The 72,089-nt window shown below is 38.3% G+C and overlaps 3 protein-coding genes across 3 annotated transcripts; all 3 read left to right on the forward strand.

Annotated features, from left to right (window-relative positions):
• Positions 1 to 30,236: 30,236 nt before the first annotated feature.
• LOC105446547 (tripartite motif-containing protein 5-like) lies at positions 30,237 to 32,365 on the forward strand. The gene has a single exon (XM_011683534.2). It carries the CDS (start codon positions 30,482 to 30,484, stop codon positions 32,363 to 32,365), a length of 1,884 nt encoding a protein of 627 aa, XP_011681836.2. The 5' UTR covers positions 30,237 to 30,481.
• A 9,836-nt stretch (positions 32,366 to 42,201) lies between these two features.
• Positions 42,202 to 44,028, forward strand: LOC100891938 (RING finger protein 207-like). The gene has a single exon (XM_030991247.1). It carries the CDS (start codon positions 42,202 to 42,204, stop codon positions 44,026 to 44,028), a length of 1,827 nt encoding a protein of 608 aa, XP_030847107.1.
• Positions 44,029 to 56,853: 12,825 nt separating this feature from the next.
• LOC105439114 (tripartite motif-containing protein 45-like) lies at positions 56,854 to 58,710 on the forward strand. The gene has a single exon (XM_011667706.2). The coding sequence runs from the start codon at positions 56,878 to 56,880 to the stop codon at positions 58,708 to 58,710; it is 1,833 nt and encodes a 610-aa protein (XP_011666008.2). The 5' UTR covers positions 56,854 to 56,877.
• The last annotated feature ends 13,379 nt before the right edge of the window (positions 58,711 to 72,089 follow it).

The following is a 72,089-nucleotide window of genomic DNA, read 5'->3' on the forward strand; positions in this document are numbered from 1 at the left end:
AATAATGAGGCTATATAAACAAAGCTCACTGTTGGTGAATAATTCATGGGCGGTGGAATACTAAGTTCCCGTTGACGCTTCTGGAGCAATTATGGATTACCAGATCAAAATCAGTGGCTTTTAGAGGCGGCTCCGGGATTGTATCAAAAAGGAAGTGAATCCTTTAAAGAGGGGATCATTCGGTGTGGGGATGTTGACTTGGATGTCATAAGGCTGAAATAAGGGGGGGGTCCAGGACACAAAATAATGACGAGCAAAAAGGGGGCGGGGGGGGGGGTTCTGACGACTTTGATCGCCCACACTCGCGATCCTCCCCTGGGGGTGTTTGATCAACTATAATTTATTTCGATTTTGAAAATCAATTTTAAGGCCGAATCAATTTTTAGCTTAATACTGATCCTTAATTGTGAGCTGGTATTATCATATCAATTCATCTTTGATGCAGAATAATATAAATATTTATTATAAGAGATTAGAAACACAAACATGTTCCATAAAAATTCAAGTTTTCTAAGAAAGAGTAAAGCAATGTTTTGTCCTTGATGTAAATTTAGTACCTGTAATCTAATCGATTTTTGCAATGATATATAGTAACAATGGTGCAATGGTATACACCTAGTAACATCACCATTGAATAGCAAAAATGATCTGCTATTGATAGCAATTTTTAAGTTGTAATGATTCTTTTAAAAAAAAAAAACGCAATTTCTGAGTCCATTGTTATTTATTACCTGGTAACCAACATACTACATATAGGCTCAAATGATCCTCAGTAATTGAATTATAATAAATGTTTAGAATGTTTAGCGCCATCTCCAACAATCCAAATGAGATCGAGTTTGTATTGGGCGATCACTTTTAGGACGATTCAAACCTCACTCTGCTTGTATGTCAAAGGTTGCTGGGAATTCCCAGTACCAAAAATAGATCGGCAAACGCAATACAAAAATGTACATACTACTTATGATCAGTGCACCACTACATCGAGTAGGCAAGGAGTATACATGTCCCGATACATGTACATGTTTACTGATTTCATATAGGCCGATACGTATAGTTACGGAAAAAGAGGTGAGTGAATTAAAATGTCAGAGAAATTTGGTAACATTTTTCAATATTTTCGTATATACCTCGAATTGGTATTTTGTACTCTTAATTAAAGATACATAAAATGAATACTCAAGACAGATAATTAGCACACGTTTGATACTCTTAGTATAAGATTCCAAAGCAAGTTTATTTCGCTCGGCGCATGTGCAGCTATTGCGACTCATGGTACATTTTATATGACATCATATATATGACACTTGGTTTCAAATTAATAAAGAAATAATGTAATGATTATTTTTCCAATGACAAAGTGCTAACATGTCAATGTAACGGAAAACTACCTTTCTGAGACTCATGTTTAAATTTTTGTTTTGTTTTCCACGGTTTTCCTTTAACCATGGGCTTCAAATGGTGCAATAAGCCAGTTTACGGTTGCAGTCTTAGCATGAGCAGATAAAGGTCAATTGTGCCAAAAAGGTAAAACCCACAGAGATATGAATACTGGATATGCGCTCATGAAAGTTATGTAACATTATTCATTCATGCACCAACGGTACATTCTAAGATACGCAGGTGGAAGTATTCTTTTCAAGAGGGCAAACAAAAGGTTTTCATGAAGCACATCTAGGACTTTGGCAGTTATTATTCTAAGATGCTCAAAGTGGAACTTCTCCATGTGTAAAAGATCTGTGGATATTTGGGGTCATTTGTACCATGTGCTATTTGTACACTCCCTTATCTATTATGACTTGTATACGTCAGATTTTTACACAATTTCTACTAGCATGATTAGCTGTGATACATATAGAGGTTATATTGATTGATCTTCATTTATCTCATTCATCATCAAACATATAAAATACAAAACATAGTGTACATAAAAGAAAAAAATTAGAATACAACCACAACAAAAATGTCATATGTGGAGACAGCGGGGTCCAGACAACTCGCCACAATGACAACCCGCCCCAAGACAACCCGCCACAATACCCTGGCCATTTCGCCACAATACCCTGGACAACTCGCCACAGGCGAGTTGTCCAGGGTGGGGTGCCTTTTCGGACAACTCGCCACACTTTTTTCCCCTCATGATTTCTAGATCTAAAATGAAATGAAATTGTCATTTATCATGATTTTCGTGCTTTTATAAACATAATTGGAATGTGGTTTATTTCTAGATTTTCTTGGTTAGTTTCGTCAGAGGCGGCATTCTTCGTTGGGGGGGGGGGGACACTGTGCCCCCACTTTTCCAGATTCCCCTAATGTGTCCCCTTATCCTTTGTACATGTCTTCTTCCCTTCTGATAATTTTTAATGGTAGGAATTCATGAAGGATAGGCCTACTTGAAGCACTGGCGAACTGATGGGGTAGGGGACAGTTGACCCGCGAAATAAAATTGAAATGTGGTTTATTTCTAGATTTTCTGGGTTAGTTTCGCACTTTTGCCCACAGTCAGAGGCGGCATTCTTGGTTGGGGGGGGGGGCACTGTGACTGTGCCTCCACTTTTTCAGGTTCCCATAAAGTTCCCCCTTATCATTTGTACATGTCCTTTTCCCTTCTGATAAGTGCCTACTTTTCTTTCTCAGATGTTTTAATTATAATGTTACTCATAATTACATAAAAGAACTTTTCAGTCTTTCTTCATTAGATTGTATTTAGTATTCATCATGTAATTTTTCAAATGGGACCTTATACTTTTTGCTCGCCTGCTCGAAAATCGATATTCAGTCCATCACACCAAATTGCGAAGTACGTTGCTTAAACAACATGTTGTTCCACGTAAAGAAATAAACAAATATTGATGTCATTCGTGGTAGTGTATTCACAATCTTGACGAAGGCGTAGGCCTTTATACAAATATCTAAAAATGGTTTTTATTATTGTTGATGTGTCCCTTTGTAGGTGCCCCTTTTTTCAGAAATCCAGCCATTCTTGCGATCATAGGCGCCAGAAGTGGGGGCAGGGGACTCGCCCTCCTCCCAACGAAAAAGTGTGTGTGTGTGGGGGGGGGGGGTGGGGGTCAAAGCGAATTTCCACTCCCCCCCCCCCCCCCCCCCCCAAAAAAAAAAAAAAAAAAAAAAATCAGCAGTAAAGCAGTATAATTGATTACTATTTAGTAACCAAAAAGAACATACAAAAATAATAAAACCTGAATTGAATCAAATTAAAATGATATTTCATTCAAAGAAAAGGAAAGTGAACTGGAATTAAAATTTCCTAAACATTCCGCATGCCCCTATATTCATCAATGGAGGATTTTATAATAGCGATACGCGCATATGTATCCTGGAAATTTATTGTGAGAGGATGGGAAAGCGTGTGTGTATTTTTTATCATAGGGGTGAGAAGACATGAGGCCCTGAACACTGATTGGGGGGGGGACAGTTGCTCCCCAAATAAAATTACAAAGTGGTTTATTTCTAATTCGATACCAGTGATTTACAATTGTTGCTGAAATGACATGATTTCCAGGGATTTATTCTCATTTTTTTTGTAAATTATACCTTTTTATGCGTTTGTTGGAAAAATTACAATCAGGCAACCAACAAATATGCTTATTTTGAAGCCTTTATGTCAGGGCCTGCACTTTTTGAAAAAGTATGTTAAAGAGAAAGAGGAAGAAAGAACGAGTGGCCTGCTAGTTTCACAAATGAGGTATCAAAATATGCTCATCTTGGCGTAATTAAATGCCTAAATCCCCTGAGCTTACAGGGGCTCTGTCCTCTGGACCCCACTAAGGGCCCTAACGTGGGCCCATGGATGCCCATCGGACCCTAAGTACATACCTAAAACCTGTTACGTGTAAGAGTGGTGGCGATGCAGATTTTTCTTCTGCCCCCAAAACGTTTTTGCGCATTACCGTTGCCCCTGGAGGGTGAGCCCCTGGAATATTCCCCACCCCCACCCAACCCAATCCCAAAGTGCTTCCGGCGCGCCAAACTGGTTGCGATGTCAGGAATGCTCGTCCCGGCCTCTTTGGTAATCCTGGCAGTGACAACAAATATATTCCCCACTGAAATATAGTACTACTCTACTATACTGCTACTATACTAATACTACTACTACTTCACTACTACTACTACTACTACTACTACTAATAATAATAATAATAATAATAACTAGAAATTTAATTCGTCATGGGGACGAATTAGGTGGTCTGTCTTCAAGTCTTATGATAGATTATAATATTTACTATATTGAGAAAGGGAGAAGTTATATAGACATGTAAACAATGATGATCATCATGATGATCAAGATGATGAGGATTTTGATAGTAATGGTGATGACGATGATGATGATCATGATGATCATGATGATGTTGATGATTATCATCAACAGACTACGATGACAGACTGAAAAAATGAGAGAACATTTAGATAGTATATAGTCTCAGCTACAACATACTCAAAAATCAACAAATATCAAGCCGAAATAACGGCGATATTGCTCGCAAAAGACAAGAATGTAGAATCCAGATTTGAGAAAAAGTCATCTCCCATAAGGATTACACGCAAAAAGTAATGGATCTAGTGATAATAGGGTAATACTAAAGTAAATATGGTTGTTTATTACATTATTTGCGATTGTACGTGTTTTAATATTCAAAGGAGATGGTAGAGTGAAAGGTCAAAAAGAAAAAAAAGTGAAGAAAAAAAATTTGTTGGAGACGCCCGGACTCGAACCAGGGACCTCGAGGTCGGAAGTCAAGTGCGTTACCGATATACCAAAACATTTCCCATAGAGATTACACGTAAACGGAAAATAGATTTCACAAATCCCACTTTGTAAGTGAAATATGAGCATGATCCTGGCATCTGATCGAAAAATAAAGGGCACACTTGTGATAGCTTATTGTCTCAGCTACAACATACCCAAAGCTCAGCGTAAACAAAGATAAAACAACGGAGATATGGCTCGCGAAAGACCAGAATGTAGAATCCAGTTTTGAGAAAAAGTCATGTCCCATTGAGAATACACGCAAAATGTGAAAAATTGACATGCCTCCTTTAATCGCAAAAATACGCCATTATACCATTGTCAAAATGAAATAGCGTGGTGGCTGCATTTGTTGAAAATATTCTCAGGTAGAACATATCAAAATTTGAAAGAAAATTGATCAATATTTACAGAGATACAATCAATTTTCCAAAAATCTGCTGACGTCATAATATGCAAATTGAAATTTTGAGTTCGGAGGCCATTATGATGACGTCATGAGTTAATTGAGGGTCAAATGACACATGAAATCATATCTCCAACTCATGCTTTTTCCAACCATGATATAAAAATTGGGGGTCAATGGACTATCTGAAGAGCTATTTTGATTTTTAAATTGGCATGTTTTTGATCAAATTTGCATTATATTGCCCATAGCAGCACGCGCGGATTTTGAACTTTGACGCGCGCTCACGGCCTTATGAAAGGTCAAGAGTGACTGAAATTAATGTAAATTGTCATTTACGGTAAGAGGAATCTAAATCATGTAAAAAAAATTAAATTTGACTTTTTACGCGCGCTGTGAGCGCGCGCAACGCGCGCGGGGACACTTACGGACGGAAAATTTTGAAATGCTTAAAATGACCTGAAACGTGTGCAAACAAAATTTGGGACGAATTGGAGCATTTTAAAAATTTTAAGCGGGCGTACGTGCGCGTCGAGGTGCGCGCACGGATTTTGTTGACATTTTTAGTTGACCTTTGACCGGAAGTTGATGTATACTAAATATGGTTTATTTTTGATTACTCGTTATTGAGATATGATAATGACCTGATTTTTACAAAATGGCGCCTGGATGACGTCACGATGACCCCATGAACTTGAAAAAGGTTTCGGGAACTTCATATCATAGGGCCTGATGACTAGCAGAAATTTGAAGGAAATTGACCAGGTCGAGTTCGAGTAAACGTATACACAAAAAAAGTGTACGGAATAAATAAAAATAAATAAAGAAAGAATAAAGAATAAAGAATAAAGAATAAAGAAAGAAAATTCTAACGAAATCAATAGGTGATCTGTCATCGACAGACCACCTAATAAAGAATAAAGAATAAAGAAAGAAAATTCTAACGAAATCAATAGGTGATCTGTCATCGACAGACCACCTAAAAAAGTGTACGGAATAAATAAAAACTAGAATTTAATTCGTCACGAGGACGAATAAGGTGGTCTGCCTTCAAGTTATATAGACATGTAAACAATGATGATCATCATGATGATCATGATGATGATGATCTTGATAGTAATGGTGATGTCGAATATGATGATGATGATGATCATGATGATGTTGATGATTATCATTAACAGACCATGATGACGGACTGAAAAAAATGAGAGAACATTTAGATAGTATATAGTCTCAGCTACAACATACTCAAAAATCAACAAAAATCAAGCCGAAATAACGGCGATATTGCTCGCAAAAGACAAGAATGTAGAATGCAGATTTGAGAAAAAGTAATCTCCCATAAGGATTACATGCAAAAAGTAATGGATCAAGTGATAATAGGGTAATAATAAAGTAAATATGGTTGTTTATTACATTATTTGCGATTTTACGTGTTTTAATATTCAAAGGAGATGGTACAGTGAAAGGTCAAAAAGAAAAAAAAGTGAAGAAAAAAAATTGTTGGAGACGCCCGGACTCGAACCAGGGACCTCGAGGTCGGAAGTCAAGTGCGTTACCGATATACCAAAACATTTCCTATAGAGATTACACGTAAACGGAAAATAGAATTCTCAAATCCCATTTTGTAAGTAAAATATGAGCATGATCCCGGCATCTGATCGAAAAATAAAAGGCACACTTGTGATAGCTTATTGTCTCAGCTACAACATACTCAAAGCTCAGCGTAAACAAAGATGAAACGACGGAGATATTGCTCGCGAAAGACGAGAATGTAGAAACCAGTTTTGAGAAAAAGTCATGTCCCATAGAGAATACACGCAAAGTGTGAAAAATTGACATGCCTCCTTTAATCGCAAAAATACGCCATGATACCATTGTCAAAATGAAATATCGTTGTGACTGCATTTGTAGAAAATATTCTCAGGTAGAACATATCAAAATTTGAAAGAAAATTGATCAATATTTACAGAGATACAATCAATTTTCTAAATATATGATGACGTCATAATATGCAAATTCGTTTTTTGAGTTCCAAGGCCATTATGATGATGTCACGATATATATAATGGCCAAATGAGACCTAAAATCATATCTCCAACTCATATTCTATCCAAATATGAGAACAATTTTGGGGTTCTGTGGACTTCCTAAAGAGCTATAATGGATTTTGTATAGGCATGTTTTTGCCCATATATGCTATGTATTACAAGATCTCGCGCGTACGGACGTGTATTTTAAACGGACGCTAATTCCGTCAATAATGGTCATGAAAAGATAAACATGGTATCAAATTGTTCGGAAAAAGTTAAGGAATATCCTGTCAAAAGTTCGGGTTAGGGAATTATTTTTCGTTTGGCCGCTACGAACGAAAAAACGCAAAAAATGCGTGTTTTGCGCGATTTTTATGAAATGCTTAAAATGCCCTGAAACGTGTGCAAACTAAATTTGGGACAAATTGGAGCATTTTAAAATTTTGATGCGCGCGTACGCGCGCGTCGAGGTGCGCGCGCAAAATTTGTTGACATTTTTCGTTGACCTTTGACCTGAAGTTGATGTATACCAAATATGGTTGATTTTTGATGACTCGTTATCGAGATATGATAATGACCTGATTTTTACAAAATGGCGCCTGGATGACGTCACGATGACCCCATGACCTTGAAAAAGGTTTCGGGAACTTGATATTATAGGGCCTGATGACTGACAGAAATGGGAAGGAAATTGACCTAGTCGATTTCGAGTAAACGTGTACACAAAAAAGTGTACGGAAGAAATAAAAAAAATCGAGTTTTTGTACAATTCCAATTAAATTACTAGAAATTTAATTCGTCATGGGGACGAATTAGGTGGTCTGTCTTCAAGTCTTATGAGAGATTATAATATTTACTATATTAAGAAAGGGAGAAGTTATATAGACATGTAAACAATGATGATCATCATGATGATCATGATGATGATGATCTTGATAGTAATGGTGATGACGATGATGATGATGATCATAATGATGTTGATGATTATCATCAACAGACCACGATGACATTTGTATGTAGGCGCTGTATAGCTGTCGCCAGATGTGTCTTGTGGTGTGAACAAACTTACCTTATTTTGCACTATTTCCTGCCAATCTCTTCTGAAGATTTTTGGACTATTTGTTATTCAACCTGTTTGGACAATTTATAGCAAGGTATGGATCTATTTCGAATCATCGTTTTCGTGCATTTTATGAGTTTGTATTTGCTGACATTGTCGACTAACTATATCGTAGACACTTACACAGAAAAGCATATAAGGGGTCTTCACCCTCGTAACCCCTTTCTTATGCAAAGTACTGACGCGGACTTAACAATGGAAGGCGTTCACGGCTACCGCGGGACTGTGATACGGTACTCAGCCGATGAACTTCTCCGATTACGTAATACCGTCGCGTCAAATCAAATGTTGCCGGAGTGGCATGGCGTTGCTAAGGAACTTGGTATTGAAAGACGGAAACGAGGAAGGAGAGGCGGCCAGCATATTCGACGCCCAATCAAACCAATTGTGAATTATTTTGATAGAGAGCTCTCTACGATTCAATCTCGGAATGTAGATCAAACAAATTTGGTGGAAATTAGAAGAACCAAACAGAACAGAGATCGTTCGAAAGTATCTTTCCCATCTTTTATTATGAGCAATGCAAGATCTTTAAACAATAAATTTGATGAGTTTGAGGCCTATGTGTCGTCTATAAAGGCCGACGTTGCCGTAGTGACCGAAACTTGGTTTGCGGATAATTTATCAAAAGACAATGTTTCCATAAATGATTATGACTTATTTGCGAAGTCGAGGTCTCATCGCAGAGGAGGCGGAGTAGCTATATATGCACGACAGTTCCTGAAACCTGAGCCAATGTCAAGTGTGGCCGTCCCTGATGACCTTGAGGTGGTGTGGATCAAGCTCCAGCCACAAAGACTTCCCCGGTCTGTTTCCATGGTGGCGGTGGCGGCAATATATCATCCTCCTAATACCGCGACTGCTGATACCCTGATCGACCATTTGCTGCACTCGATGGACGCCATTGCATCTACACATCCAGAGACGGGTTTCATCTTGTTGGGGGACTACAATGAGTTAGACATCTCGACGCTAACCGCAAATAGGGGGTTCCGACAAGTTGTCAGTGTACCAACAAGAGGTGACCAGATTCTGGACAAGATAGTCACCAATATGTCAGGCTACTATAATTCCCCAACAACTCTACCCCCATTGGGCTCCAGCGACCACCTTGCGGTTTCCTGGATCCCTACCCAATACTCACCGAAGCCCAATCGCACAAGAACTCGGATTGCAAGACCAATCAAAGACAGTGCTATTCGCGAATTTGGACAGATTCTCCAGAACTATGATTGGTCTCCAGTTTATCAAGCCGAGAACACGAACGACAAGTGCGATACGTTCTATTCCACACTTCTTCCATTGATTGACGAGTATTTCCCCTTAGTTGTTGTCAAATGCCACGACAATGACAAACCATGGATTTCCCCTAAGATCAAAGCCCTTATTGGTGCACGTCAGCAGGCTTTCATAGCAGGTTCGGACAAATGGAAAGGACTGAGGAACAAAGTGAATAAACTAATCAAAGGGGCAAAATCTGAGTTCTATGTCGGACGCGTGCGTAAGATGAAGGAGAGCAATCCATCTCAGTGGCACAAGAACATCAAATCAATGGCAGGAAATAAGCCCAAACCACCTGCCATTGAGGTCGAAGGGATCGACGAGTCAGACCTCGCTGGTATTGCTAACACGATCAACAGATTCTTCGTCAGCATATCTGAAGACATCGGTAGACTCGATTTGACTGATCTCCCAACCTATCTCCCTGCTCTACCACTGCCTGTTATTAAACCTTGGGGTGTCTACTGGGAATTGCAACATCTTAACAGACGGAAAGCTCCCGGTCCAGATAGCATCCCAGCTCGGATCATCTCCGAATTTGCGTTAGAACTGAGTAGCCCTCTTACGGCCATTTTCAATGAATCTATCAGAGAATCGGTGGTGCCACACCGCTGGAAACGTGCAATTGTGGTACCTATCCCCAAAACCTCCAAACCCACCATAGGAGACTTGAGACCGATATCGCTCACAGATCATTTCGCAAAGATCCTGGAGAAATTCATCTCAAAGTGGCTGGTGGGTGACATTGGACCTGCGATTGACAAGTCACAGTACGGCAATAGGAAGGGCTACTCGACTGCACACTATCTGATAGATATACTAAATACCATCCATCGGAATGCCGAAAATCCCAAAACGGTCACAACACTGGTGGCTACAGATTTCAGCAAAGCTTTCGACAGGATAGATCATGGACTAGCGGTTAGGAAACTACTCGAAATGGGGGCATCCCCGTCTTTGGTGGCATGGATTTCCAGCTTCCTTTCCAATCGAGAACAATGTGTGCGCTACATGTCACAGCTCTCTGACTGGATGGAGATCTCGGCAGGTGCCCCACAGGGCACTCGACTTGGGCCGCTTATCTTTCTCTGCATTATCAACGACGTGTTCAAGGACAGTGATGTTCAGTGTTGGAAATACGTCGACGACCTCTCCCTGCTTGAATGTAGGAAGGCAACGGATCAACCCAAAATCCAAGAAGTGGTAAATGATCTTGAGAAATGGACCAAAGACAATAGCATGAAACTGAACCCTAGCAAATGTGTCGTCATGAACATTCAGTTCATGAGAAACCAGGCAACCGTCCCAAAACTAAAAATTGGTGACCTGGAAATAAGTGAAGTACAACTAGTTAAGCTTTTGGGTGTGTTTGTACAGGAGGACTTAAAATGGTCATATCATGTCACAGAAATGGTCAAGGCGGCAAGCATGAGGCTACACATGATGCGTATCTTGAAAGGTTTTCGGCTACCTGTTGAGGATCTGAAAGTTGTGTATTGTTCGTACGTGCGCCCGAAAGTCGAATACTGCGCACCTGTTTGGCATTCAGGTTTGACTAGGGCAGACAAGAAACTGATAGAGAGAATTCAGAAACGAGCGTGTCGCCTCATGCTTGGCCAAAGATACACGAGTTATGATGATGCCCTCAATGTTCTTGACCTTCCCACACTGGAGGAGAGGAGGGAAAGGTTAACAAAGAAATTTGCGAGTAGTCTCACAAAGGAAACGTCCCCCTTCTATCACTGGCTCCCCCCTACGCGGGCTTCCCGCACTTCCCGCAACCTGCGCAACGCTAATGACTATTCCGAAATCAAATGCAAAAATGAGCGCTACAGAAAGAGCGCACTCCCCTTCATTGTGAGGTTACTCAATTCAAAACAGGAATAATGTAAAGACATATCGTTTGTTCATAAATGCTGAGCATAAACGTAAATCAAATTGTTATCTTATAGATGTGCTTGAATGAAAACTTATATTGTTTACTGAAGGTTTACTGTTTTGTTTATACGGATTATATTAATTTCAATATTGCATTACCAACCATACGTCCATTTTGTTCTCCATATACATGTACATTGCACCCACATGACAATAGGCCTACTTTGAAGCATGCAAAACAGATAATTTTTCTTACCACTGGTCATAATTTATTCAACTGTTATATTCTTCCTATGAATTTGCATTTAAAGTCCTATCATAAAACACTTATTTTTCCACATCCATTACCCACTTCCGTTATCCCACCATCAATATTCTTTGATCTAAGATGTACCTATAATTGTTTGTTATGAATGTACTATTTTTAATGACTTTGTAATACTATTGTATTTTGTGCAGTATCCGTGTGTTAATATTTATGTAAATTGCACTCAATTCAGCCGAAAGGCTGCCATGTACAATGTTTTTTATACCACAATAAATAAATATAAATACATAAATAAAACATCAGACTGAAAAAAAATATTAAAACATTTAGATAGTATATAGTCTCAGCTACAACATACTCAAAAATCAACAAAAATCAAGCCGAAATAACGGCGATATTGCTTGCAAAAGACAAGAATGTAGAATCCAGATTTTAGAAAAAGTCATCTCCCATAAGGATTACACGCAAAAAGTAATGGATCTAGTGATAATAGGGTAATAATAAAGTAAATATGGTTGTTTATTACATTATTGGCGATTGTACGTGTTTTAATATTCAAAGGAGATGGTAGAGTGAATGGTCAAAAAGAAAAAAAAGTGAAGAAAAAAAATTGTTGGAGACGCCCGGACTCGAACCAGGGACCTCGAGGTCGGAAGTCAAGTGCATTACCGATATACCAAAACATTTCCCATAGAGATTACATGTAAACGGAAAATGAAATTCTCAAATCCCACTTTGCAAGTGAAACATGAGCATGATCCCGGCATCTGATCGAAAAATAAAGGGCACACTTGTGATAGCTTATTGTCTCAGCTACAACATACTCAAAGCTCAGCGTAAACAAAGATAAAACGACGGAGATATTGCTCGCAAAAGACGAGAATGTAGAATCCAGTTTTGAGAAAAAGTCATGTCCCATAGAGAATACACGCAAAATGTAAAAAATTGACATGCCTCCTTTAATCGCAAAAATACGCCATGATACCATTGTCAAAATGAAATATTGTGGCGACTGCATTTGTAGAGAATATTCTCAGGTAGAACATATCAAAATTTGAAACAAAATTAATCAATATTTACAGAGATACAATCAATTTTCCAAAAATCTGCTGACGTCATAATATGCAAATTGAAATTTTGAGTTCGGAGGCCATTATGATGACGTCATGAGTTAATTGAGGGTCAAATGAGACATGAAATCATACCTCCAACTCATAATCTATTTAAATATGAAAGAAATTGGGGGTTATCTATCAATTCTGAAGAGTTAAAATGAATTTTGTATAGGCATTTTTTTGCCCATGTATTGTGGATACAGATAGCGCAGGTCGGCGCGTGCGTTCAACTTTGACAGCCGCTAATTGCGGTATTACTGGTCGGAAACAGGTAAACAAGGTATCAAAATGCTTGGAAAAATGTAATAAATATGATAACAGAAAAATTTGGCGATTCTATGTTGCAAAATGCCAGGACGCGCGGATACGCGCGGAAACGCGCGCGCATAATTACGCGCGCGCAAATTTTGAAAATGCTTCAAATGGCCTGAAACGTATGCAAAATTAATTTGGAACGAATTTGAACATTTTAAAATTTTAATGTGCGCGTACGTGCGCGTCGAGGTGCGCGCGTAAAAATTGTTGGCATTTTTAGTTGACCTTTGACCTGAAGTTGATGTATACTAAATATGGTTTATTTTTGATGACTCGTTATCGAGATATGATAATGACCTGATGTTTACAAAATGGCGCCTGGATGACGTCACGATGACCTAGTGACCTTGAAAAAGTTGATTTGACTTGAAATCATAGGGCTTGATGACTGACAGAAATTTGAAGGAAATTGACCATGTCGATTTCGAATGAACGTGTGTACAAAAAAGTGTACGGAAGAAATAAAAATAAATAAAGAATAAATAAATAAAGAAATAAAGAAAGAAAATTCTAGCGAAATCAATAGGTGATCTGTCGTTGACAGACCACCTAACTAGAATTTAATTCGTCACGAGGACGAATAAGGTGGTCTGCCTTCAAGTTATATAGACATGTAAACAATGATGATCATCATGATGATCATGATGATGATGATCTTGATAGTAATGGTGATGTCGAATATGATGATGATGATGATCATGATGATGTTGATGATTATCATTAACAGACCATGATGACGGACTGAAAAAAATGAGAGAACATTTAGATAGTATATAGTCTCAGCTACAACATACTCAAAAATCAACAAAAATCAAGCCGAAATAACGGCGATATTGCTCGCAAAAGACAAGAATGTAGAATGCAGATTTGAGAAAAAGTAATCTCCCATAAGGATTACATGCAAAAAGTAATGGATCAAGTGATAATAGGGTAATAATAAAGTAAATATGGTTGTTTATTACATTATTTGCGATTTTACGTGTTTTAATATTCAAAGGAGATGGTACAGTGAAAGGTCAAAAAGAAAAAAAAGTGAAGAAAAAAAATTGTTGGAGACGCCCGGACTCGAACCAGGGACCTCGAGGTCGGAAGTCAAGTGCGTTACCGATATACCAAAACATTTCCTATAGAGATTACACGTAAACGGAAAATAGAATTCTCAAATCCCATTTTGTAAGTAAAATATGAGCATGATCCCGGCATCTGATCGAAAAATAAAAGGCACACTTGTGATAGCTTATTGTCTCAGCTACAACATACTCAAAGCTCAGCGTAAACAAAGATGAAACGACGGAGATATTGCTCGCGAAAGACGAGAATGTAGAAACCAGTTTTGAGAAAAAGTCATGTCCCATAGAGAATACACGCAAAGTGTGAAAAATTGACATGCCTCCTTTAATCGCAAAAATACGCCATGATACCATTGTCAAAATGAAATATCGTTGTGACTGCATTTGTAGAAAATATTCTCAGGTAGAACATATCAAAATTTGAAAGAAAATTGATCAATATTTACAGAGATACAATCAATTTTCTAAATATATGATGACGTCATAATATGCAAATTCGTTTTTTGAGTTCCAAGGCCATTATGATGATGTCACGATATATATAATGGCCAAATGAGACCTAAAATCATATCTCCAACTCATATTCTATCCAAATATGAGAACAATTTTGGGGTTCTGTGGACTTCCTAAAGAGCTATAATGGATTTTGTATAGGCATGTTTTTGCCCATATATGCTATGTATTACAAGATCTCGCGCGTACGGACGTGTATTTTAAACGGACGCTAATTCCGTCAATAATGGTCATGAAAAGATAAACATGGTATCAAATTGTTCGGAAAAAGTTAAGGAATATCCTGTCAAAAGTTCGGGTTAGGGAATTATTTTTCGTTTGGCCGCTACGAACGAAAAAACGCAAAAAATGCGTGTTTTGCGCGATTTTTATGAAATGCTTAAAATGCCCTGAAACGTGTGCAAACTAAATTTGGGACAAATTGGAGCATTTTAAAATTTTGATGCGCGCGTACGCGCGCGTCGAGGTGCGCGCGCAAAATTTGTTGACATTTTTCGTTGACCTTTGACCTGAAGTTGATGTATACCAAATATGGTTGATTTTTGATGACTCGTTATCGAGATATGATAATGACCTGATTTTTACAAAATGGCGCCTGGATGACGTCACGATGACCCCATGACCTTGAAAAAGGTTTCGGGAACTTGATATTATAGGGCCTGATGACTGACAGAAATGGGAAGGAAATTGACCTAGTCGATTTCGAGTAAACGTGTACACAAAAAAGTGTACGGAAGAAATAAAAAAAAATCGAGTTTTTGTACAATTCCAATTAAATTACTAGAATTTAAATCGTCACGAAGACGATTAAGGTGGTCTGTCTAAGTCTTATGGTAGATTTGAGAATGGGAGAAGTTATATAGACATGTAAACAATGATGATCATGATAAACATGATGATGATCATGATAGTAAAGGTGATGATGATGATGATAATGATCATGATCATGATGATGTTGATGATGGTGACATTGATGATGATGATGATGATGATGATATTGATGATGATGATGATGATGATGATGAGCATGAGCATGATCCTGACATCTGATTGAAAAAATAAGGAAATATTTAGATAGCAAATAGTCTCAGCTACAACATACTAAAATTTGGGAGAAAACTGTTGTATAATAACTGAGATACTGGTCAAAACACATTGTCATGCAGATTCATGTTTTGAAAAAAGTGACCTCCCATAGACATAACACGCAAATATAACAAATTATGCATTGTCGCCTTTAATCGAATATTTAACTATGATGACGTCATTAAAATGAAAAATAAATGGCATAATTCTGATAGAGAATTATCTCAGCTACAACATATCAAAATGTGGGAGAAAATCGATCACCGATAAGTGAGATAATCTCAATTAAACAAAGACAAAAATGACGTCATCAACAAAATACATTTGTTTGAGTTTAGATGCAAATATGATGACTTTGTTTCACTTTGTACGAGTCAGGGTGGTATGAAATCATATCTCCAACTCATGCTTTCTCCAACCATGATATAAAAATTGGGGGTCGACGGACTATCTGAAGAGCTATTTCGATTTTTAAAATGGCATGTTTTTGATCAAATTTGCATTATATTACCCATAGCAGCACGCGCGGATTTTGAACTTTGACGCACGCTCACGGCCTTATGAAATATGAAGAGTGACTGAAATTAATGTAAATTGTCAATTACGTTGAGAGGAATCTAAATCATGTAAACATTTTGAATTTGACCTTTTCCGCGCGCTGTGAGCGCGCACACCGCGCGCGGGGACACAAACGGACGGAAAATTTTGAAATGCTTAAAATGACCTGATTCGTACTCTCGTTTAATAGTTAAGTGATTTTGAGCAATTTTAAATTTTGACGCGCACATACGCGCGCGTCATGACCTTTATGTGACCTTTGATGACATGACCTGTTGACCCTTGACCTGAAGTATATGTTATATTAATATGAATGACCTTTGATGACGCGTCATGAAGATATGATGGATAATGTGATTTCACAAAATGGCGCCTGGATGACGTCACGATAATTTGATGACCTTGAAAATGTTCCTGTCACGTTTCATAATGATGACCTATAACTGTGTCAAAATTGAGAGAAATTGGGCGGATGGATATTGAGAAATCGGATACACAAAAAAGTGGAGAAATAAATAAAAATAAATAAATAATAAACTAGACATATAATACTTGTTTGGAACAAGTATAGGTGGGCTGGTCAAACTGAACTTTGAGACAAAATAGAGCAAAAATAAGCGAGATACTGCTAAAAAAACAATGTCATGTAGATTAAAGATGTACGAAATTCACCTTCAATAGGCATAACACGCTACTTAAGACATTTCTGATATGTGCCCTTTAATCGTAATTTTCACTATGATGACGTCATCAAAATGAAAAATGGTGATAACTGAGCTTGTAGAAAATTGTCTAAGCTACATCATATCGAAATTTGGAAGAAAATCGATAAATATTTACAGAGATACAATCAATTTTACATAAATATGCTGACTTCATAAAATGCAAATTCGTATTTTGAGATCCAAGGCCATTATGATGATGTCACGATACACTTAATGGCCAAATGAGACATGGAATCATATCTTCGACTCATACTCTATCTAAATATGAAAAAAATTGAAGGTCACGGTTCATTCCAAAGAGCTATAATGGATTTTGTATAGGCATGTTTTTGCCCATATATGCTATGTATTAAAAGAGCTCGCGCGCACGGGCATTTTTCTTGAATTGACGCTCATCTTGTTGTTAATGGACATAAAGAGATAAACATGGTATCAAATTCCTCGAAAAAATATGAGAAATATCATGAAAAAAAAAAAATGGCGATTCTATGTTGTGTAATGGTGTAACGCGCGAAAACGCGCGCGCATGCTCGTGCGCGCGATTTTTTATAAAATGCTTAAAACGACCTGAAACGTATGCAAAAAAAATTTAAGACGATTTCGAGCATTTAAATTTTTTGCGCGCGTAATGACGCGCGGACGTACGCGCACGCGCGCGTTTTTTGACCTGAATTTGACCGGACTGATATTGACCTTGATCATGATAAATATGAATGAGATATTACTTTTGGTTATGAAGATATGATCATAAGTTGATTTTCAAAATTTTTCACAAAATGGCGCCTAGATGACGTCATCAGTCAAGGTCAAGGTCGAAAAATTTGCTGTGTTTTGTGAATATGCCTATACATATGTGTGTTAAATTTTAAGATATTTGATTGAGCCATTTTCAAATTATCTTGAACACAAAAAAGTGGGTCGAAATAAGAAAAATAAATAATAAACTAGAAATTTAATTCGTCACGAAGACGAATAAGGTGGTCTGTCTAAGTCTTATGATAGAATTGAGAATGGGAGAAGTTATATAGACATGTAAACAATGATGATCATGATGACCATGATGATGATCATGATAGTAAAGGTGATGATGATGATAATGATAATGTTATATGATGATAAAAACGATAATGTTAATGATGATGATGAGCACAAGCATGATCCTGACATCTGATTGAAAAAAGAAAGGAAAAATTTAAATAGCAAATAGTCTCTGCTACAACATACTAAAATTTGGGAGAAAACTGTTGAATAACAACCGAGATACTGGTCAAAACACCTTGTCATGCAGATTCATGTTTTGAAAAAAGTGACCTCCCATAGACACAACACGCAAATATGACAAATTATGCCTTGTCGCCTTTAATGGAATATTTAGCTATGATGACGTCATCGAAATGAAAAATGAATGGTATATTTCTGATAGAGAAGTATCTCAGCTACAACATACCGAATTCTGGGAGAAAATCGATTACTGATAAGCGAGATAATCTCAATTAAACAAAGACAAAAATGACGTCATCAACAAAATACATTTTCTTTAGTTTAGATGCAAATATAAAGATTTTGTTTCACTTTGTACGAGTCAGGGTGGTATGAAATCATATCTCCAACTCATGCTCTTTCCAACCATGATATACAAATTGGGGGTCGATGGACTATCTGAAGAGCTATTTCGATTTTTAAAGTAGCATGTTTTTGATCAAATTTACATTATATTGCCCATAGCAGCACGCGCGGAATTTGAACTTTGACGCGCGCTCACGGCCTTATGAAAGGTCAAGAGTGACTGAAATTAATGTAAATTGTCATTTACGGTAAGAGGAATCTAAATCATGTAAACAAATTGAATTTGACCTTTTCCGTGCGTTGTGAGCGCGCGCACCGCGCGTGGGGACAAGTACGGACGGAAATTTTTGAAATGCTTAAAATGACCTGATTCGTACTCTCGTTTAATAGTTAAGTGATTTTGAGCAATTTTAAATTTTGACGCGCACATACGCGCACGTCATGACCTTTATGTGATCTTTGATGACATGACCTGTTGACCCTTGACCTTAAGTATATGTGATATGAATATGAATGACCTTTGCTGATGCATCATGAAGATATGATGGATAACGTGATTTCACAAAATGGCGCCTTGATGACGTCACGATGACCTGATGACCTTGAAAAGGTTACTGTCACGTCTCATGACAATGACCTATGACTGTGTCGAAATTGAAAGAAATTAACACAACCGATCTTGAGTTAACCGATAAACAAAAAACGGGAAGAAATAAAAATAAATAATAATAATAATAATAACTAGAAATTTAATTCGTCATGGGGACGAATTAGGTGGTCTGTCTTCAATTTTCATGATCATTGACACGTCAAAAAGTAAAAAAATTGATGAAAAAAAAATTGTTGGAAACGCCAGGACTCGATCCAGGGACCGCGAGGTCGGAAGTCAAGTGCGTTACCGATATACCAAAATATTTCCCATAGAGATTACACGGAAACGGAAAATACAATTCTCAAATCCCACTTTGTAAGTGAAATATGAGCACGATACCGGCATATGATCGAAAAATAAAGGGCACACTTATTATAGCTCATTGTCTCAGCTACAACATACTCAACGCTCAGCGTAAACGAAGATAAAATGATGGAGATATTGCTCGCGAAAGACAAGAATGTAGAATCCAGTTTTGAGAAAAAGTCATGTCCCGTAGAGAATACACGCAAAATGTGAAAATTGACATGCCTCCTTTAATCACAAAAATACGCCATGATACCATTGTCAAAATGAAAAATACGTCGTGACTTTATTTGTAGAGATTTGTCTCAGCTAGAACATATCAAAATTTGGATGAAAATTGATCAATATTTACAGAGATACAATCAATTTTCCAAAAATATGCTGACGTCATAATATGCAAATTGAAATTTTGAGTTAGGAGGCCATTATGATGACGTCATGAGTTAATTGAGTGTCAAATGAGACATGAAATCATATCTCCGACTCATAATCTATCCAAATATGAAAAAGAATTGGGAGTATCTATCCATTCTGAAGAGCTACAAAGGATTTTGTATAGGCATGTTTTTTCCCATATATGCTATGTATTACAAGAGCTCGCACGCACGGACATTTACCTTGAACGGAGACAATCATGATGACGTCGTGAGTTAATTGAGGGTTCGAACGGACTTTACCTTGAACGGACGCTCATTTCGTTATTAATAGTCATAAAGAGATAAACATGGTATCAAATCGTTTGGAATAAATTGGGCAATACTATGATAGACCAAAAAAAGGCGATTCTCGGTTGCGTACGACCATTACGAACACAAACGTGCGCGCAAATTTATGCTTGCGAAAATTTTCGAAATTTTCGAAATGCTTGAAATGGCCTAAAACGTACTCTAATTTGATCAAAAAGTGATTATGAGCATTTTTTATTTTTGCGCGCACCGACGCGCGGACGGACGCGTACGCGCGCGTTAATTGACCTTAAGTTGACCGGACGGATATTGACCATAATCGTTATAAATATGAATGAGAAATGATTTACGGTTATGAAGATATGATCATGAGTTGATTCTCAGAGCACTTCACAAAATGGCGCCTGGATGACGTCACGATATGTTGATGAACTTGAAAATGTTCCTGTCACGTCTTAAGATGATGACCTATGACTGTGTTAAATTTGAAAGAAATTGGACGGTTCAATTTTGAGTAATCGTGCACACAAAAGAGTGGTCACAAATTTATTTTAATTGAATTGTGTTTTTGTACAAATTCAATTAAAATACTAGAATTTAATTCGTCACGAAGACGAATAAGGTGGTCTGTCTAAGTTTTATGATAGATTTGAGAATGGGAGAAGTTATATAGACATGTAAACAATGATGATCATGATGAACATGGTGATGATCATGATAGTAAAGGTGATGATGATGATGATAATGATAATGTTGTATGACGATAAAAACGACAAAGTTAATGATGATGATGAGCAAAAGCATAATCCTGACAACTGATTAAAAAAATTGAGGAAATATTTAGATAGCAAATAGTCTCAGCTACAACATACTAAAATTTGGGAGAAAACTATTGAATAACAATCGAGATCCTGGTTAAAACACCTTGTCATGCAGATTCATGTTTTGAAAAAAGTGACCTCCCATAGACATAACACGTAAATATGACAAATTATGCATTGTCACCTTTAATCGAATATTTAACTATGATGACGTCATCTAAATGAAAAATAAATGGCATATTTCTGATAGAGAATTATCTCAGCTACAACATAACAAAATCTGGGAGAAGATCGATCACTGATAAGTGAGATAATCTCAAATAAACAAAGACAAGAATGACGTCATCAACAAAATACATTTGTTTGAGTTTAGATACCAATATGATGACTTTATTTCACTTTGTACGAGTCAGGGTGGTATGAAATCATATCTCCAACTCATGCTTTCTCCAACCATGATATAAAAATTGGGGGTCAATGGACTATCTGAAGAGCTATTTCGATTTTTAAAATGGCATGTTTTTGATCAAATTTGCACTATATTGCCCATAGCAGTACGCGCGGATTTTGAGCTTTGACGCACGCTCACGGCCTTATGAAATATGAAGAGTGACTGAAATTAATGTAAATTGTCAATTACGTTAAGAGGAATCAAAATCATGTAAACATTTTGAATTTGACCTTTTCCGCGCGCTGTGAGCGCGCACACCGCGCGCGGGGACACTTACGGTCGGAAAATTTTGAAATGCTTAAAATGACCTGATTCGTACTCTCGTTTAATAGTTTAGTAATTTTGAGCAATTTTAAATTTTGACGCGCACATACGCGCGCGTCATGACCTTTATGTGACCTTTGATGACATGACCTGTTGACCCTTGACCTAAAGTATATGTGATATGAATATGAATGACCTTTGCTGATGCATCATGAAGATATGATGGATAACGTGATTTCACAAAATGGCGCCTGGATGACGTCACGATAACCTAATGACCTTAAAGATGTTTCTATCACGTCTCATGATAATGACCTATGACTGTGCCAAAATTGAATCAAATTGACATAACCAATCTTACGTTATCCGACACACAAAAAAGTGAAGAAATAAATAAAAATAAATAAATAATAATAATAATAATAATAAAGAAGAAAGAAAATTCTGACGAAATCAATAGGTGGTCTGTTTATAACAGACCACCTAATAATAATAATAATAATAAAGGCAATTTTAACAAAATTATAAGGTGGTCTGTATTAGATACAGCCCACCTAATAAAGAAAGAAAATTCTGACGAAATCAATAGGTGGTCTGTTGATAACAGACCACCTAACTAGAATTTAATTCGTCACGAGGACGAATAAGGTGGTCTGCCTTCAAGTTATATAGACATGTAAACAATGATGATCATCATGATGATCATGATGATGATGATCTTGATAGTAATGGTGATGACGATGTTGATGATGATGATGATGATCATGATGATGTTGATGATGATCATCAACAGACCATGATGACATCTGATTGAAAAAAATGAGGGAACATTTAGATAGCATATAGTCTCAGCTACAACATACTCCAAAATCAACAAAAACCAAACGGAAATAACGGCGATATTGCTCGCAAAAGACAGGAATGTAGAATCCAGATTTGAGAAAAAGTCATCTCCCATAGGGACTACACTCAAAAAGTAATGGATCAAGTGATAATAGGGGAATAATAAAGTAAACATGGTTGTTTATAACATTATTTGTGATTCTACGTGTTTTAATAAGCAAAGGAAAAGGTACAGTGAAAGGTCAAAAAGAAAAAAAAAGTGAAGAAAAAAATTGTTGGAGACGCCCGGACTCGAACCAGGGACCTCGAGGTCGGAAGTCAAGTGCGTTATACCGATGTACCAAAATATTTCCCATAGAGATTACACGTAAACGGAAAATGAAATTATCAAATCCCACTTTGTAAGTGAAATATGAGCATGATCCCGGCATCTGATCGAAAATTAAAGGGCACACTTACGATAGCATATTGACTCAGCTACAACATACTCAAAGCTCAGCGTAAACGAAGATAAAACGACGGAGATATTGCTCGCGAAAGACAAGAATGTAGAAACCAGTTTTGAGAAAAAGTCATGTCCCATAGAGAATACACGCAAAATGTGAAAAATTGACATGCCTCCTTTAATCGCAAAAATACGCCATGATGCCATTGTTCAAATGAAATATCGTGGAGAATACATTCGTAGAGAATATTCTCAGCTAAAACATATCAAAATTTGAAAGAAAATTGATCAATATTTACAGAGATACAATCAATTTTCCAAAAATCTGCTAACGTCATAATATGCAAATTGAAATTTTAAGTTCGGAGGCCATTATGATGACGTCATGAGTTAATTGAGGGTCAAATGAGACATGAAATCATATCTCCGACTCATGATCTATCTAAATATGAAAAAAATTGGGGGTATCTATCCATTCTGAAGAGTTAAAATGAATTTTGTATAGGCTTGTTTTTGCACATGTAATGTGGATAGGGATAATGCAGATCCGCGTGTGCTGTAAACTTTGACGGACGCTCATTGCGTTATCACTGGTCAGAAAAAGGTGAACAAGGTATCAAAATGCTTGGAAAAATGTGGTTGATATGATAGAGAAAATTTGGCGTTTCCATGTTGTAAAATGTCAGTACGCGCACTTACGCGCGGAAACGCGCGCAAAAAAGTGCTCTCGCGCAAAATCTTGAAAATGCTTACAATGGCCTGAAACGTGTGCAAAAAAAATTTGGAACGAATTTGAGCATTTTAAAATTTTAATGCGCGCGTACGTGCGCGTCGAGGTGCGCGCGCAAATTTTGTTGACATTTTTAGTTGAACTTTGACCTGAAGTTGATGTATACCAAATATGGTTTATTTTTGAAGACTCGTTATCGAGATATGATAATGACTTGATTTTTACAAAATGGCGCCTGGATGACGTCACGATGACCCCATGAACTTGAAAAAGGTTTCGGGAACTTGATATTATAGGGCCTAATGACTATCAGAAATTTGAAGGAAATTGACCAAGTCGATTTCGAGTAAACGTATACACAAAAAAAGTGTACGGAAGAAATAAAAATAAATAAAGAAAGAATAAAGAATAAAGAAAGAAAATTCTAACGAAATCAATAGGTGATCTGTCATCGACAGACCACCTAATAAATAAAGAAAGAATAAAGAATAAAGAATAAAGAATAAAGAAAGAAAATTCTAACGAAATCAATAGGTGATCTGTCATCGACAGACCACCTAAATATAGACATGTAAACAATGATGATCATCATGATGATCATGATGATCTTGATAGTAATGGTGATGACGATGATGATGATCATGATGATCATGATGATGTTGATGATTATCATCAACAGACTACGATGACAGACTGAAAAAATGAGAGAACATTTAGATAGTATATAGTCTCAGCTACAACATACTCAAAAATCAACAAAAATCAAGCCGAAATAACGGCGATATTAACAAAAGAAAAGAATGTAGAATCCAGATTTGAGAAAAAGTCATCTCCCATAAGGATTACACGCAAAAAGTAATGGATCTAGTGATAATAGGGTAATAATAAAGTAAATATGGTTGTTTATTACATTATTTGCGATTGTACGTGTTTTAATATTCAAAGGAGATGGTAGAGTGAAAGGTCAAAAAGAAAAAAAAGTGAAGAAAAAAAACTGTTGGAGACGCCCGGACTCGAACCAGGGACCTTGAGGTCTGAAGTCAAGTGCGTTACCGATATACCAAAACATTTCCCATAGAGATTACACGTAAACGGAAAATGGAATTATCAAATCCCACTTTGTAAGTGAAATATGAGCATGATCCCGGCATCTGATCGAAAAATAAAGGGCACACTTGTGATAGCTTATTTTCTCAGCTACAACATACTCAAAGCTCAGCGTAAACAAAGATAAAACGACGGAGATATTGCTCGCGAAAGACGAGAATGTAGAATCCAGTTTTGAGAAAAAGTCATGTCCCATAGAGAATACACGCAAAATGTGAAAAAATGACATGCCTCCTTTAATCGCAAAAAAACGCCATGATACCTTTGTCAAAATGAAATTTTGTGGTGACTGTATTTGTAGAGAATATTCTCAGGTAGAACATATCAAAATTCGAAAGAAAATTGATCAATATTTACAGAGATACAATCAATTTTCCAAAAATCTGCTGACGTCATAATATGCAAATTAAAATTATGAGTTCGGAGGCCATTATGATGACGTCATGAGTTAATTGAGGGTCAAATGACACATGAAATCATATCTCCAACTCATGCTTTTTCTAACCATGATATAAAAGTTGGGGTCAATGGACTATCTGAAGAGCTATTTTGATTTTTAAAATGGCATGTTTTTGATCAAATTTGCATTATATTGCCCATAGCAGCACGCGCGGATTTTGAACTTTGACGCGCGCTCACGGCCTTATGAAAGGTCAAGAGTGACTGAAATTAATGTAAATTGTCATTTACGGTAAGAGGAATCTAAATCATGTAAAAAAAATTAAATTTGACTTTTTACGCGCGCTGTGAGCGCGCGCAACGCGCGCGGGGACACTTACGGACGGAAAATTTTGAAATGCTTAAAATGACCTGAAACGTGTGCAAACAAAATTTGGGACGAATTGGAGCATTTTAAAAATTTTAAGCGGGCGTACGTGCGCGTCGAGGTGCGCGCACGGATTTTGTTGACATTTTTAGTTGACCTTTGACCGGAAGTTGATGTATACTAAATATGGTTTATTTTTGATTACTCGTTATTGAGATATGATAATGACCTGATTTTTACAAAATGGCGCCTGGATGACGTCACGATGACCCCATGAACTTGAAAAAGGTTTCGGGAACTTCATATCATAGGGCCTGATGACTAGCAGAAATTTGAAGGAAATTGACCAGGTCGAGTTCGAGTAAACGTATACACAAAACTAGAATTTAAATCGTCACGAGGACGATTAAGGTGGTCTGTCTTCAAGTCTTATGATAGATTATAATACTTACTATATTGAGAAAGGGAGAAGTTATATAGACATGTAAACAATGATGATCATCATGATGATCATGATGATGATGATCTTGATAGTAATGGTGATGACGATGTTGATGATGATGATGATGATCATGATGATGTTGATGATGATCATCAACAGACCATGATGACATCTGATTGAAAAAAAATGAGGGAACATTTAGATAGCATATAGTCTCAGCTACAACATACTCCAAAATCAACAAAAACCAAACGGAAATAACGGCGATATTGCTCGCAAAAGACAGGAATGTAGAATCCAGATTTGAGAAAAAGTCATCTCCCATAGGGACTACACTCAAAAAGTAATGGATCAAGTGATAATAGGGGAATAATAAAGTAAACATGGTTGTTTATAACATTATTTGTGATTCTACGTGTTTTAATAAGCAAAGGAAAAGGTACAGTGAAAGGTCAAAAAGAAAAAAAAAGTGTAGAAAAAAATTGTTGGAGACGCCCGGACTCGAACCAGGGACCTCGAGGTCGGAAGTCAAGTGCGTTACCGATGTACCAAAATATTTCCCATAGAGATTACACGTAAACGGAAAATGGAATTATCAAATCCCACTTTGTAAGTGAAATATGAGCATGATCCCGGCATCTGATTGAAAATTAAAGGGCACACTAACGATAGCATATTGACTCAGCTACAACATACTCAAAGCTCAGCGTAAACGAAGATAAAACGACGGAGATATTGCTCGCGAAAGACAAGAATGTAGAAACCAGTTTTGAGAAAAAGTCATGTCCCATAGAGAATACACGCAAAATGTGAAAAATTGACATGCCTCCTTTAATCGCAAAAATACGCCATGATGCCATTGTTCAAATGAAATATCGTGGCAAATACATTCGTAGAGAATATTCTCAGCTAAAACATATCAAAATTTGAAAGAAAATTGATCAATATTTACAGAGATACAATCAATTTTCCAAAAATCTGCTAACGTCATAATATGCAAATTGAAATTTTAAGTTCGGAGGCCATTATGATGACGTCATGAGTTAATTGAAGGTCAAATGAGACATGAAATCATATCTCCGACTCATGATCTATCTAAATATGAAAAAAATTGGGGGTATCTATCCATTCTGAAGAGTTAAAATGAATTTTGTATAGGCTTGTTTTTGCACATGTAATGTGGATAGGGATAATGCAGATCCGCGTGTGCTGTAAACTTTGACGGACGCTCATTGCGTTATCACTGGTCAGAAAAAGGTGAACAAGGTATCAAAATGCTTGGAAAAATGTGGTTGATATGATAGAGAAAATTTGGCGTTTCCATGTTGTAAAATGTCAGTACGCGCACTTACGCGCGGAAACGCGCGCAAAAAAGTGCTCTCGCGCAAAATCTTGAAAATGCTTACAATGGCCTGAAACGTGTGCAAAAAAAATTTGGAACGAATTTGAGCATTTTAAAATTTTAATGCGCGCGTACGTGCGCGTCGAGGTGCGCGCGCAAATTTTGTTGACATTTTTAGTTGAACTTTGACCTGAAGTTGATGTATACCAAATATGGTTTATTTTTGAAGACTCGTTATCGAGATATGATAATGACTTGATTTTTACAAAATGGCGCCTGGATGACGTCACGATGACCCCATGAACTTGAAAAAGGTTTCGGGAACTTGATATTATAGGGCCTAATGACTATCAGAAATTTGAAGGAAATTGACCAAGTCGATTTCGAGTAAACGTATACACAAAAAAAGTGTACGGAAGAAATAAAAATAAAGAAAGAATAAAGAATAAAGAATAAAGAATAAAGAAAGAAAATTCTAACGAAATCAATAGGTGATCTGTCATCGACAGACCACCTAAAAAGTGTACGGAATAAATAAAAATAAATAAAGAAAGAATAAAGAATAAAGAATAAAGAATAAAGAAAGAAAATTCTAACGAAATCAATAGGTGATCTGTCATCGACAGACCACCTAATAATGATGATGATGATGACGACAACAATAATAAAAAGTACTAATAATAACTGCAAGAAGCCAGACATTGTCTTCAGGAGTTCAGGGACAACAACACAGTAAATATCATCGAGGTCATCGTTCCCCATGACATCAACATCGCCGTCAAAGAATAATAGATATAGATAATAGTATACAATCGCAGATTTTTTTTTGTACGCAGCGGGGGCTAGGGTAGGGGGCAGTTTCAATAAATTTATAAAAAACAGAAAATGCAATAATTTTTCAACAATTTATTGTATTTTACCCCGGTCCCCAACATAAAAAAATCCTCTGGACGGCCATGCATTATGGCTCAAGGCATGGGCACACAGAATTTTTTGTTATGTTAGGCACCGGGATTAAATGCAATAAATTATTGAAAATTTATTGCATTTTCTGTTTTTTTATAAATTTATTGAAACTGCCCCCTACCCTAGCCCCCGCTGCGTACAGTCATGGTTAAGTGACAAAGCAATGGCCTCGTAACTGTGAGGCCCCAGGATCAAAACCGTGTCGATGTGCTATATTAGTGCCCTTTTGTGGGGCATTAGTCCTCATTACTGTCATTTATGACTTAAAGGGGGTGGATCGCCAGTTTTCATGTGCAGAAGGCCATAATTCGCTGACACCAGACTTGGTGGAAATACCATTAATGGGGGTACAAATTTGCACACAGCAAACCCATAGTCCAGTCAAGAATTACCCCCCTAATCTCTCGGAGAGCTCGAGAGTCTTCGGGCAATTCAAAGCATTACATTAGGTCCAATGGTCATAAAACTCAAGGCTAACCCTTGTGATTGACAACACCTGTTATTGGGTAAACACCCGAACGGTGTCGAATTCCCCATGAGAGCCGACTACTCAGTGACTTTAAGGGCATAGGTCCCCTAGTTGATAAGCATAGTAGCATACACATGCTTTAGCAGTCACGCAAAACACACATTGGCAAATTATTATTCAATAAAATTTGAGAATGTATACTATTATCTAGATCTATTATTTTTAAATTATTTTTAAAATAGTCCATTAATTGGAATAAAACAAAAATATTCCACCTTTATGAGCGACAGTGTATATATTTTCGCCCACACCAACAAAATTAGTGGTTCTCCTTTCCATCACCCCCCCCCCCCGCTTATTCACTGGCCGTCTGAGTCGGCGCTAGATTTTTTCCTCAAAAACTGTACCAAAAAACATAAATATGTGCTCTTACCCCCCCCCCCCCCCCCCCCTCCCCCCCGCTTATTCACCGGCCGGCTGAGTCGGCGCTAAAAAAAATTCTCAAGATTTGGGCCCCCCCTCTTCTCGCCGGCTGGATCCGCCCCTGATCTAGCGTTAAGCAATTAAGAAAACTCGTAAAATTCATGACAGTTATATCTTAAAATCAAGAAGAATATCCGGCGATCGTAATCGTAACTCGTAGTCGTACGCCTGGCACAATTTCTATGTTTCCTGTCATGACTGTGTTTATAAAAGCACGACAATCATGATAAATGACAATTTCATCTAAGACGAGGGATTTTAGATCTAGAAATCATGAGGGGAAAAAAGTGTGGCGAGTTGTCCGAAAAGGCATCCCACCCTGGACAACTCGCCTGTGGCGAGTTGTCCAGGGTATTGTGGCGAGATGTCCAGGGTATTGTGGCGGGTTGTCTTGGGGCGGGTTGTCTTTGTGGCGAGTTGTCTGGTCTAAGAAAGCTTTTAATTGGTTCTGCCACCGACACGAACATTCAGTATTGTTGTTTAAAAATGTGATTCTAGTGGGTAGGTTGCTTGTTACTGTCTCCACCCAACTTAGGTGTATAGTGAATAGGTGCCCGGCAATGGGTATTCGGGAGGGAAAATTCCGTTGAATGCTTTTGAGCACATTATAATGGTAGGTTGGCTGGAGCATGGACATAAAGCCGGGATAGTAATATGATTGCATGGCCCTCGGGGAGAACAGTTTGTGTATTGATGAGGTGTGGATAAAAAAGGGCATCATTATTATTATAAAGATTATTTTTTCGTTGATATATTAATTATCATTATCATTATTATTATAATTATCATCATTTCCCCCCATTATAATGTATATTGACTGAAGAGCGACAAAGGAAATTGTCATGACTACATTCAGTTGATGAATAACATGAATTATTTTTTTATCAAGATATGACAAAATGTCATATTTTGTGCGTGTTTTATTTTGTATGGAAAAGGCGTGAGGAAAATGATAAACACTCCTTTTGATACGATCAGATGAATCAAGGCTCAAAAGCTAATCGGTATGTTTTTTTCCTTTCCTTTAATTTCATATTCTTGTAGAATTCGAATCATGGCTGAAGCATTAAAGAATGTTATTGCTCAGAGTCTGGAGTGTCCTGTATGTCTGAATACCTTCACCGATCCCAAGATCCTGTCTTGTTCTCACACCTACTGCAAGACCTGTCTGGACAACCTCTTGGGATGCCATGGTAACGACAAGATGCTCCGATGCCCTGTATGCAGAGCTGAAACTCAGGTCCCAAACCAAGATGTCAGCAAATTACCGGCAAATCTAGCTTTGAAGTCTCTCATAGAGGACATGAAGAATCAATTTCAGTTTTGCTCGAATTGTAAATCCGAGGACGAGCCCCAAGCCGTTGTCTACTGTCAAGACTGTTGCAAGTTTTTTTGTAGCACTTGCCACAACAAACACTCTCAGTGGCCAGACTTCATCAGTCATGAGGTCTTAGTCATGAGTGAGATCGTATCAGGGAAGGTGTCAGTACGTAGATACCGCAAATGCAGGAAACACCCCAAAGAGGATGAGGAGTGCTTTTGTTCCGACTGCAGGAGATTTGCCTGCTTCAGGTGTGTTGTCATGGAGCATACAAAGGAAGGACATGGGGTCATCGAGGCAGCTGTTTATGAAAGCAGCCATATGAAAAGTATCGAGGACCTCAAATCCAAGGCAGATGAGAAACGCTCTTGCTTTCAGAAATACATTGATTTCATTGATGAACAGAAGGAGCATGTGAGCAATGTTCAGAAGCAGTGTACAGATGATATCAACAAAGCATTTGAAGAATCAGTCCGGCAGTTGACAAAGAGGAAAGAACTCCTTATTGTTGAAGTCAAGGGTAAGACCGAAGGGGTAGAGAAGGAACTGGACGAAATGAAGAAATCGGCTCAGGAGCGCATGACTCACTTGACCACCGTAGCTGACATGGTAACCAATAGGACAAAGGTACCGTCAGATATGGATGCTTTGGCTGCACACGACACTATATGTCAAGACTTACAAGAGGCCTTGAAACAAGAAGATGCCGACTACAAGCAGCCAAGGCGATCGAGCAGGAAAGGTAAAAGTGTCAGTTTTAACAGGAACGTTGGAATGAACGAGCTAGCTCTCGGTAGAATCGTAAATGCAGTAGCCATTAAGAACCTCGCTTTGCCTACTAAGAATAGCATGATTGCCTTGGTTAGTACACCAGACGGTAGGATGGCAGTGGGATGTTGGACAGGTGGCGTGGAGATCTTCTCTGCTAATGGTCAGCTCCAGCAGACAGTTCTCAAACATGTTAAAATTCGGGGAGTAGGGTTCCTCTCTGATGATCGGTATGTTATACTCGATCGATCAAACAATATCACACTGTACACACTAGAGTACACAAAGTTGAATGTAATGTTTGAGACTCTGAGTCAAGATGAAGGTGGATTTCCCGGCCTCACTGTAGACGGTGATGATCAGATCTATGTTAGCTACAGGAAACCCGCGAAGATCCAGGTATTCTCACCAGCAGGTGGGAAGGCGATCAGGGAGATACCATGTGATGGGTTTCATCCTAATCAGATTACTAGTTGTAATGATTACCTGGTCATCAGATCTCATGATGCAATACGATTGATTGACAAACAAGGTGTTGTAAAATATGAATTAACGGAATTAGGTTCTTTCCCATACGCCGCTGTTTCTCAAGGGAATACAATCCTGATAGCGAAGTTAAAACACGATGTAGGTTTGGTCAGCATTGATAAGTACACTAATGAGCTGAAGCATATCCAGGCCCTCGTCATTGATTACAAGATTGAGAAGCCTGAGAGAGAGTGGCACTATCTCCAGCAGTACCGATCAGGAGAGATCGCTTTCTGCACTGCTGATAGACTCTATATATTCCACTGGAAATAATGGATGACTCCCCATTCCTTGCACTGTATGGCATTTCTCCAGGCCCGTATGATGAGCGGGGGGGGGGGGTGAAATGTGCGGCCGGACCCCTTTTATCTGGGTTATGCTACGGTCACAAAGGTTCGTACGGACGATAATTTCGTACGAATCTCCCTGTTTTTCCATTGTCTTCCCGAATTTCCATTGTCTGAAAATCGTTCGTACGGCGTTCGTAGCAGCTCGTAATGGCATTTGTGACCGAGGTTTTAAACAGGCACCCTGACGAATTTAGAGTAACATGTTTTAAAAAGGGAACCGCTCCCCAACCCTTTTTTCAAAAGCCTCAACCTCAGGCTGGTTTTTCTATGACCTCAGAAAGGAAAGATAGCATCCAGTGGATAAGTTGTATTTATCTTTCAAGAACTTGTTGTTGATGATGCTCTACATGTGAATTGCTGGTAACTGTTGTAAATGATGTACACTGTAAAAAAAAAATTGTTCATTGGTAATTTTTACGTATTTTTTCCATGTAGAATTTACGTGAAAACATTAGTTTTGCCACTTACGCACTAAATTTAAGTCTTGCTAGCTCAAACTTTCAATTTAGTAGAACATACGTGGAATATTTAAGTAAAATCAAATACATAAGAACTTTAAGTAATTTCAGCTTGTATTAATTTAGTAATTTTAACTCAAAATCAGAAATTATACGTATTACTCAAACAATTTATGTTGATTATTCTTATCTTTTTAAAGTAAGGGCCGATGCAGTGCGTAATAGAAATATTTACATAATTTATGAATATTCATTAAGACCAAATTAAACTCTTTTTTAAATAAAACAATTCTTTTTTGTGGTTGAATGAAAATTAAAACATTTACTAATTCATTTAACATGGCTAAGCAAAGACAAGACAATTTTTAATTGTTACCCAGTTCAAAACAAATCAAAACTTGATATTTCAAGAAATTGTCAACCAATTTTCCTTTTAAGATGCTACGATCAAGTATATATAAAATTTGGAGCCTTTCAATATGTGTCGAATTGAAGCGTATGTAATAGTTTGTGATGGTGGTAGATATATATATATATATACGGTTAAATCTTAAATAGAAGTAGTGAATGACTAGTGGATGTTACTTGTTAGATTAGATGGGTACCAAATCGTGCAATATGTAATCCTATACTTAAATTATTTACGTTAATGTAACTCGATTTAACTGAGTAAAAAAATATTCAGCAAAATAAGTAAATTCTACTTAAGATGCCGTAGGTAATATTTACTTAATAAAAATAAGGCAATTCTTTTCCTCAATTTTATTGAGTTATTTCGACTATTATTTTTTCACAGTGTAGACACAATTCAATTGTGAACTCAACGATTGTTTTACAGTAGGAGATAATCATCATAGTAAGAGACTCTCTATGTATTTCCTTTCAATATAATGAATATTTTTCTTTCATTTTCGATGCGTTTCAGAACTCTTTCCGATTATTCAAACTATTTTTTATATTTTACTAAGAATTATGAGAGGAAATGCCAATTTTTCATAATAATTTTTACTTCTTACAATTTCTCGAGTTGTGTATTAAAGATTTTAATTTTTTTGAAACTCGACCTATTGATTGTATGTTGCAAAAGTAATGTGAAACCAATCGTCAAAATAAAGTTTTTTTATCTGAAGGACTGTGGTATCGTGTTTTCAGTAATCTATGTTTACTTTCCGTCTGGCAAAGTACATGGAAGAAATGACATAGAACTTGACAAATTGTGATTCTAAAGCTACTCTATAACTTCGATTTCCTTAAACATCACTCAGCAATTTTCTGTGTCATAGCTATGGCCGGAATATGAAATTGTAAACATGTTCTTATAGGTCCTCCTGTGTTTAAAATAAATACACTATCATAAAAAGATATGTTGGGGACATTTTCTTTTTAAACAAATGGAGAAGTAATCGCATTTAGAGATGCCTATCTATAGGGGGGGGGGGGTGCCGAACCGACTCCAAAACAACCTCACAAACCTTTATAAACCGACCATTTTTTTCATTCTGTGTATTAATGTCATTTCTTGTTCGGTTTGTTTGTCTGGGTGTGAACCGAGATAATGATGAACCAAGATTTAAAACTAAATAAGTAAGCAAACATATAAATCAATTTAAAAAAAGCTGAAAGTTACTCTTGCAAATTATTAATTTAATTTGAACTTTTTTTCTTTTCCTTGATCTATTTTATAATATCGCGCACGGTGATGTGTGGTAGGAATGTTGTGTTTTGTCATGTCATTAAAATCTTGTACACGTATTTAACTGTTAATCATACTTTCTTTAGGTTGGCCATTTTAATAATAAAGGTCACTTTCTTTCTGGCTGCTACCTACCAAGCAAATAGATATTTTTGTACCAATGCATATACATGTATTCTATTATTTTGTGTAACAATGTATTATTCCATGTACACGTATGTATATATGTTATTCTTGAATTTCAATGATGAATTGGATTGGATTGAAACAAAACTATAGTTATCATATTTACTTACTACATGCAGATCATTTATCTTTTTCTGGATATAAAACAATATGCAGCAATACGGTAGCAAGTCAAACGTTCATGTGGCACTGTCAATACTTTTATTTTGCTTACCAAATAAATTTTGATTCAAATCGAATTCAGTCTAAATTTTACATCAATTTCATTATTCACACATTTGATTGACCCTTTTAAGTAACCGACATGCTATAAACAGAGATCAGGAACGGACAGGAGAATGGGAAAAGAGAGTGGGAATGCAAAGGAGACAAAGTCACACAGAGAGGGAGAGAGAGAGAGAGAGAGAGAGAGAGGGAAAGTGAGAGAGAGAGAGAGGGGGAGAGGAAAAAAATGATAGAAAAAGAGAGAATGAGAGAGAATGCAGACGGACGAAGATATCCGCATACAGCAAGAGAGAGAGATTAATATGACTGTAATAAATTGTGTACGCAAACATTTTCTGTTAACATTACCCTTTTGAGCTCTTTACCTTAAACACATACTGGCGCGCATTGGCGGAAGCTGAGGGCTGATTAATCGAGAAAACCTTTCCTTCCGCCGTTCAAAATATCATTCCGTATACAAAAATCTTTAAAGGGACAGATCCTGACAATGAATGGCGACGAAAAAGAAGTATCCACCATTCTCATTACCATGGTAACATGCTTCACACTATTGATGCAAAACTTGCATGTATCCCTGTGATGCAGGCCAAGATGTTCTTGCTTAGTGTATGCTAATCGGGGTTGATATGTCTCTCTTAGAATACCAACTGTCTTGGGCTATAGCTTGCAGGTAAGTGCCATCGGATGAAAACAACATCAGAAGGGAGATGACGCAAAGACGGCATCTTAAGGCCAAGGTGGAAGAATCGTCATCCGCCCGTCTGAACTGAATCGCAAATGGAATTGACGATAATTATTGTTCGCCGACGCTCTTTTCTCGATTCGCGTGCGATTCATTTTCACTCCTCAAAGTGATGACGTCACAATTTACAGGCATTTTCTAGCTTTGCCTTGGCAGCATAATATGTCAAGGTCATGATGGCATTCTATCCACGTGCTGTTGTTAGGAGATCTCTCAGTCAAGGTGGTAGATACATGGCATGGACCTACTTGTGGGCATACCAAATATATCAGGAGGGGAGGGGGGGGGGGGGGGGGAGGGGTCTTCTTTTCTAGAACATCCCCATACAGAGTCCAATATTTAGTGAGCAGTATTTTTAATTTCATCTCCATTTTTCTTCAAGGTAACAGTCTCTGGTGGTGCATTCTTGAAGCCAATGCTCATATAACATTGTAGTGAACAGTCACTACATGGATCATCACTAGTTAATTTGAAGGAGGGGCAAGGGAGGCAGTTAGGCCCTCCTGACAGATTGCCGACCAAGACAAAGATATACAGGAACTATTTATAACCTAATAGTTAGCAGGTTAAGGAATAATTGTAAGTAAAAGAGGGGGATGCACTCACCATGGTCATATTCTCAAAGTCATTTCGGGTAATACCCCCCCCCCCCCCTCGATCGGTGACTGCAAACCAAGACATTCAAAAAGTGAATTATTGATGAAAAGTATATGGATCACAGTAAGCTGAGATGTTTTACCCCTCCTGCACGGGGGTAAGGTCCGGGATACGCCAATGTGTCTCATCGAAAATTAAGAAGAAAACTCGTGCTGGCAGAGTATGAGATGACCTTTGTCTTAATAATTGATATGCCTATACTGGTTGGGGAAGTTCAAGATGTTGCAAATAAAGGGGGGATTTATCTGAAGTAAAAAGGGAGTACTTCTTGCACATAAAACAGGGCACTTATTAGAAAGGGAAAGGGGAATTTACTACAAAGGAAAAGGGCACTTTTCAAAGTAAAACGGGTGTATTTCCGATCACCGCGCCTCTGACTAAAAGTACATTTAGAAAAGCATTATATCGTAAGTCCTCATTAACAAACTAACCCCCCAACCTTAAATTTAGACAAATAGTCGTTTTTACTCACTTTTGTGTTGAAATGAAATTGAAATCATTTCAATTTGTTTATGGTTAATATGTATAACATCTCAGTGTTGGTTTACATGTTGTTCAGATATAAATACACATTGTAAATATTTGTCATCTCGCATGATAATTATAGGTGTCGTAGTAGTGAAGGTGTGGTAGACTGGTTCATTCACTTAACACTCAGTCCAAGAGTTGATGTTTTGAATTCCTCTTTAATAAGAACAGGGGTGTTTCACAAAGACTAAGATCGACTTTAAGTTGGGTCTAACTATTGCAGGTCGTTCATGCAAATATTTGCTCTCACTATTTACTGTCATTGATCCCTCAAGGGACGTACTAATCATGATCACAAATCTACAGAATTTACATTTTTTGATAATTCATTACTGAAGGAAATACATCATCTAAAGATCAGAAAGGTGTGAGCAAACAGTGACAAGAATGGCCTGCCATAGTTAAGTTCAACTTGTAGTCTATCTTAGTCTTTGTGAAACACTTCACCCCCCCCCCCCATGAATCTTTGAATTTAATTAAATTGCAGTCATATTTTTAATCAGGACAAAATCGGATATAAAGAAATAAATATGATAGTAGGCTGTTTGAATATTACGCACCTGTCATAATCTGGAGTTACACGTGCCGAATATGTTATTTGCAATTTAAAAAAAAAGGGGGGAGGGAGGCACTACCCCCTCCACCCCACGTCTTGTAGGCCTAAGCAATAAAGGCGAAATAGCCCCTACATAACCTGAAAATATAATAAATCGAACAACTTATTAGCTTTCCCAACTAGATCAACAAATGGTTAGACCAGTAAAGGTAAAGTTCAAAGATCGAATATACTTCTCTCTAGCTGTCCGGCCAGATGTGCTTTCCATTAGAGCCATCTATACACAGAGTTCAGCCAACTTGGTTTCACTGGGTCACAACATGCCGTATGTTCTTTTGTTTTGTGCTTGCCCAACAAAGCAGTAGTCGCCATCTTGTGTCCAACTCAAACCGGGTTGACCAAACTCTCTTAATCAATGGCACTGTTTTGCATGTATATATATATATATATATATATATATATAGCGCCATCTCTAACATTCCAACCACTGCGTACTGATGGAAGGAGGTGGGGTGGGTTCATTTCTAACCAGTGATTTACAAATGTTGCTGAAATGACATGATTTTCCGGAATTTTTTCTCTTTTTTTTGTAAATATTACTTTTTAATGCGTTTGTTGGAAAATGACAAACTCCCAAACTTACAATCAGGCAAAAAGTATACTTATTTAGAAGCCTACATGTCAGGGCACACGGAACGGATGGGCTTGCGGGGCTCGAGCCCCCTTCCCTCCTTTTTAGAAAAATTTTATTAAAAAATAAATAGAAAGAAAGAAATAAAGAAACATCAGTGACCTGCCAGACACGAAATTCGTATCAAGATATGCTCATCTGACCGTCATTAATTGCCTAAAACACCTGAGCTTCCGGGGGCTCCTCCCACTGGACCCTACCAGGGGCCCTAAGGCAGCCTCTGAATGCTAATCTGACCAGTATTAAATGCCTGAAACCCCTGAGCTTAATGGGCTCAGCCCCTCGGCCCCCTGGACCCCCCGCCAACTAGTGACCTGCCAGTGTCACCGTGAATAAAGTAAAAAAAAATATGCTAATCTGACCGTAATTAAATGCCTAAAACCCCGCTCGCTTAGCTTAACCTGATCGTAAATAATTTAGCCCCCCAGCCTCCCCCCCCCCCCACCCCACTTTGAAAAACGTTCCGCTGAGCCTGCATGTAACATGTACCTTGTAAAAGTGGTGGTGATGCGGATTATTCCCCATCCCCCCCCCCCCCCCCCCCCCCCCCAAAAAAAAAAAAAAAAAATAATAATAATAATAAATAAATAAATATAAAAAAAACTAATTCGAACTGTCATCTCGAAGGAGCACCGTTCCACAAGACTTTTATCAAAAGCAATTCGACTCTTACTTGACAATGTTTTTGTTATGGGGGATGGGGTAACAGAAATAGAATTCAAGTTTGACACGGGAATATGTCGGACCGACAGACGCTTGACAAACTGAGATCGAGGTTTTATTGGGCGATTTCGATCTGCTTGTCGGTCAAAGGTTACTGGGAATTCCCAATCACTAAAACTAGAATGACAAGCTAAATACAAACATATAAATATTACCACGTATGATCAGTGCACCACTACATTGTAAAGGCAGAGAGTATACTGATACGTACTGACAGAAAAAGACGTGAGTAAATTTAACTGTACACGTATGTCATTTCCAAAAGAAATGCAGTGAATTTTCGCAATATTTTCGTTTACATTTCCGTATATATTCATATCATTATAGGCCACCTCCCAGGAACTTTTGAAACTTTTGTTTGCATCTGATTTGTAAAATTATCATTTTCATTAGACTGAAATAGTTAGGGCTGGGTCCAAATGTCTATGAGTATGAGTTGATAAATGGACAGCGATTGAGCCAAGACTAAGATGAGAGTGACGGGTGTTTAGTAAATTATATCAGTTTGTTAAAGGTACTATGTCCCATTTGCAGGCCAAAAAATTAACAATTTAAATTCCAACTGCATTTGAAAGATAATACTAATTTAGAACTTCCCTAAAAAAGTTGGGGCTTGAAAATGTCTTCAAGTGGGAAAATAACGACTATTAGTTGTCAAATCGACTTTAGGGCTATAGAGCCCAAAAGTAATAGTCTTGATTTTCAGATAATTGTACCGAATGGTCATCGTTTTATGCTGCGCAAAGATTCAATCAGTTTAATCTTGGCCATCACAAGAAGTGGGTTATTGATGTAGACAAATGCTCATGTACCCTTTACAACTCTTTTCATGTATGTTATTACCAAAGAAGAAAAAAGCCAGTCAGACACTCAATAGTGTCTGACAAGTAAACAAGTCTAGCAAGTAAACGGGTTTCCTTGCATAATTTGAATATGAGGACACTGCTAATGCTTAAATTTCACAGATAGGATATACATGACATATTCATAATTCCTGCAAAGTTCTACAGCATTTGAGGTTGGCTGCAAAAGATACATAGTACCTTAAACCATGAAGAAACAGGTTACGAAATTAAAACTAAACAAAACAGAGCTTTGAAACCAGACCATAAGAGTCTAATGCAGGCCTTCTCAACTGGCGGCGCGCGTGCCACTCGTGGCGCTTGCGGTCACTCCGGGTGGCGCGCGGCTGTTGCCCAGAAAAAGAGGGGGAAAAAGAAGAAGAAAAACAAACAAACAATTATAACAATTTTTATTTTAAAATTAAAAACCCAGCAAAATCAAGAAATCGCAGTCGAAGTTAAGCCCAAAATGTCTGCTTGACAAAAAGGAAGAAAGGGGAATTTAACGGCTTTTACCATTTACTCAGGGTTATCTGCTTGAAGTTTGGGATATATGATGTTGTGCAGATGTTTATCTACATTACAATGTTTATCATTGCCGATCTGAGGAATCACCGTGTATTTATTTTTAGATTGGTCCGCGCGCGGGTTTCTTGGATACATCGAGCAAAACAATACTGCATTGCGACATTTTAAGTAGAAAAACTGGTCGGCGAAAGTGATGTCGCAATAACCATGTTAATTTTGGCATTTCCCGTGTTTATTGCACCACAATAACTACATACAAATTTACTTCCAGTGTTATTGTACCCAGGCATTGTACTAACTTTTTCACATCAATATGAAATTATGATTGATATATTTTGGAATAAAAAGGTGTTCAAAATGCCACATCTGGGCCTTTAAAACCCACCAGTTGTCGGCTCGGTCGCTACGCTCCCTCGCAGCACAGTCATCAAACATACAGGTAATTGGCACTTCAACTTCAATTACATTTCGTTTTGGCACTTCTAATAAACTAGTTGAGAAGGCCTGGTCTAATGTACTTGATTGCGAACCCGGAAGTAACGTTTGTCGCATTAGAAAAATTGTGAGCAAATTGATACCAGTATTGATATCGTCTATAAGTATAACTTTTCAGTGTTTCTTTGGAAAAAAGTGACGATTTTGGTATGTTATTGTGGTTTTTAATAACAAAGTTGCTATCAATTATTATTCTTATTTTTTGTAGATATGAATACACATGGGAAATATTTAATGTTATTATTCGATTTTAAACATAGCTAACATTTCAGCTAATGATTCTGCAAAACTCGAGCAATATAATTTCCTCTTTTCATGCTTAATAATTTTTTTTTAAAATAGTATATTCCCGTGTGCATAAGTACATGTTTAAAATACTGCGTTTGAAACTTCATCAGCTTTAAAATGAATACAAAATGTTTCCTGCTAAGTTTTAGAAACTCAATGTTAAAAACCGTGTCGGAAGTGAAACATGAAATAGATGAATTATATATCAACGGAAATCTTAAAAGAGTACAATAATGCGCATTATATGCTACTTTAGTACCTGTCAGGCGAGTAACAGCTCTCTGAAACTCGAAATCTAAAGCTTTGAAAATCGGGAGTTGTCGACCTAAAAACTAGCCATCGAAAAGAATTGACATCATCTATGTGGAGTACGCACATTCACAATGACTTTGCACGGATCGGGTGCACATAATTATAATGTCGTCATTGTTACTGCGGAAAATTTGACCCCTGTTGACCTGTAATTTGGAGAGGTGCAGAAAATAAGGTTTCAATTTCCTTTTGTGCAGTACTGAAAGGGAAAATATTTTGAATTCCTTTTTATTTGTATTCTTTGTTTATCCAGCTTTCCATTGATAAAAAAGTTGTATTTTCATCGGATAAGGTCTTTAAGAATAAGGTATATTTATCTGCATCTTATCTGAAGGTAGTTCACGGATCATATTTGTTTTGGTTGAATTTCATGAATTTGTAATACTTGGTGTTATGTACTCTTAATCAAAGGTACACAGATGAATACTTGAGACAGAATAATTAAAACACGTTTGATACTCTTGGTATAAAAAGATTCCAAAGCAAGTTTATTTCGCTCGGTGCATGCTATACAATTGTGACTCATGGTCGGCTCATGGTATAACATCATCATCAATATTATGACACTTGGTTTCAGATCAATGAAGAAATAATCTGATAATTATTTTTCCAATGACAAAGTGCTAAAATATGAATGGTAAACTACATTTCTGAGACTCACGTTTACAATTTTTGTTTTGTTTTCCACGGTTTACCTTTAGCCATGGGCTTCAACTGATGCAATGTATAATATGACTTGTATACGTCAGATTATTATACAAATTTCTACTTGCGATACAGGTTAGATTGATTGCTCTTCATTTATTTCATGTTTTATTCCTGTAGAATTCGAATCATGGCTGATGCATTAAAGAATATCATTGCTCACAGTCTGGAGTGTCCTGTATGTCTGGATACCTTCACCGATCCCAAGATCCTGTCTTGTTCTCACACCTACTGCAAGACCTGTCTGGACAACCTCTTGGAATGCCATGGTAACGACCAGATGCTCCAATGCCCTGTCTGCAGAGCTGAAACCCAGGTCCCAAACCGAGATGTCAGCAAATTACCGGCAAGTCTAGCTTTGAAGTCGCTCATAGAGGACGTGAAGAATCATCGTCAGTTTTGCTCGAATTGTAAATCCGAGGACAAGCTGCAAGCTGTTGTCTACTGTCAAGACTGTGGCAAGTATCTATGTTTCACTTGCCATAACAACCACTCTCAGTGGCAAGACTTCATCAGTCATGAGGTCTTACCCATGCGTGAGATCGTATCAGGGAAGGTGTCAGTACGTAGATACCGTAAATGCAGAAAACACCCTAAAGAGGATGAGGAGTGCTTCTGTTCCGACTGCAGGAGATTTGCCTGCTTCAGATGTGTTGTCATGGAACATACAAAGGAAGGACATGGGGTCATTGAGGCAGCTGTTTATGAAAGCAGCCATATGAAGAGTATCGATGACCTTAAATCCAAGGCAGATGAGAAACGCTCTTGCTTTCAGAAATACGTTGATTTCATTGATGAACAGAAGGACCATGTGAGCAATGTTAGGAAGCAGTGTACAGATGATATCAACAAAGCGTATGAGGAATCGGTCCGGCAGTTGACAAAGAAGAAGAAAACCCTCATTGGTGAAGTCAAGGGTAGGACCGAAGAAGTAGAGAAAGAACTGGATGAAATGAAGAAATCGGCTGTGGAGTATATCACTCACTTGAACACCTTAGCTGATGTGGTAATCAATAGGACAAAGGTACCATCATATATGGATGCTTTGGCTGCTCACGACACTTTATGTCAAGACTTAAAGGAGGCCTTGAAACAAGAAGATCCCGACTACAAGCAGCCAAGGCATTCGAGCAAGAAAGGAACAAGTGTCAGTTTTAAGAGGAACGTTGGCACGGACGAGCTAGCTCTCGGTAAGATCGCAAATGCAGTTGTAAAGAACATCGCTTTGCCTACTAAGAATAGCATGGATGCCATGATTTGTACCCCAGACGGTAGGATGGCAGTGGGATGTTACACAGGTGGCGTGGAGATCTTCTCTGCTGATGGTCAGCACCAGCAGAAAGTTTTGAAGGATGTTAAGATTCGTGGAGTAGGGTTCCTCTCAGATGATCGGTATGTTATACTTGATCCCTCAAACAATATCACACTGTACACACTAGAGTACACAAAGTTGAATGTAATGTTTGAGACTTTTAGTGACGGTGAAGGTGGATTTGCTAAGCTCACTGTAGACGGGAATGATCAGATCTATGTTAGCTACAAGAAAGCCAAGAAGATCCAGGTATTCTCATCAGCAGGTGGGAAGGCGATGAGGGAGATACCATGTGGTGGGTATATACCTCAGCAGATTACTAGTTATAATGATTCCCTGATCATCACATCTTCGGATGCAGTACGATTGATTGACAAACAAGGTGTTGTAAAATATGAATTAACGGAATTAGATCATTTCCCATACGCTGCTATGTCTCAAGGAAATACAATCCTGATAGCCGCCGTGAAGCACGATGTAGGTGTGGTCAGCATTGATGAGTACACTAACGAGCTGGAGCATGTCCAGAGCATCGTCATTGATTACAAGATTGAGAAGCCTGAGAGGTACTGGTACTATCTCCAGCAGTACCGATCAGGAGAGATCGCTTTCTGCACTCCTGATAGACTCTATATATTCCACTGAAAATAATGGATGGCTCCTTCTTACTTGCACTGTCTTTAATTATGCCCGTAGAGGAGGGGTGCGATGAGTGTGAGTAGACCTCTTTTTTCTAGTCAAAACAGGCACGCTGACACATTTGGACAACAAAATATTTCGTTGAGAAATTGACCCATCCCCGCCCCCTTTTTTCACAGTCTACCAACAAGCCATCTTTTTCTGTGACTTCATAAAGTGTATATAACATCCAGTGGAACCAGTAATATCTTGAACTATAGGTGAAATGGAGCGTTGGGGACTGTTTTTAGAAATGACATTCCTAGATCATTTTAATCAATTTTAATGATTTAATTTTTCTAAAATATATAAAGTAACCTTTCTTTTGATATGATTTTGATGTGTTTATTTTTCAAGATTTTTTTGTTAATGATTACTCTATAATGTGAATTAGACTTTCGTTAGCTGTTGTAAATATATAAATGATATAGACTCAATTCAATTGTGGACTAAACAAATAGTTCACAGTAGGAGATTCTCATCCTAGTATGGAAACTATGTCATTTTTCTTTTCCCCATTTTCTACAATTCAATTCAGGCCACCGTCCGATTAATCAATATACCAAGAAATATGAGAGTAAATATGACTTTTTTTTATAATAGTTTTTTCTTCTTCTTACAATTTCTAGAGTTGTGTACTAAAGAGTTTGATTGTATGATGTACGTTGTATGTTGCAATCGTCAAAATAAGGATTTATTTTCTTTATTTGATGGAATGTTATATGCTGCTTTCTGTTTTTCATGTTTAATTTCCGTCTGGAAAACTTCATGGGGAAAATGGCAAGGAACTTTCGGAAATATCCGATTCACTATTTACTTTTTGTTGTTGAGATATTTCGTTTTTTTGTGTGTTGCCATTTAGAGCAAATGGTTTTAATAAGTTTTAGGAAAAATCTGAAAAGTTGTGATTTTATAGCTGCTCTCTGTTCACTTTGTACACAGTAAAAACGCTGCTTAAAAAAGTGATGTTCACTTACAGTTGTACACTATCTTAAACAACAGTTGAACAAATTGTAAACAATGTTGCTCGAAACGAAAGTAATTTTGTTAAACATTCGCTGTTTAAAATTTAATGACTGCTTTATTTACTATACGAGAGCTTTTAGACAGTGTTGTTTACATATGACGTCATGTGTCACGTGCCAGTAAAGTGCGCGTTGGCTAAAAGATTTGTTTCAAATCATGGCCAACCAAGCTGTAGACGTGTCGTGGATGAGTGGAAACGTCGCCGGACTGTCGATCACAAGGTCCACGGTTCGAGTCCCGCCGCGGAACTAATGTCCTATGGCAGCCTAGCATAGCCGGGTAATGTTGGAGCGCCTTGAGGACCTTGCAAGGTCGATACGTGCGCTATATAAGAATCCAATATTATTATTATTATTTAACAACAGCTCCTTTTTAAACAACTTTCTTTAAACAACCCAGTTGGTGTAAACAACCCCCACTGAACAACAGCTCCTTTTTAAACAACTTTCTTTAAACAACCCAGTTGGTGTAAACAACCCCCACTGAACAACAGCTCCGTTTTAAACAACCGTCTTTAAACAACACCAGTTGTTTAAATTGTGATTTTAAACAAGTTGTTCAAAATGTTGATCAACTAAGTGTTTAAACTTTAAACAACTCGAGTTGCTTAACATTTTAAACAACTCTTAGATCAGGTCACCCGTTAATCAACAGTTGTTTAAACTTTTAAACAACATGTTCACTAAATTTTTAACTGTGTACTAAATATATCATTAAACATCACCCCGCCATTTTCTTTGTCATACTTGTATGTGGTCGAAATATAAATTGATAACATGTTCGTATTGTTCCTCCTGTATGTAAATCAAATTATCATCAAAACTTTGTTTTAAAAAAGATATTTGGGGAGCATTTCCATATAAAACAAATGGACAGGCGATCGCATTTAGAGTTGCCTAAGTATAAGGGGGTTAAAATCTTACATTAATTTCTTCTTATTTTTTAAAGATTTATTCCCCGTTTCTTACGTTTCTGCATCAACGTGATGTCAGGCGTACTTCCCCTTATATTATGAATCCCTGTTATTTTGGAAAGAGTGTGCATTAGTATCCACCGGGAATGCTGTTCATTTCAGAATGTTCTTATATCCATAACTTCCTATGTGTCTTTGTCTCTTTCAAATTGTGTATTTCCTTGACCTTGTTTACATTTCTGCGCTTACCATTGCTCAAACTTAATATAACATAATTAAAAATATAAAGGTTGCTACAACGATCATGACGCTATACATGTACATGTATTTGATTCTTAACTTTAATTCTCAGTTTTGTTGAAATGCTTTTTAATACTTGTAAAACTTGCAATGTAATTTAGAGTTTCGGGCTACCATTTTGAAGTTGTCTAATAAAAAACATTCTACTACTACTTTAAGCATCTGACGAAATTGGGGTAACTGAAATCGCAATATTATGTAATCGCATATACGGTAAAAAAACATTTTGACATGAAGAAATTACTTTTTGTATATGTTGTATTATACATTTCATGTATATGTTCAGGAAAGATTACCGAGAGTCCTTTTCAGGACTCCTAAATCCATCCTCTCTCTCTCACATGTTGCACCCACAAGCCTACTATATATCTACATCACCATGCAAGCCGACACTTACAAGCAGCATCTATATGTTCTTTGTTATTCAGTTGTATTATATTTGGAAAAATGCAGAAAAAAACAAAATCAAATAAAACATACACAAAGATAATTATACAGTGCTAATTGTTGCATTCAACCTTTGGTTATTATTAAGCAATGACATCTGTAATTGGCAGTTGATTTTGTTTTTATTGGCAATGATATACTCCTTTACCTCCCTTCGTTATAAAGAGTGGCCCTGCATGGACGCCTTATGTTTCAATGTTGTCTATTCATTATTTCTTTCCTATATGAGACCATGATACTCTGCAGTCACACCGCCGAATCGAATCTATTATTTTGTGTAACAATGTATTATTCCATGTTTACGTATAATTATGTATGTTATTCTTTAATTGCAATGATGATTTGAATTGGATTGAAGAAAAAAAAAACATTAGTTATTGATACGACATTCTATAAAGTACAATTATTTGTGTTGATGACATTTTTTTTTTACAAAACATAATATGAAATATGTGTCGTCTACGGGATTATTTGCAGTTTGCAGGGGAGGGGCGTGCAAGTGTGTATAAAAGGGGGCAGCAGTTTTTACGCTAGATGAAGCTTGTACTGTGCAACATATAGTTGTACACTGTTATATATGACTGAGTACTCTGGTTTCTTATACAGGTATAATGTCTATTGTGATCGAGTTGTTATTCCATTTTTCTCAAAATTTGGCCCGAATTTAGAACTTTCTCCTAAAGCAATACGGTAGACTCCAAAACTTTTATGAGGTATTGTAAATACTTTTATTTTGATTACCAAATAAATGTTGATTCACATCGAATTCAGTCTGAATTTTTCATCAATATTATATATCGCACAGTTGAAAGAGCTTTTGTGCAAGAGAGTCGCTAACCCCTGACTTTACCTGATTGGATACGGCGTTTCTACCTTCACGGATTAGCACCGGTTTTCCTAAGCCCCGGCTATTTTGACTTCCGTTATCAATAGAGCGCTTAGCACCACATTTCAAGAGTTAACACCCCAATTGCTGTGCTAACCCTGCTTTTTCCGGGGTCAAAAAATCCTGTATAGGTATATTGGTGGGGCTAACCCCATTTTGGTAAAACCGAGCATGGAAACGATGTGGGCTAAGAAAAAAATGTGCCAGTGTGAAAAGCATCTCTCTCTCTCTCTCTCTCTCTTCCCTACTCTCCAATATCTCCCTCCTTCCTTCCTTTCCCAGCTCAGTGAATATATAATTTTCTTTCACTCCCGGGGGAGGGGGGGGGGGTACTCAGATTTGTATTTTACCACAATACGAATTATATGTTTCTTTATCCCTCGACACTGCTAGAATGCCTTCGTCTTCAAGGCATAATAGTCTAATATTCTCATTCTCGGAAATGAAGGAGATAAAACGTTTCAAACGGCATTATTAAAAAAAATTATCAACCCTTGTAAAACTACCTGCATGCTGAACAGAGATCAGGAATATAAAGTCAGAAAGAACTGCACCTGCTTCAAACAGGGGAATGGGAGAAAGAGAGTGGAGTGCAAGGGAGACAAAGTCACTGACAGAGAGGGGAAGAGAGAGGAAGAGAGAGCTAGAGAAAGATAGAGAGAGGGGGAGAGAGAAAAGACATCCGCATACAGCAATATATCAAAAGAGAGAGAGAGATCATTATGACTGTAATCAAATTTTGCATAAACAAATTTCTCGTAACATTATCGTTTTGAGCTCTTACCTTAATAGCATGTGATACTGCATGGGGCGCATTTGGTGGATGTTGTGGGCCGATTGTACGAGTAAACCTTTCCTTGCCCCTTTCAGAATATATATAATTCCGTATAATAATCCTAAAGGGATATATCCTGACAATTAATGGCAAGAAAAAAGAAGTATTCACCATTCTCATTACCATGGTAACATCCTCCACATTATTGATAGAAAATTTGTCTCCTAGCTATGACATTTTCTTTTAACATCATCCTCTTGAGTTCTTAGATTAATAACATGTAATACTGGGGCGCATTGGCGGATGTTGTTGGCTAGTATTATTGTACGAGAAAACCTTTCCTTGCCCCTTTCAGAATATATATAATTCCGTATAATAATCCTAAAGGGATATATCCTGACAATGAATGGCGACTTGAAAGAAGTATCCACCATTCTCATTTTCATGGTCACATGCTGCACAGCTAGTATTGATGCAAAACTTGCATGTCTCCCTGTGATGCAGGCTAAGATTTTCTTGCTGAATGTATGCTGAGCGGGGTTGATATATGTCTCGGTTAGAATATCAACTGTCTTTGGCTAGCTTGCAAGGTAAGTGCCATCGGAAGAAAACAACATCAACAGGAAGATGACGCAAAGACAGCATCTGAAGGCCACGGTGAAAGAATCGTCATCCGCCCGCCTGAACTGAATCGCAAATGAAATCGACGATAATAAGTATTGTTCGCCGACGGTACTTTCTCGATACGCCTGCGACTAATTTTCACTCAGCAAAATGATGACGTCACATTTTACAGGCATTTTCTAGGTTTTCTTAGGCAGAATAAATGTCAAGGTCATGATACCATTCTTCCTACACGCTGTTGTTAGGAGATCTTTCAGTCAGTGGTAGATTCAGTGCATGGACCTACTCGTGGGCATACTAAGTCTATTTGGGGGAGGGTGTCGTCTCTTTTTAGAATATCACCTCACACTGTTAGAACGGTGTTTAAAATATCACTGTTTAAAAGAATGTTGTTTAAAAAAAGTAAACAACGTTGTTCAAAATCGAAAAATCAGTGCTCGATTGACTTAAACAACTATGTATTAAAAGACAAAAATATTTAATTAAACAGAGTTGTTTAAAAAGTCCCGGGGGCGTCGTTGATATTTTCTCGATACGCGATTGCTATTTGCGCACATACATGCGATATGCACAAAGTACGTACATAATACATGCATGCAAGCATGCAGTGCAGACGAAAATGGCGGAACAAGGGCAAGGCGACGACTTGGTTCTTCTCGGCTTCGCCGATGGGGTTTAGGTGAAGTTATAGAGACAAATAATAATGTTGTCTGTCACTGCCATGAATATGATGAACAAATGTTGAAGTAAATTGGCAACAAGCTCTGCATGTTGCAGTGTATAAATCGCTGTGATTATTGCAGGAGTGGTTCCAGTAGGTCATTTCACAAATTCAAACAACCAGATAATAACCATTAAACAGTTCTGTTTAAAATTTAAGCAACTCCTTTTAAACAACCCAGTTGTGCAGTAATACTGAATAAACAACAGTTGCTTAGTAATTTAAACATTATTGTTTAAAATTTAAACAACTTGCTTTAAACAACCGAGTTGTGCAATTTTATTACTAAACAACTGTTGTTTAAAAGGTTTCCTAATTTTTAAACAACTAAGTGTTCAAAATTTAAACAACCTTAATTTGTTTAATTTTTAAACAACGTTGAGCGATTCACCGGTTAACTCGGGGTTGTTAAAAATTTTAAACAACTTGTTTAATGTTTTTCTAACAGTGTACCTCCTTTGCTCCTTCTTAGTGATGAGGCATGTAGTTATAGTTGACTCAAATGCTATTTAAGCATTGTCTTCAAGAATGCACCACCAGAGACTCTTACCTTATAGAATAAAAAAGATGACCCTAAAAATACTGCTCTTAAAATATTAGAATCTGTGCACTGTTAGAAAAAAATTAAACAAGTTGTTTAAAATTTTAAACAACCCCGAGTTAACCGGTGAATCGCTCAACGTTGTTTAAAAATTAAACAAATTAAGGTTGTTTACATTTTGAACACTTAGTTGTTTAAAAATTAGGAAACCTTTTAAACAACAGTTGTTTAGTAATAAAATTGCACAACTCGGTTGTTTAAAGCAAGTTGTTTAAATTTTAAACAATAATGTTTAAATTACTAAGCAACTGTTGTTTATTCAGTATTACTGCACAACTGGGTTGTTTAAAAGGAGTTGCTTAAATTTTAAACAGAACTGTTTAATGGTTATTATCTGGTTGTTTGAATTTGTGAAATGACCTACTGGAACCACTCCTGCAATAATCACAGCGATTTATACACTGCAACATGCATGCAAGCATGCAGTGCAGACGAAAATGGCGGAACAAGGGCAAGGCGACGACTTGGTTCTTCTCGGCTTCGCCGATGGGGTTTAGGTGAAGTTATAGAGACAAATAATAATGTTGTCTGTCACTGCCATGAATATGATGAACAAATGTTGAAGTAAATTGGCAACAAGCTCTGCATGTTGCAGTGTATAAATCGCTGTGATTATTGCAGGAGTGGTTCCAGTAGGTCATTTCACAAATTCAAACAACCAGATAATAACCATTAAACAGTTCTGTTTAGCAACTCCTTTTAAACAACCCAGTTGTGCAGTAATACTGAATAAACAACAGTTGCTTAGTAATTTAAACATTATTGTTTAAAATTTAAACAACTTGCTTTAAACAACCGAGTTGTGCAATTTTATTACTAAACAACTGTTGTTTAAAAGGTTTCCTAATTTTTAAACAACTAAGTGTTCAAAATTTAAACAACCTTAATTTGTTTAATTTTTAAACAACGTTGAGCGATTCACCGGTTAACTCGGGGTTGTTTAAAATTTTAAACAACTTGTTTAATTTTTTTCTAACAGTGCACAGATTCTAATATTTTAAGAGCAGTATTTTTAGGGTCATCTTTTTTATTCTATAAGGTAAGAGTCTCTGGTGGTGCATTCTTGAAGACAATGCTTAAATAGCATTTGAGTCAACTATAACTACATGCCTCATCACTAAGAAGGAGCAAAGGAGGTACACTGTTAGAAAAACATTAAACAAGTTGTTTAAAATTTTTAACAACCCCGAGTTAACCGGTGAATCGCTCAACGTTGTTTAAAAATTAAACAAATTAAGGTTGTTTACATTTTGAACACTTAGTTGTTTAAAAATTAGGAAACCTTTTAAACAACAGTTGTTTAGTAATAAAATTGCACAACTCGGTTGTTTAAAGCAAGTTGTTTAAATTTTAAACAATAATGTTTAAATTACTAAGCAACTGTTGTTTATTCAGTATTACTGCACAACTGGGTTGTTTAAAAGGAGTTGCTTAAATTTTAAACAGAACTGTTTAATGGTTATTATCTGGTTGTTTGAATTTGTGAAATGACCTACTGGAACCACTCCTGCAATAATCACAACGATTTATACACTGCAACATGCAGAGCTTGTTGCCAATTTACTTCAACATTTGTTCATCATATTCATGGCAGTGACAGACAACATTATTATTTGTCTCTATAACTTCACCTAAACCCCATCGGCGAGCCGAGAAGAACCAAGTCGTCGCCTTGCCCTTGTTCCGCCATTTTCGTCTGCACTGCACTGCACTAGCACTTGCACTGCACACACTAGCACTGCATGCTTGCATGCATGTATTATGTACGTACTTTGTGCATATCGCATGTGTGTGCGCAAATAGCAATCGCGAATCGAGAAAATATCAACGACGCCCCCGGGACTTTTTAAACAACTCTGTTTAATTAAATATTTTTTGTCTTTTAATACATAGTTGTTTAAGTCAATCGAGCACTAATTTTTCGATTTTGAACAACGTTGTTTACTTTTTTAAACAACATTCTTTTAAACAGTGATATTTTAAACACCGTTCTAACAGTGTAGTTAGGCCCTCCTGACAGATTGCTGACCAAGAAAAAGAAATGCAGGAACTATTTATAACCTCTTAGTTAGCAGGTTAGGGAATAATTGTAAGTCAAAAAGGAGGGATGCAGTCACCATAATCATAATTCTCAAAGTTATTTCGGGTAAATACCCCCTCGATCGGTGACAGCAAACCATACACGGCACCCAAAAAGTGAATTATGGATGAAATATATATGGATCACAGTAAGGTGAGATGTTTTGCCCCTCCTGCACGAGGCCAAGTTCCGGGACACGCTATTGTGTCTCATCAAAAGTTTAAAGGAAAACTCGTGCTGGCAGGGTATGAGACGACTTTCGTCCTAATTGATAGGCCTACACTCGGGCCTACACTGGTCGGGGAAGTTGAAGACGTTACAAATAAAGTCTTGACAGTAAATTCAAAGCCTATCAGTTCAGTTAAATGCAGAGTTCAGCTCGCCGGAAGAGTGAACATAGCCATGACCGTCGATACCGGATAGAGTGTGTCCATCATCCCACAGACCGTCCTCGAGAGACATTTCGTCAAAGAAGCCATTCAGCCAACTTGAGCAAAGTTATCCGACTACTCTCAAGCTGACATCCCAGTACTTGGTACTGCACACGTCCTTCAAAGTAGGCACTCGACAAGCCGATGCTACATTTTCCGCCGTACATACAGGATATACACTCCTCGGGATGGACCTCATCAACAAACTAGATTTAACAATCCAGGGCAGCACCGAGCGCATCGAAGCCGACAACAGCGAGGTTCCGTCATCAGCGAAGTTTCGCAAGCTGTTCGCACCAGGTTTGGGGAAAGCGAGAAACTTCAGGATGCAAGCATCACGATCAAACAAATGGATTATTGAAATATATCAGAACACAAAATAGAGTGAGAAAGAGAAATATAGAGGATAGAAAGAAAGGATGAATGTAGAGAGAAGCGAGATTAAAATTAACTAACCTTTCATTCGAGTCGCCAACCTGGAGAAGCTTGATCCTGTATATACATTCATCTTCACTCGTTTCTCCCATCCTCCTGCTTGACTATCATGAAAAAGAAAACTTTCACCAGGTTTCAAAGATCACGCCTTTCTTTCACAATGTGCATCATGGATTATCACTCGATGCAGTCTGATCCTCAATCTTGAGTATTGGCTTATAATGTATTCCTCTTGTTTTGTATCGTATTTGCTTAATCACGGTAAAAATTGCTTTTCGCAAAAAAGCTTCTATTCAGCAATGCCGTGAATTAAAGTTCACAACATGTGACTTAACGTAATTAACTGTACATGAAGCAATTTGTCAGAAGATTAATCATTGTTTACTTGCCTGTATATAGCAAAATGTAATCCTTTGTTTGTCGTCGCGAATAATCTTGAGATGAATCGTACATAGCATATTCTCATCATCTATTCCATTATAAGATTCAATTTCCAGGATTCACGTACATGTATTGTTGTCCTATATAAACCAGCAATTATATTGTTTTCAGTCTGAATAACTATGTTCCTTTTGATAAGCAATTCGACTTTCTCTTATGAAGATGACAATGCCTCGGGCGCTACATCGAAGTCTCACAATAATGAGCATGACTATCAGTCAGATGATACGATATTCCATGTATCAACACTATATAGCATCGCCAAAATAATGCTTCATTCAAACATATGCGGAACGGATGGAGAAGAGAAGTCCATCGCGGATACACCAGGAGAGTTGGGAGTTGGTCTAGTGGTATAACGCTCAGCTCTCTGCCTTCGCCCACAAACTGAATCTGATGGACCTCAGTTCGAAACTGAGTCACATTTTTCGGATGGTGCAAAGCTCGCTCCTTATCATAATTGCATGTAGGTGATTGATACACGTCTGTACACATCCATTTACAACTTACACACACATACACATACCCACAAAATAATGAGGCAACATTAACAATTAGCTCATTGTTGGTGAATCAAAGGGGATGGAAGACTTGATTTCCGTTGAGGCTTCTGGAGCAATCATGGATTATCAAATCAGAATCAGTGGCTACTAGGGGCGGCTCCGGGATGTTATTAAAGAGGGAGTGGATCCTATAAAAAAAAGAGGGGGTTATCCGGCTTGGGGAGGTTGACTTGAATTTCATCAGGCTAAAGTATATAGAAGTCGAACCAGGGGGGCGTCCAGGACATAAAATTAAGTCGAGCAAAAAGGGGAAGGGGACGGATAGTGACGACTGTGATCGCCCACACTAGCGATACTCCCCTAGGGGTTGTTTCATCAACTTAGATCGATTTTGATTTTAATAATCAATCTAAGACCGAATTAGTTTTTAGCTTAAAGCTGATGCTTTTGAGCTGTTATTATCATATTAATTCATCTTTGATGCAGAATAATATCAATATTTCAAGATTAGAAACACAAAGATGTTCCATAAACATTCAAGTGTTTAAAGACAAAATAGAGCAATCTTTTGTCCTTGATGTAAATTTAGTACCTCTAATCTAATCAATTTTCGCAATGAAATAAAAGTAACAAAGGTGCAATGGTACACACCTAGTACATAAACATTGAATAGAAGAATTCAGTGCTTTTTATAGCAATTTTTCCTTTGTATAACTCTTTTTTTTAACACAATTTTCTGAGGAAGAAAGGAAAATTTCATGCATAATAATTTATGTCAAGTAGACCTCACCCCTATAGCTCACTGTTTGCGAGCGGTTACATTGGAATTAATCATTTGATCTGATGATACAGCTCACAAGCATCAGTTTAAAGCTAAACCTATTTCGGCCTTAAAATTGATTTTCAAAATCGGGGGGAGGATCGCAAGCGAGGGAGATCACATTTGTCAGTATCCGCCACCCATTTTAGCCTGATGAAGGCTTATTATAAGGTTTCAAGTAATTTTTACAATAATGGACTATCCATTGACCCAGTGATGATCATACTCGGTCCATTCTGGGATTCCGAAAATACATTTTTGGTAGAATGCTCAGTCCATTGTTATGTGTTACCTGGTTAAACCAACATAATACATGTAGGTTCAAATGATCCTCCGGTATCCGACATTAGTATAATAACATGTTTATAAAATAATGTATAGCGCCATCTCCAACAATCTTACTGAAATCTCGAAGGAGGACCGTTCCACGAAAGTTTCGCAAAAGTAATTTGACTCTATCTTGAGAGTGTTTATTGTAAAGGGAGATCACAGAAATATAATTCAATTTTGACACAGGCATATATTTGCTCTACAAACGTTTGAGAAAATGAGATCGAGTTCTTTACTGGGCGATCATTTTACTAGACGAATAAACCCACAACCAAGTAAATTGTAGCGTCAAAGGTTGCTGGGAATTCCCAATACCTGAAAATAGATTTATAAACTAAGCACAATTAGTACATACATGTATATCGTCCTACTTATGATCAGCGCGCCATTACATCGTAAGGCACAGGGTATACATGTACATGTTTACTGATTTCATATAACACCTAGACCGATACCTATAGTTACAGAAAAATAGGTGAGTGAATTATAATGTCAGTGTCATTTCCGAGAGAAATTCGGTAACATTTTTCGATATTTTCATTTCACATTAACGTAGGGCCTATACGTTTATAGACCATTCAAGGCAGACTTCCAGACACTCTTGAGAGAATGACGGGTGCTTAGGAAACGACATCTGGTTAGACCCAATATGAAGAAACAGGTTTCAAAAAAATAAAAATAAACAAAACAGAGCTTTTCACGTCCTTGATCTTGAACCTGGAAGGAACTTTAGTCGCATTAAAAAAATTGGGATCCTATTAATATCGTTCATAAGTATAACTTCTCAGTGTTTGTTTGTCCTTGGTGAAAATGTGTGTTGGTATGTTATTGTGAATTGAATTACAAAGTTATCATGAAATATTATTCGTACATGTTATGTTAATATGAATACACATGGGAAATATTTCAGGTTATTATGCGATTCTCATTAAATATAGCTAACATTTCAGCTAATGATTCTGCCAAACCAGAGCGATATAATGAGCAAATTATCATGGTAGGTTGGCTAAAGCCGGATTAGTATTACGATTGCGGGGCCCTCGGTGAAAACATCATATGTCTTTTGATGAGGACTGAATAAACAAAGCATCATTATTATTATGATGATTATTGTTATTTGTTGGGATATAAAGTATTACCATTATTATTATTATTATTATTATTGTTGTTATCATCATTATTATTATTTATATTAGGATTATTATTTTTATGATCGTCATCAGTTTTCCCCATTTTGATGTACATTGACTGAAGAGCGACAAAGGAAAGATTTTTTTTTTTAATTAATTTTTCATTACTACATTCAGTTGATGAATAACAAGAATTAATTTTATCAGGATTTAATGGAATATCATATTATCTATGGAAAGGCGTGATGATAGGGATAAACACTCCATTTTGATACAATCAGATGAATCAAAGCTACACTAATCATTTTGTTTTTTCCTTCTCTTTTATCTCGTATTCCTGTAGAATTTGAATCATGGCTGAGGCATTAAAGAATGTCATTGCTCAGAGTCTGGAGTGTCCTGTATGTCTGAATACCTTCACCGATCCCAAGATCCTATCTTGTTCTCACACCTACTGCAAGGCTTGTCTGGACAACATCTTGGAATGCCATGGTAACGACCAGATGCTCCGATGCCCTGTCTGCAGAGCTGAAACCCAGGTCCCAAACCGAGATGTCAGCAAATTATCGACAAGTCTAGCTTTGAAGTCTCTCATAGAGGACGTAAAGAATCAATATCAGTTTTGCTCGAATTGTAAATCCGAGGACAAGCCGCAAGCTGTTGTCTACTGTCAAGACTGTGGAAAGTATCTCTGTTACACTTGCCACAACAACCACTCTCAGTGGCAAGACTTCATCACACATGAGGTTTTAGCCATGAGTGAGATCGTATCGGGGAAGGTGACAGTACGTAGGTACCGTAAATGCAGGAAACACCCCAAAGAGGATGAGGAGTGCTTCTGTTCCGACTGCAGAAGATTTGCCTGCTTCAGGTGTGTTGTCATGGAGCATAAAGACGAAGGACATCGGATTATCGAGGCAGCTGTTTATGAAAGGCACCATTTGAAGAGTACCGAGGACCTCAAATCCAAGGCGGACAAGAAACGCTCTTGCTTTCAGAAATACGTTGATTTTATTGATGAACAGAAGGAGCATGTGAGCAATGTTCAGAAGCAGTGTACAGATGATATCGACAAAGCATTTGAAGAATCAGTCCGGCAGTTGACAAAGAGGAAAGAAATCCTCATTGGGGAAGTCAAGGGTAAGACCGATGGAGTAGAGAAGGAACTGGACGAAATGAAGAAATCGGCTCAGGGGCACATTACTCACTTGACCACCGTAGCTGACATGGTAACCAATAGGACAAAGGTACCGTCAGATATGGATGCTTTGGCTGCACACGACACTCTATGTCAAGACTTACAGGAGGCTTTGAAACAAGAAGATCCTGACTACAAGCAGCCGATCCAATCGAGCAGGAAAGGAAAAAGTGTCAGTTTTAAGAGGAATGTTGGAATGAACGAGCTAACTCTCGGTAAGATCGTAAATGCAGTTGAAAGGAACATTGCTTTGCCCACTAAGAACAGCATGAATGCCATGGTTAGTACACCTGACGGTAGGATGGCAGTGGGGTGTTGGAAAGGTGGCGTGGAGATCTTCTCTGCTGATGGTCAGCACCAGCAGACAGTTCTCAAGGATGTTCTGATTCTTGGAGTAGGGTTCCTCTCTGATGATCGGTATGTTATGCTTGATACCTCAAACAACATCACACTGTACACACTAGAGCAAACAAAGGTGAATGTAAAGTTTGAGACTCTGAGTAACGATGAAGGTGGATATGCTAACTTCACCGTCAACAGTGATGATCAGATCTATGTTAGCTACAGGAAAACCAAGAAGATCCATGTTTTCTCAACAGCAGGTGGGAAGGCGATCAGAGAGATACCATGTGATGGGTATGAACCTCAGCAGATTACTAGTTATACTGATTACCTGGTCATCAGATCTCATGATGCAATACGATTGATTGACAAACAAGGTGTTGTTAAATATAAATTAGCGAAATCAGGTCATGATCTCGATCTATATGCTGCGGTGTCTCAAGTGAATACAATCCTGATAGCCACCGTGAATCACGATGTAGGTTTGGTCAGCATTGATGAGTACACTAACGAGCTGAAGCATGTCCAGAACATCGACATTGATTACAAGATTGAGAAGCCTGTTAGAAAATGGTACTATATGCAGCAGTACCGATCAGGAGAGATCGCTCTCTGCACTACTGACAGACTCTATATATTCCACTGAAAATAGTGGATGACTCCCCATTCCTTGCACTGTATGATATCACTGTCTTCAGGCCCGTAGGAAGAGGGGGGATGCGATGTGTGCGATCAGACCTATTTTTGTCAGGTATAAACAAGCATGCTGAACAATTAAGAGTAACATAATTTTTCGTTTAAGAGGCCTGGTGTTTCTGAGATTTCATAAATGTGCATATAACATCTAATGGTATTAGTTATATCTTGATTTAGAAGATAGAGTTGTAAATGATGTAGACACAATTTAATTGTGGACTAAAAGATTTCTTAACAGTAGGTAATAATCACCATAATAATAGACTCTATATGTATTGCCGTTTTATACAATGGATATATTTTTCTTCATTTTCTACAATGCATCTCAGATCACTGTCCTATTATTCAAACTAGTTTTTATATTTTACCCAGAATCATGAGAGCAAATGCCATGTTTTCATAAAAATTCTACTTACAATTCTTTTACATTTGTACTAAGAGTTTCGAAAGTCGACCTATTCATTTTTGATGTATTTTGCAAAAGTATTGTAAAACCAATCGTCAAAATAGGGTTTTTGATATTTCATCTGAAGGACTGTGATATCTTTGTTGCATATTTTCTATGTTTGCTTTCCGTCTGGCAAAGTACATGGGAGAAATGACATAGAACTTGTCGTTAATACCCGATTCATTTATTCACTTTTTGGAGCTATGGCTGGCGTATGAAATTATAAACATGTTCTTATAGGTCCTCCTGCGTTCAAAATAAATACACTATCATGAACACTTTTTTTTTAAGAAGATATTTTTGGGACATTTTCCATGGAGAAGCAATCGCATCTAGAGTTGTATATCTATAGGGGGCCGAACCGACTCCAAAACAACCTCACAAACCTTTATAAATCGACCATTTCTTTTCCATTCTGTGTTCGGTCTCTTGTTGGTCTGGGTATCAACCAAGATAATGATGAACCAAGATTTAAAACTAAATAAGTAAGCAAACATAAACAGCAATTAAAACAAAAACAACTGAAAGTTATTCTTGCAAATTATTAATATTAATTTGAACTTTTTTTCTTCTTTTCCTTGATCTATCTTATAATTTCGCGCACGGTGACGCGCATTTTTTTGTGGTAGGAATAAGGTGTTTTGTCATGTCATTAAAATCTGGTTCACGTGTTTAACTGTTAATTATATCTTCTTTAGGTTGGCCATTTGGTCACTTCCTTCTGGCTGCTACCTTCCAAGCAATTTTGATATGTTGGTACCAATGCATATACATGTATTCTATTATTTTGTGTAACAATGTATTATTCCATGTACACGTTTATTTTATTCTTTAATTGAAATGATGAATTGAATTGGATTTAAACAAAACTATAGTTATCAATATTTACTTACTACATGTAGATATCTTCTTTTTAGTTGTTGATATAAGCCAATATACTGCAATACGGTAGCCAGCCAAACGATCCTGTGGTACTGTTAATACTTTTAGTTTGCTTACCAAATAAATTTTGATTCCCATCGAATTCAGTCTGAATTTTATATCAATTTCATTATTCACAAATTTGATTGACCCTTTTAAGTAACTGACATGCTGAACAAAGATCAGGAACGGAAAGTCAGAAAGAACTGCAACAAGAGAATGGGAGAAAGAGAGTGGGGATACAAAGGAGACAGGGTCACAGACAGAGAGAGAAGGGGGGAGAAAAAATAAATAAAATAAGAGAAAGAGAGAGAATGAGAGAGATTGCAGACGGACAAAAAAAATCTGCATACAGCAAGAGAGAAAGATTATTATAACTGTATTCAGATTTGTATGCAAACATGTTCTCTTAAAAATCATCCTTTTGAGCTCTTACCTATAATAACAACATGTGAAACTGGTGCGCATTGGCGGATGCTTTTGGCTGATTGTACGAGAAAACCTTCCCTTCCGCCTTTCAAAATATCATGATTCCGTATAACAATCCTGATAGATCCCGACAATGAATGGCGACCAAACGTAGTATCCACACTCATTACCATGGTAACATGCTCCACAGTATTGATGCAAAACTTGCAGGTATCCCTGTGATGCAGGCCAAGATTTACATGCTGAGTGCATGCTTATCGGGGTTGATTATGTCTCCCTTAGAATATCAAATATCTTTGGCTAGCTTGCAGGTAAGTGCAATCGGAAGGAAACAACACCACAAGGGAGATGACGCAAATTAAGATAGCACCTGAAGGCCACGGTGGAAGAATCGTAATCCGCCCGTCTGAACTGAATCACAAATGGAATTGACGATAATTTATCGTTCGCCGACGTTCTTTTCTCGATGCGTGTGCCACTAATTTTCACTGACGATGACGTCACATTTTACAGCCATTTTCTAGCTTTTGTTCGGCAGCATAAAATGTCACGGTCATGATACCAATCTATCCACGTGCTGTTGTTAGGAGATCTTTCGGTCAAGGTGGTAGATACATGGCATGGACCTACTCGTGGGCATACCAAATCTATCAGGAGTGGAGGGAGGGAGGGGGTGTCGTCTCTTTTTAGAATATCACCTCACAGATTCCAATATATTTTAATGAGCGGTATTTTTAAGGTCATCTTTTTTATTCTTCAGGGTAATAGTCTCTGGTGGTGCGTTCTTGAAGCCAATGCTTAATAGCATTTTAGTCAACGAGTACTACATGCATCATCACTAGCTATACATTTGAAGGAGGGGCAAGGGGGGGGGGCAGTTAGGCCCTCCTGACTGATTGCCGACCAAGAAAAAGATCTACAGGAACTATTTATAACCTAATATAGTTAGCAGGTTAAGCAATACTTGTAAGTAAAGGGGGGGGGGGTGCCGCCATGGTCATATTCTCAAAGTCATTTCGGGTAATACCCCTCCTCCCTCGATCGGTGACAGCAAACCAATTGTGCATCCAAACAGTGAATTCTGGATGGAAAGTATTTGGATCACAGTAAGCTGAAATGTTTTGCCCCTCCTGCGGCGAGGCCAATGTCCGGGATACGCCACTGTGTCGAAAATTAAAAAGAAAACTCGTGCTGGCAGGCTATGAGATGACTTTCGTTCTAATTGATAGGCCTATACTGGTCGGGGAAGTTCAAGACGTTGCAAATAAAGTCTTGACAGTGAACTCAAAGCCTATACCAGTTCAGTCAAACGCAGAGTTCGGCTAGCTCGCCGGAAGAGTGAACATAGACATGACCGTTGATACCGGATCGAGTGTGTCCATCATCCCACAGACCGTCCTCGAGAGACATCTCGTCAAAGAAGCCATTCAGCCAACTAGAGTAAAGTTATCCAACTACGTTCAAGCTGACATCCCAGTACTTGGTGCACTGCACCCGTCCGTCAAAGTAGGCACTCGATGAGCCGATTGCTACATGTGACGTCATACGTAAAGGCAGGGGCGTTGCTAGACCTTTTTCAGTGGGGGGGGGGGGGGGTGTAGAGGCCAACGATTACCGACAAAACTAGCCACCAATTACCGACAAAATTAAATGTCCAATATCTACACATTTAACCCTATAAACCCGGGGCCGAAGGCTAAATTGTTTTTCCTATAGACTATCTGTAGTACTTTCGTATGCGCAAATCGTCATTTTCCACGACGACACAAATATACGAATTATTTCGTCAACTTAGTCAGCATTCATAGCTATTATGCAGGCGCGGAGCTAGGATCTTATTTTAGGGAGGGGCGGTAGTGAGCAAGCGAAGCGCGCTCATTAGGGGGGTGTGGGTGATAGGCCTTCCGCGCGAAGCGCGGAAGCTTAGACGTCTCCTTAAATTATTAGGAAAAGAAGACGATTTATTGTACCGTTCTCGACTGTTAATCCTTGTCTGAATGAAGTTTTCCCCTCCTCCCGCGCGAAGCGCGAAAGCTTTGACGTTTCATTATAAGACTGTTAATCCTTTTAATCAAATTATTAGAGAAAGTAAACGATTCGTTGAACCGTGCTCGACTCTTAATCCTTGTCTGAATGCAGTTTCTCCCCCTCCCCCCCCCCCCCGCGAAGCGCGGAAGCTTTGACGTTTCATTCAATTATGACGATTCGGTGTACTGTTCTCGACTCTTAATCCTTATCTGAATTCAGTTCTCCCCCTCCGCACGAAGCGCGGAAGTTTTGACGTTTAATTTAATTATTAGAGAAAGTAGACGATTCGTTGAACCGTGCTCGACTCTTAATCCTTGTCTGAATGAAACTTCCCCTCCCACGCAAAGCGCGGAAGTTTTGTTTGAATTATTAGAGAAAGGATAAGCCGTAATTGTCTGAATTCAGTTTCCCCATTTAGCGCGAAGCGCGCAAGCTTTGACGTTTCTTTAATTTATTAGAGAAAGAAGACAATTCGTTGTACCGTGCTCGACTCTTATTAAGCCCTATTCATCAGAATTCAGTTTCCCTCTCTCGCGCGAAGCGCGGAAGCTCTGACGTTTCTTTAAATTATAAGAGAAAGAAGAGGATTCGTTGTACCGTTTTCGACTCTTAATAAGCCCTATTTGTCTGAATTCAGTTTCCCCCTCTCGCGCGAAGCGCGGAAGCTTTGACGTTTCCTTAAATTATTAGAGAAAGTAGACGATTCATTGAACCGTGCTCGACTCTTAATCCTGGTCTGAATGAAGCTTCCCCTCCAGCGCAAAGCGCGGAAGTTTTGTTTGAATTATTAGAGAAAGGAAACGATTCGTTGTACCGTTTTCGACTCTTAATGAGCCGTAATTGTCTGAATTCAGTTTCCCCCTTCGCGCGAAGCGCGGAAGCTTTGACGTTTCCTTACATTGTTAGAGAAAGAAGAGGAATTGTTGTACCGTTTTCGACTCTTATTAAGCCCTATTCATCTTAATTCAGTTTCCCCTTCGCGCGAAGCGCGGAAGCTTTGACGTTTCCTTACATTGTTAGAGAAAGAAGAGGACTTGTTGTACCGTTTTCGACTCTTATTAAGCCCTATTCATCTTAATTCAGTTTCCCCTTCGCGCGAAGCGCGGAAGCTTTGACGTTTCCTTACATTGTTAGAGAAAGAAGAGGACTTGTTGTACCGTTTTCGACTCTTATTAAGCCCTATTCATCTTAATTCAGTTTCCCCTCTAGCGCGAAAGCTTTGACGTTTCCTTAAATTATTAGAGAAAGAAGACGATTCGTTGTATCGTTCTCGACTGTTAATCCTTGTCTGAATGAAGTTTTCCCCTCCTCCCGCGCGAAGCGCGAAAGCTTTGACGTTTCATTATAAGAATGTTAATCCTTTTAATCAAATTATTAGAGAAAGTAAACGATTCGTTGAACCGTGCTCGACTCTTTATCCTTGTCTGAATGCAGTTTCTCCCCCTCCCCCCCCCCCCGCGAAGCGCGGAAGCTTTGACGTTTCATTCAATTATGACGATTCGGTGTACTGTTCTCGACTCTTAATCCTTATCTGAATTCAGTTCTCCCCCTCCGCACGAAGCGCGGAAGTTTTGACGTTTAATTTAATTATTAGAGAAAGTAGACGATTCGTTGAACCGTGCTCGACTCTTAATCCTTGTCTGAATGAAGCTTCCCCTCCCACGCAAAGCGCGGAAGTTTTGTTTGAATTATTAGAGAAAGGATAAGCCGTAATTGTCTGAATTCAGTTTCCCCATTTAGCGCGAAGCGCGCAAGCTTTGACGTTTCTTTAATTTATTAGAGAAAGAAGACAATTCGATGTACCGTGCTCGACTCTTAATAAGCCCTATTTGTCTGAATTCAGTTTCCCCCTCTCGCGCGAAGCGCGGAAGCTTTGACGTTTCCTTAAATTATTAGAGAAAGTAGACGATTCATTGAACCGTGCTCGACTCCTAATCTTTGTCTGAATGAAGCTTCCCCTCCCACGCAAAGCGCGGCAGTTTTGTTTGAATTATTAGAGAAAGGATAAGCCGTAATTGTCTGAATTCAGTTTCCCCATTTAGCGCGAAGCGCGCAAGCTTTGACGTTTCCTTTAATTATTAGAGAAAGAAGACGATTCGTTGTACCGTGCTCGACTCGTCTAAATGTAGTTTTCCCTCCGCACGAAGCGCGGAATTTTTGGCGTTTCATCACAATAACTATAGAGAAAGGAAGACGATTCGTCGTACCGTTTTCGATTCTTATTAGGCCCTATTTATCTGAATTCAGTTTCCCCCTTCGCGCGAAGCGCGGAAGCTTTGACGTTTCCTTACATTGTTAGAGAAAGAAGAGGAATTGTTGTACGCCATGGTCATATTCTCAAAGTCATTTCGGGTAATACCCCTCCTCCCTCGATCGGTGACAGCAAACCAATTGTGCATCCAAACAGTGAATTCTGGATGGAAAGTATTTGGATCACAGTAAGCTGAAATGTTTTGCCCCTCCTGCGGCGAGGCCAAGGTCCGGGATACGCCACTGTGTCGAAAATTAAAAAGAAAACTCGTGCTGGCAGGCTATGAGATGACTTTCGTTCTAATTGATAGGCCTATACTGGTCGGTGAAGTTCAAGACGTTGCAAATAAAGTCTTGACAGTGAACTCAAAGCCTATACCAGTTCAGTCAAACGCAGAGTTCGGCTAGCTCGCCGGAAGAGTGAACATAGACATGACCGTTGATACCGGATCGAGTGTGTCCATCATCCCACAGACCGTTCTCGAGAGACATCTCGTCAAAGAAGCCATTCAGCCAACTAGAGTAAAGTTATCCAACTACGTTCAAGCTGACATCCCAGTACTTGGTGCACTGCACCCGTCCGTCAAAGTAGGCACTCGATGAGCCGATTGCTAAAGTACTTTCGTATGCGCAAATCGTCATTTTCCACGACGACACAAATATACGAATTATTTCGTCAACTTAGTCAGCATTCATAGCTATTATGTAGGCGCGGAGCTAGGATCTTATTTTAGGGAGGGGCGGTAGTGAGCAAGCGAAGCGCGCTCATTAGGGGGGTGTGGGTGATAGGCCTTCCGCGCGAAGCGCGGAAGCTTAGACGTCTCCTTAAATTATTAGGAAAAGAAGACGATTTATTGTACCGTTCTCGACTGTTAATCCTTGTCTGAATGAAGTTTTCCCCTCCTCCCGCGCGAAGCGCGAAAGCTTTGACGTTTCATTATAAGACTGTTAATCCTTTTAATCAAATTATTAGAGAAAGTAAACGATTCGTTGAACCGTGCTCGACTCTTAATCCTTGTCTGAATGCAGTTTCTCCCCCTCCCCCCCCCCCGCGAAGCGCGGAAGCTTTGACGTTTCATTCAATTATGACGATTCGGTGTACTGTTCTCGACTCTTAATCCTTATCTGAATTCAGTTCTCCCCCTCCGCACGAAGCGCGGAAGTTTTGACGTTTAATTTAATTATTAGAGAAAGTAGACGATTCGTTGAACCGTGCTCGACTCTTAATCCTTGTCTGAATGAAGCTTCCCCTCCCACGCAAAGCGCGGAAGTTTTGTTTGAATTATTAGAGAAAGGATAAGCCGTAATTGTCTGAATTCAGTTTCCCCATTTAGCGCGAAGCGCGCAAGCTTTGACGTTTCTTTAATTTATTAGAGAAAGAAGACAATTCGATGTACCGTGCTCGACTCTTAATAAGCCCTATTTGTCTGAATTGAGTTTCCCCCTCTCGCGCGAAGCGCGGAAGCTTTGACGTTTCCTTAAATTATTAGAGAAAGTAGACGATTCATTGAACCGTGCTCGACTCTTAATCCTTGTCTGAATGAAGCTTCCCCTCCCACGCAAAGCGCGGAAGTTTTGTTTGAATTATTAGAGAAAGGATAAGCCGTAATTGTCTGAATTCAGTTTCCCCATTTAGCGCGAAGCGCGCAAGCTTTGACGTTTCCTTAAATTATTAGAGAAAGAAGACGATTCGTTGTACCGTGCTCGACTCGTCTAAATGTAGTTTTCCCTCCGCGCGAAGCGCGGAATTTTTGGCGTTTCATCACAATCACTATAGAGAAAGGAAGACGATTCGTCGTACCGTTTTCGATTCTTATTAGGCCCTATTTATATGAATTCAGTTTCCCCCTTCGCGCGAAGCGCGGAAGCTTTGACGTTTCCTTACATTGTTAGAGAAAGAAGAGGAATTGTTGTACCGTTTTCGACTCTTATTAAGCCCTATTCATCTTAATTCAGTTTCCCCTCTAGCGCGAAAGCTTTGACGTTTCCTTAAATTATTAGAGAAAGAAGACGATTCGTTGTATCGTTCTTGACTCGTCTAAGTTTTCCCCTTCGTGCGAAGCGCGGAATTTTTGGCGTTTCATCACAATATAGAGAAAGGAAGACGATTCGTTGTACCATTTTCGAATCTTATTAAGCCCTATTCATCTGAATTCAGTTTCCCTCTCTCGCGCGAAGCGCGGAAGCTCTGACGTTTCTTTAAATTATTAGAGAAAGAAGAGGATTCGTTGTACCGTTTTCGACTCTTAATAAGCCCTGTTTGTCTGAATTCAGTTTCCCCCTCTCGCGCGAAGCGCGGAAGCTTTGAAGTTTCCTTAAATTACTAGAGAAAGAAGACGATTCGTTGTACCGTGCTCGACTCGTCTATATGAAGTTTTCCCTCTGCACGAAGCGCGGATTTTTTGGCGTTTCATCACAGTATAGAGAAAGGAAGACGATTCGTCGTACCGTTTTCGATTCTTATTAGGCCCTATTTATCTGAATTCAGTTTCCCCCTTCGCGCGAAGCGCGGAAGCTTTGACGTTTCTTTACATTGTTAGAGAAAGAAGAGGAATTGTTGTACCGTTTTCGACTCTTATTAAGCCCTATTCATCTTAATTCAGTTTCCCCTCTCGCGCAAAGCGCGGAAGCTTTGACGTTTCATTAAATTATTAGAGAAAGAAGAGGATTCGTTGTACCGTTTTCGACTCTTAATTAGCCCTCATTTTATGAATTCCGTTTCCCCCTTTAGCGCGAAAGCTTTGACGTTTCATTAAATTATTAGAGAAAGAAGACGATTCGTTGTATCGTTCTCGACTCGTCTAAGTTTTTCTCTTTGCGCGAAGCGCGGAATTTTTGGCGTTTCATCACAAAAAGAGAAAGGGAGACGATTCGTTGTACCATTTTCGACTCTTATTATAAAGCCCTATTCATCTGAATTCAGTTTCCCCCTTTAACGCGAAAGCTTTGACGTTTCCTTAAATTATTAGAAAAAGAAGACGATTCGTTGTATCGTTCTCGACTCGTCTAAGTTTTTCTCTTTGCGCGAAGCGCGGAATTTTTGGCGTTTCATCACAAAAAGAGAAAGGGAGACGATTCGTTGTACCATTTTCGACTCTTATTATAAAGCCCTATTCATCTGAATTCAGTTTCCCCCTTTAACGCGAAAGCTTTGACGTTTCCTTAAATTATTAGAGAAAGAAGACGATTCGTTGTATCGTTCTCGACTCGTCTAAGTTTTCCCTTCGCGCGAAGCGCGGAATTTTTGGCGTTTCATCACAAAAAGAGAAAGGAAGACGATTCGTTGTACCATTTTCTACTCTTAATTAGCCCTCATTTTATGAATTCCGTTTCCCCCTTTAGCGCGAAAGCTTTGACGTTTCATTAAATTATTAGAGAAAGAAGACGATTCGTTGTATCGTTCTCGACTCGTCTTAGTTTTCCCCTTCGCGCGAAGCGCAAATTTGTTGGCGTTTTATCACAATATGGAGAAAGGAAGACGATTCGACTTACCTTTTTCGACTCTTATTAAGCCCTATTTATCTGAATTCAGTTTTCCTCTCTCGCGCGAAGCGCGGAAGCTTTGAAGTTTCCTTAAATTACTAGAGAAAGAAGACGATTCGTTGTACTGTTCTCGACTCGTCTAACGAAGTTTTCCCCTCCGATTTTTTGGCGTTTCATCACAATATAGAGAAAGGAAGACGAATCGTCGTACCGTTGTTGACTCTTAAAGGTAAAGACCAGTTATGGTCATGCGATTGCATTGTGAAAGAAACGTTGTGGAATCGATTAGAAAAGGTTGATCATCTAGCATCTAGCATCTGCAAGGTTCTGGAATCATCAAAATGATAAGAAATTTGGCCCATTCTTCGTAAAGTTACAAGCACTATACACAAAAAGATGTATATGGGACTACCCTATATGTCTCACAGTCAAATATATATAATAATTCATCAAATATATCAATTAGTAGGCGGTTTCCCGGCAAATTTGTTATCATCATGTATTAGTCAAAACATATTCTTTCACATGATTGGTAATGAGAGCTTCCATTTCATTTTTTTGAAATTGGGGCGTTTCCAATACTGGTCTTTACCTTTAAACCTTGTTTGAATTTAGTTTCCCCCCAAAATTTAAAATTCTGATTGCTTTAGCTGATATTATAGGAAAGTGAAACTTCGAGAAAATACAAATATTGTAGTTGTAGTCACTCTGTAAGTCGTCACAGCGGATAAAAAGTCACAGTTCATATAGCGGAAAAAAACTTGTCGGCCGACCGACAATATACATCTCACCGACTGCATTGATATAGTACACGAGGATCGAGCAAGAATACCGACACAGCAACATATTTACCCGTGTCTTTCTTGCTCCCTCGACGAGACGACTCCACCCAACAACCCACTTCTCTCTTTTACTCCCACTCCTCCTCTCTCAGGCTCTTACCTCCCCCAGGCGCGGATCCAGGGGGGGGGGCCGAGCGGGCCTTGCCCCCCCCCCCCGCGAAAAAAAAAAAAAAAAAAAAAAGAGAAGAAAGGAAAAGAAGGGAAAGGGAAAGAGGAGAGAAAGGGAAAGAAAGAAAAGGAAGAAGAAAAGAAAAAGGGGAAGAAGGAGATCGGGGGGGGAGGGCCTTGCCTCCCAGGCTGTTTATCCCCCCCCCCCCCCAATCAAAAAAATAAGAGAGAAGGAAGGAAAGGGAAAGAAAAAAGGGAAAGAGGAGATACTGGCGTACTGATAGGGGGGGGGGGGCTTGGGGGAAATCAAATTCAAACATGGTTTATTTCTAATTCCACGATGGTGGATTACAAATAATGCTGAAATGACATAATTTCCGAGATTTTTCCTCACTTTTTAGTAAATTATACGTTTGTATGTGTTTGTTGGAAAATGACAACTTCCTAAATTTACAGCCAGGCAAGAAATATGATTCTTGAGATTCCTACATGTCAGGGCCCGAGGTACGGCAAGGATCGGGAGCCCCGAGCTCCCCCCCCCTCACTTTTTTGAAAAAGTATATTAAAGAGAAATAAAATAGAATGAGAGCAAGAAAGAAAGAATAGTTAACTGCCAGTGTTAAAAAATAATAAGGTATACAAAGAAATGCTCATCTGACCTTAATTAAACGCCTAAAACCTCTGAGCTTCCGGTGCCGGCTCCGCCGCCTCGACCCCACCAGGGGCCCTAAGACGGGCCCCTGAATGCTTATCTGACCGTAATTTATTGCCTTAAACCCCTGAGCTTGCGGGATTAGACAAGGTATCAAAATGAGTTATCTGACCGCAGGCGCGTAAAGCCAGGGGGGGGGGGGGGTCTCCCCAAATCGTAAGAGGACGTAGGAAGAAAAAGGAGCAGACAAAGAACATCTTTGAAATTCAGACAAGGATTAAGAGTATAGAGAACGGTACAACGCATCGTCTTCTTTCTCTAATAATTTAATGAAACGTCAAAGCGTCGCGCAGGAGGGGAGGGGGGGGGGACTGAATTCAGACAAGGATTAAGAATCGAGAACGGAACAACGAATCGTCTTCTTTCTCTCATAATTTTGGGAAACGCCAAAGCTTCCGCGCTTCGCGCGGGAGGGGGGGGGGGAACCTGAATTCAGACGAGGATTTAGATGCGAGAACGGTAATACAAATCTTTAATGATTTAATGAAACGTAAAAGCTTCCGCGCTTCGCGCGGGATGGAGGGGGAACTAAATTCCGATGAGGATTATTTTCGAGAACGGTACAACGAATCGTCTTCTTTCTCTAATGATTTAATGAAAAATCAAAAGCTTCCGCGCTTCGCGCGAGAGGGGGGAACCTGAATCCAGACGAGAATTAAGAGTCGAGAACTGTACAACGAATCGTCTTCTTTCTTTAATAGTTTAATGAAACGTCAAAGCTTCCGCGCTTCGTGCAGGAGGGGGAGGGGGAGACTGAATTTAGACAAGGATTAAAAGTCTAGAACGGTACAACGAATCGTCTTCTTTCTCTAATGATTTAATGAATCGTAAAAGCTTCCACGCTTCGCGCGGAAGGGGGAAAACTGAATTCAGAAGAGGATTAAGAGTCGAGAACTGTACAACGAATCGTCTTGTTTCTCTAATGATTTAATGAAACGTTAAAGCTTCCGCGCTTCGCGCGGAAGGAGGGGGGGGGGAGAGAATCTAAATTCAGACGAGGATTATTTTTGAAAACGGTACAACGAATCGTCTTCTTTTTCTAATGATTTAAGGAAATTTAAAAGCTTCCGCGCTTCGCGCGGAAGGGGGGGGGGAACCTAAATTCAGACGAGGATTAAGAGTCGAGAACTCGACAACGAATCGTCTTCTTTCTCTAATAATTTAATAAATCGTAAAATTGTCCGCGCTTCGCGCGGGAGGGGAAAAAACTAAATTCAGACGAGAATTATTTTCGAGAATGGTACAACGAATCGTCTTCTTTCTCTAATAATTTAATGAAACGTCAAAGCTTCCGCGTTTCGCGGAGGAGGGAGGGGGAATTCACCCCTCCCTGCACCGACCCCCCACTCCGCATTACGTCACTGTTGGTCACCATTACGTACCAATATTTGGCTCGCATAATTTCAAATTTGGGCCCTCCCCCCCCCCCCCCCCTCCTAAGAAATCCTGGATCCGCGCCTGCCTCCCCCTCTCTCCTCTCTTTCACTCCCCGTTTCTTTTCTTTCCCTTTTACTCTTTTTTTTCTTTTCTTTCTTCTTTTCTTTCTTTTCCTTTCTTTCCTCTCCTCCCTCTTTTTCTTTTTCGTTCTTCTCTTTTCTTTCCTTTCTTTTCCTTTCATTCCTTTTTTTCCTTTCTTTCTTTTCCTCTCCTTTTTTTCTTTTTTTCTTTCCCTTTCCCTCTCTTTTTTCCCCTCCCCCTTTTCTCTTTTTTTCCCGACGGCAGCGCAATTTTACCGACAATATCCTGACAAGTGGGGGGTGTCGCACCCCCACACCCCCCCTTTGGCGACGCCCCTGTATGGGGGATGGGGTAACTGAAATAGAATTCAAGTTTGACACGGGAATAATTATGTCGGCCCGACAGACGCTTGACATACTGAGATCGAGGTTTTATAGGGCGATTTGATTTGATTTTTTTGATTTGATTTTATTTCTGCATTTTTTCCAAATAAAATATAACTGAATAACAAATAACATAATATACATGTAAGGTATAATACAACATAAACAAACAATAATTTCTTCATGTCAAAATGTTTTTTTACATAATATATGTACATAATTATAATAACGAAACTTATTATTTCCATAACATATTATCATAAATTT

This window comes from Strongylocentrotus purpuratus, unplaced genomic scaffold (genome assembly GCF_000002235.5).
Source record: "Strongylocentrotus purpuratus isolate Spur 01 unplaced genomic scaffold, Spur_5.0 spur5_scaffold_2, whole genome shotgun sequence".
Lineage (NCBI taxonomy): Eukaryota > Metazoa > Echinodermata > Echinoidea > Camarodonta > Strongylocentrotidae > Strongylocentrotus > Strongylocentrotus purpuratus.

Excerpts from the sequence above, each read along its gene's own strand:
- LOC105446547 (XM_011683534.2), top strand. The coding sequence starts at position 30,482 with ATGTTTTTTTCCTTTCCTTTAATTTCATATTCTTGTAGAATTCGAATC.
- LOC100891938 (XM_030991247.1), top strand. The coding sequence starts at position 42,202 with ATGGCTGATGCATTAAAGAATATCATTGCTCACAGTCTGGAGTGTCCT.
- LOC105439114 (XM_011667706.2), top strand. The coding sequence starts at position 56,878 with ATGGCTGAGGCATTAAAGAATGTCATTGCTCAGAGTCTGGAGTGTCCT.